The sequence below is a fragment of the Gobio gobio genome (assembly GCF_949357685.1).
Source record: "Gobio gobio genome assembly, chromosome: 10".
Taxonomy (NCBI): Eukaryota; Metazoa; Chordata; class Actinopteri; order Cypriniformes; family Gobionidae; genus Gobio; species Gobio gobio.
Genome location: NC_137116.1, coordinates 17,690,271 through 17,762,359, shown reverse-complemented (window position 1 = coordinate 17,762,359; position 72,089 = coordinate 17,690,271). Strand labels below are relative to the sequence as shown.

General features: G+C 41.5%; 1 protein-coding gene across 6 annotated transcripts; it reads left to right on the top strand.

The window, feature by feature from the left end:
- The first annotated feature begins 16,265 nt into the window (after positions 1-16,265).
- On the top strand, positions 16,266-54,788 carry LOC307132578 (uncharacterized protein). 6 transcript variants are annotated; one of them, XM_079826995.1, is made up of 17 exons: positions 19,542-19,912; positions 20,039-20,140; positions 20,255-20,625; positions 20,813-20,915; positions 21,380-21,610; positions 22,393-22,571; positions 31,128-31,221; positions 31,315-31,650; positions 31,740-31,857; positions 32,302-32,393; positions 32,699-32,813; positions 33,283-33,555; positions 33,694-33,867; positions 46,013-46,150; positions 52,964-53,031; positions 53,168-53,211; positions 54,588-54,788. In XM_079826995.1, the coding sequence occupies exons 8-12, from the start codon at positions 31,489-31,491 to the stop codon at positions 33,459-33,461; spliced, it is 666 nt and encodes a 221-aa protein (XP_079683121.1). In that variant the 5' UTR covers positions 19,542-19,912; positions 20,039-20,140; positions 20,255-20,625; positions 20,813-20,915; positions 21,380-21,610; positions 22,393-22,571; positions 31,128-31,221; positions 31,315-31,488; the 3' UTR covers positions 33,462-33,555; positions 33,694-33,867; positions 46,013-46,150; positions 52,964-53,031; positions 53,168-53,211; positions 54,588-54,788. The 6 variants fall into 6 exon arrangements, with proteins under 6 accessions (XP_079683118.1, XP_079683119.1, XP_079683120.1 ...); XM_079826994.1 differs by having other exon boundaries at positions 18,710-20,140; XM_079826996.1 differs by lacking the exon at positions 31,128-31,221 and having other exon boundaries at positions 19,891-20,140.
- Positions 54,789-72,089: the final 17,301 nt, after the last annotated feature.

Here is a 72,089-nt window from a genome sequence, read left to right as displayed (position 1 = left end):
TTGCGTTATTGAGTTGTTTTTATCCAAGGCTCAGCTTACTGTGTTTATAGGGTATAATTTACCCAAAAATGTCAATTCTGTCATCATCTACTCATCCTCATGTTGTTTCAAACCTGTAAGATTTTCAAGATATTTTTCAAGAAACCAGAGAAAGATTTCTGTCCCTCCATTTAAAGTCCATTCCTCTCAAACTTAAAAGGCATCATAAAAATAATCAAAGTCTTCTGAAGAGACTCTATTGCTTTTGTTTGATGAACAGATTTACTGTAGTAAACACGGACGTTTAATGTTTGCATGATGTGCTAAAACAACACGAGAGTGAGAAGATGTAGAACATTTACAGTTTGAGAATAGTCATTTAGACACGCTTTCTTGTGATCAGAACTATGACTGGTTTATTCTTATGTTTAGTGCACTAACAGCAGGAGTGCGCGTAGATGAACATTTCAGTGACATTGAATACAAAGTATAGTAATGCAATGGGGGAATATTTGTCCTGATAATAATATAATATCAAATACTATTATTTAAATAATAATAATTCAGTCTGCAAGCAGCGATGAAAGGGCCCTCGCACATGCACCGCCACCCGGTGGCCACAGTGAATAGTGGGCGACATGCATTTAAGCGGGTAAATATAGGATAAATATGGCAAACTCACTTCAATGTGCCACCAGAAGGTGGAGCTATGACTATAACTGAATATTGGCATGTAGATCCTGTCTTCAGGCCAGTACTATTATCAAACATGTGAAGTTTGGGGCAGTTCGGACATTGTATGCCTGAGTTACAACAACTTCCTGTTTCGTGGCGTAAATCGCATACATTAGCACGTAGCCATTAATGTGTTTCTAGCATGTTTGGGAATTGACAGCATATTTTAATGTGTTTCTGGGAGGGAATTACAGTATACAACATGACATTTCTTGTTGCCAGCAGGCGGCGCTATGACTAACTAATATTGGCATGTAGATGTCTTCAGGCCAGGACTCTTATCAAACATGTGAAGTTTGGGGCAGATCAGTGCTTAAAATATGGTGATAAATATCGCATCAGGAGTTTAGTATCAGGATTTGTATCGAATCATGACATGAGTGCATCGTTACACCGTTAGACATAAGCAAAGACAGAAGAACATCCATTGTGCACATTGGGCGTGACAGTAATATTGTGCTGACCTTTCACTTTCTCGACAATAAAAAAAATCGATCTTCTGGAGGTCTGACGTCCTCGGCAGCTCCTCTTCCGAGGAGAAAGTAGTCCCGAATCTGGACGGAGAATTACAAAAAAGCAGTTGTGAAAAAAACGTGTTGCATTTTATCACGCATTGCTCTGCTGACTTTAGGACTTTACTGAACCTTATTTCCATTTTAAAAATCATATCAACAACAAATACATATTCTTTCAAGATTGCCAGAATTATTTGAGCATTATTCACCACTTTCAGCTGTTTAATGGGGTCCGTTATTTTGGCATGCCTCCTCTCCATGACGAGGGCAAAAACATTTTTGACCCAGACCGCAAGCTCGGCATATGAGACGCTACTTATAACAATCTCCTTCTCCTGTAGAACATCTATCTATATCTATCTATCTATCTATCTATCTATCTATCTATCTATCTATCTATCTATCTATCTATCTATCTATCTATCTATCTATCTATAATATTATCTATCTATCTATCTATCTATCTATCTATAATATTACCTATCTATCTATCTATCTATCTATCTATCTATCTATCTATCTATCTATCTATCTATCTATCTATTTATCTATCTCTCTATCTATCTATCTATCTATCTATCTATCTATCTATCTATCTATCTATCTATCTATCTATCTATCTATAATATAATCTATCTATCTATCTATCTATCTATCTATCTATAATATTACCTATCTATCTATCTATCTATCTATCTATCTATCTATCTATCGATCTATCGATCTATCGATCTATCTATCTATCTATCTATCTATCGATCTACCTACCTGGTTCTTGGTTCCCACTGGTTCTTTCATTGTGATTGGAGGCAGGATCGGTCTTTTTTTGGTCTGCAATAGAGACGTGATTTTTAAGTTAGCATCACACTATGGATCCATGTTACAATATTTGACGAGCAAGACCAAAGTATGGGGTATGTACTGCTGGTTCTGTGTGGCACTTACTATTTTCAGTGGAGGAGGAGCAAGAGCTCTCTCACGTCTAATCTTCCTCCGTTCCACTCGCTGGGCCTCCAACTTATCTTCGTCAGTTTCCCTCAAACTGTAAAGGAGGGAGATTATCAAGAGATCACACAAACTATACAATTATAACAGCCACTGATGATCATCACAGTAGCTTTATCACTGTGTCATGAAAACATGCATTTTTATATCTTACATCAGAGAATATGCATAAAAAAGCTCCTTTCTCAGCTCGCGCCGTTTCAGCAGCGGTGTGCTTTCCACCCTTTCTACAATCCACTCTCCTAACTCCTTCATAATTATGCGCGGATCGGGAAGGCTGCAGGAAGAGTCTCTGGTCTTTTTGAAAAAGTGTAAGAGCTTCTTATATAACTCTGTGTTCTGGTGAGGCAAAAGCAAAACGATGAGATCAGCCGTACAGTCTTCTAATACATTTGGATGTGTGTGTGGGGCTGCGACTGCTTAAGATGGGACACGATGTGCTTACCGTCTCAACAACGGATGAATCATATTTGCACGTGTGCAAATATTCAATTTTCTTTTCCATAGTCTTTATGGCCTCAATGTTCTCCTCCCTCTGTTTGCGAATGAGCTTAAATTGCTCTCTTACTCCGTCTAGCTTCTCCTCTCTGCACAAAAACACACAAGACAAAAAGATGGTCAAACACTGTTACTGTCTTCAGTTCCCAGACTTCCCACAGATTGAGAGTGTGTAGAAATCAAACACATGGTTGTGCACAAGAAACATACATCATTTTCGGCTCGTATCGGCCATCTACTTTTTCAAAGCCTCCCAAGCAGTCCTTGTAAAATTTAAACAGACTTTCATCTATCATGAAAGGGTCTTTCTCCTCTTCTTCCTCTTCTTCATCACTGAAACAGTAACAGAGATGATTCATGTTATCAGAAGCAGTATCTTCACTGTGCATATGCAACACCATACATTAGGGGTGTAACGATACATTGTATATCGAGATATATATCGTGATATAAAAATGTGACGATATGTATTGTTGATGTAAACGATATGATTTGCGTTATTGAGTTGTTTTATCCAAGGCTCAGCTTACTGTGTTTATAGGGTATAATTTACCCAAAAATGTCAATTCTGTCATCATCTACTCATCCTCATGTTGTTTCAAACCTGTAAGATTTTCAAGATATTTTTCAAGAAACCAGAGAAAGATTTCTGTCCCTCCATTTAAAGTCCATTCCTCTCAAACTTAAAAGGCATCATCAAAATAATCAAAGTCTTCTGAAGAGACTCTATTGCTTTTGTTTGATGAACAGATTTACTGTAGTAAACACGGACGTTTAATGTTTGCATGATGTGCTAAAACAACACGAGAGTGAGAAGATGTAGAACATTTACAGTTTGAGAATAGTCATTTAGACACGCTTTCTTGTGATCAGAACTATGACTGGTTTATTCTTATGTTTAGTGCACTAACAGCAGGAGTGCGCGTAGATGAACATTTCAGTGACATTGAATACAAAGTATAGTAATGCAATGGGGGAATATTTGTCCTGATAATAATATAATATCAAATACTATTATTTAAATAATAATAATTCAGTCTGCAAGCAGCGATGAAAGGGCCCTCGCACATGCACCGCCACCCGGTGGCCACAGTGAATAGTGGGCGACATGCATTTAAGCGGGTAAATATAGGATAAATATGGCAAACTCACTTCAATGTGCCACCAGAAGGTGGAGCTATGACTATAACTGAATATTGGCATGTAGATCCTGTCTTCAGGCCAGTACTATTATCAAACATGTGAAGTTTGGGGCAGTTCGGACATTGTATGCCTGAGTTACAACAACTTCCTGTTTCGTGGCGTAAATCGCATACATTAGCACGTAGCCATTAATGTGTTTCTAGCATGTTTGGGAATTGACAGCATATTTTAATGTGTTTCTGGGAGGGAATTACAGTATACAACATGACATTTCTTGTTGCCAGCAGGCGGCGCTATGACTAACTAATATTGGCATGTAGATGTCTTCAGGCCAGGACTCTTATCAAACATGTGAAGTTTGGGGCAGATCAGTGCTTAAAATATGGTGATAAATATCGCATCAGGAGTTTAGTATCAGGATTTGTATCGAATCATGACATGAGTGCATCGTTACACCGTTAGACATAAGCAAAGACAGAAGAACATCCATTGTGCACATTGGGCGTGACAGTAATATTGTGCTGACCTTTCACTTTCTCGACAATAAAAAAAATCGATCTTCTGGAGGTCTGACGTCCTCGGCAGCTCCTCTTCCGAGGAGAAAGTAGTCCCGAATCTGGACGGAGAATTACAAAAAAGCAGTTGTGAAAAAAACGTGTTGCATTTTATCACGCATTGCTCTGCTGACTTTAGGACTTTACTGAACCTTATTTCCATTTTAAAAATCATATCAACAACAAATACATATTCTTTCAAGATTGCCAGAATTATTTGAGCATTATTCACCACTTTCAGCTGTTTAATGGGGTCCGTTATTTTGGCATGCCTCCTCTCCATGACGAGGGCAAAAACATTTTTGACCCAGACCGCAAGCTCGGCATATGAGACGCTACTTATAACAATCTCCTTCTCCTGTAGAACATCTATCTATCTATCTATCTATCTATCTATCTATCTATCTATCTATCTATCTATCTATCTATCTATCTATCTATCTATCTATCTATCTATCTATAATATTATCTATCTATCTATCTATCTATCTATCTATCTATAATATTACCTATCTATCTATCTATCTATCTATCTATCTATCTATCTATCTATCTATCTATCTATCTATCTATCTATCTATCTATTTATCTATCTCTCTATCTATCTATCTATCTATCTATCTATCTATCTATCTATCTATCTATCTATCTATCTATTTATCTATCTATCTATCTATCTATCTATCTATCTATCTATCTATCTATCTATCTATCTATCTATCTATTTATCTATCTATCTATCTATCTATCTATCTATCTATCTATCTATCTATCTATCTATCTATCTATCTCTCTATCTCTCTATCTATCTATCTATCTATCTATCTATCTATCTATCTATCTATCTATCTATCTATCTATCTATCTATCTATCTATAATATTATCTATCTATCTATCTATCTATCTATAATATTACCTATCTATCTATCTATCTATCTATCTATCTATCTATCGATCTATCGATCTATCGATCTATCGATCTATCGATCTATCTATCTATCTATCGATCTACCTACCTGGTTCTTGGTTCCCACTGGTTCTTTCATTGTGATTGGAGGCAGGATCGGTCTTTTTTTGGTCTGCAATAGAGACGTGATTTTTAAGTTAGCATCACACTATGGATCCATGTTACAATATTTGACGAGCAAGACCAAAGTATGGGGTATGTACTGCTGGTTCTGTGTGGCACTTACTATTTTCAGTGGAGGAGGAGCAAGAGCTCTCTCACGTCTAATCTTCCTCCGTTCCACTCGCTGGGCCTCCAACTTATCTTCGTCAGTTTCCCTCAAACTGTAAAGGAGGGAGATTATCAAGAGATCACACAAACTATACAATTATAACAGCCACTGATGATCATCACAGTAGCTTTATCACTGTGTCATGAAAACATGCATTTTTATATCTTACATCAGAGAATATGCATAAAAAAGCTCCTTTCTCAGCTCGCGCCGTTTCAGCAGCGGTGTGCTTTCCACCCTTTCTACAATCCACTCTCCTAACTCCTTCATAATTATGCGCGGATCGGGAAGGCTGCAGGAAGAGTCTCTGGTCTTTTTGAAAAAGTGTAAGAGCTTCTTATATAACTCTGTGTTCTGGTGAGGCAAAAGCAAAACGATGAGATCAGCCGTACAGTCTTCTAATACATTTGGATGTGTGTGTGGGGCTGCGACTGCTTAAGATGGGACACGATGTGCTTACCGTCTCAACAACGGATGAATCATATTTGCACGTGTGCAAATATTCAATTTTCTTTTCCATAGTCTTTATGGCCTCAATGTTCTCCTCCCTCTGTTTGCGAATGAGCTTAAATTGCTCTCTTACTCCGTCTAGCTTCTCCTCTCTGCACAAAAACACACAAGACAAAAAGATGGTCAAACACTGTTACTGTCTTCAGTTCCCAGACTTCCCACAGATTGAGAGTGTGTAGAAATCAAACACATGGTTGTGCACAAGAAACATACATCACTTTCGGCTCGTATTTGCCATTTACTTGGTCAAAGCCTCCCAAGCATTCCTTGTAAAAATTTACGTCTAACACGAATAGGTCTTCTTCCTCTTTCTCCTCTTCTTCCTCACTGAAACAGTAACAGAGATGATTCATGTTATCAGAAGCAGTATCTTCACTGTGCATATGCAACACCATACATTAGGGGTGTAACGATACATTGTATATCGAGATATATATATCGTGATATAAAAATGTGACGATATGTATTGTTGATGTAAACGATATGATTTGCGTTATTGAGTTGTTTTTATCCAAGGCTCAGCTTACTGTGTTTATAGGGTATAATTTACCCAAAAATGTCAATTCTGTCATCATCTACTCATCCTCATGTTGTTTCAAACCTGTAAGATTTTCAAGATATTTTTCAAGAAACCAGAGAAAGATTTCTGTCCCTCCATTTAAAGTCCATTCCTCTCAAACTTAAAAGGCATCATAAAAATAATCAAAGTCTTCTGAAGAGACTCTATTGCTTTTCTTTGATGAACAGATTTACTGTAGTAAACACGGACGTTTAATGTTTGCATGATGTGCTAAAACAACACGAGAGTGAGAAGATGTAGAACATTTACAGTTTGAGAATAGTCATTTAGACACGCTTTCTTGTGATCAGAACTATGACTGGTTTATTCTTATGTTTAGTGCACTAACAGCAGGAGTGCGCGTAGATGAACATTTCAGTGACATTGAATACAAAGTATAGTAATGCAATGGGGGAATATTTGTCCTGATAATAATATAATATCAAATACTATTATTTAAATAATAATAATTCAGTCTGCAAGCAGCGATGAAAGGGCCCTCGCACATGCACCGCCACCCGGTGGCCACAGTGAATAGTGGGCGACATGCATTTAAGCGGGTAAATATAGGATAAATATGGCAAACTCACTTCAATGTGCCACCAGAAGGTGGAGCTATGACTATAACTGAATATTGGCATGTAGATCCTGTCTTCAGGCCAGTACTATTATCAAACATGTGAAGTTTGGGGCAGTTCGGACATTGTATGCCTGAGTTACAACAACTTCCTGTTTCGTGGCGTAAATCGCATACATTAGCACGTAGCCATTAATGTGTTTCTAGCATGTTTGGGAATTGACAGCATATTTTAATGTGTTTCTGGGAGGGAATTACAGTATACAACATGACATTTCTTGTTGCCAGCAGGCGGCGCTATGACTAACTAATATTGGCATGTAGATGTCTTCAGGCCAGGACTCTTATCAAACATGTGAAGTTTGGGGCAGATCAGTGCTTAAAATATGGTGATAAATATCGCATCAGGAGTTTAGTATCAGGATTTGTATCGAATCATGACATGAGTGCATCGTTACACCGTTAGACATAAGCAAAGACAGAAGAACATCCATTGTGCACATTGGGCGTGACAGTAATATTGTGCTGACCTTTCACTTTCTCGACAATAAAAAAAATCGATCTTCTGGAGGTCTGACGTCCTCGGCAGCTCCTCTTCCGAGGAGAAAGTAGTCCCGAATCTGGACGGAGAATTACAAAAAAGCAGTTGTGAAAAAAACGTGTTGCATTTTATCACGCATTGCTCTGCTGACTTTAGGACTTTACTGAACCTTATTTCCATTTTAAAAATCATATCAACAACAAATACATATTCTTTCAAGATTGCCAGAATTATTTGAGCATTATTCACCACTTTCAGCTGTTTAATGGGGTCCGTTATTTTGGCATGCCTCCTCTCCATGACGAGGGCAAAAACATTTTTGACCCAGACCGCAAGCTCGGCATATGAGACGCTACTTATAACAATCTCCTTCTCCTGTAGAACATCTATCTATCTATCTATCTATCTATCTATCTATCTATCTATCTATCTATCTATCTATCTATCTATCTATCTATCTATCTATCTATCTATCTATCTATCTATCTATCTATAATATTATCTATCTATCTATCTATCTATCTATCTATAATATTACCTATCTATCTATCTATCTATCTATCTATCTATCTATCTATCTATCTATCTATCTATCTATCTATCTATCTATCTATCTATCTATCTATCTATCTATTTATCTATCTCTCTATCTATCTATCTATCTATCTATCTATCTATCTATCTATCTATCTATAATATTATCTATCTATCTATCTATCTATCTATCTATCTATCTATAATATTACCTATCTATCTATCTATCTATCTATCTATCTATCTATCTATCTATTTATCTATCTCTCTATCTATCTATCTATCTATCTATCTATCTATCTATCTATCTATCTATCTATAATATTATCTATCTATCTATCTATCTATCTATCTATAATATTACCTATCTATCTATCTATCTATCTATCTATCTATCTATCGATCTATCGATCTATCGATCTATCTATCTATCTATCTATCGATCTACCTACCTGGTTCTTGGTTCCCACTGGTTCTTTCATTGTGATTGGAGGCAGGATCGGTCTTTTTTTGGTCTGCAATAGAGACGTGATTTTTAAGTTAGCATCACACTATGGATCCATGTTACAATATTTGACGAGCAAGACCAAAGTATGGGGTATGTACTGCTGGTTCTGTGTGGCACTTACTATTTTCAGTGGAGGAGGAGCAAGAGCTCTCTCACGTCTAATCTTCCTCCGTTCCACTCGCTGGGCCTCCAACTTATCTTCGTCAGTTTCCCTCAAACTGTAAAGGAGGGAGATTATCAAGAGATCACACAAACTATACAATTATAACAGCCACTGATGATCATCACAGTAGCTTTATCACTGTGTCATGAAAACATGCATTTTTATATCTTACATCAGAGAATATGCATAAAAAAGCTCCTTTCTCAGCTCGCGCCGTTTCAGCAGCGGTGTGCTTTCCACCCTTTCTACAATCCACTCTCCTAACTCCTTCATAATTATGCGCGGATCGGGAAGGCTGCAGGAAGAGTCTCTGGTCTTTTTGAAAAAGTGTAAGAGCTTCTTATATAACTCTGTGTTCTGGTGAGGCAAAAGCAAAACGATGAGATCAGCCGTACAGTCTTCTAATACATTTGGATGTGTGTGTGGGGCTGCGACTGCTTAAGATGGGACACGATGTGCTTACCGTCTCAACAACGGATGAATCATATTTGCACGTGTGCAAATATTCAATTTTCTTTTCCATAGTCTTTATGGCCTCAATGTTCTCCTCCCTCTGTTTGCGAATGAGCTTAAATTGCTCTCTTACTCCGTCTAGCTTCTCCTCTCTGCACAAAAACACACAAGACAAAAAGATGGTCAAACACTGTTACTGTCTTCAGTTCCCAGACTTCCCACAGATTGAGAGTGTGTAGAAATCAAACACATGGTTGTGCACAAGAAACATACATCATTTTCGGCTCGTATCGGCCATCTACTTTTTCAAAGCCTCCCAAGCAGTCCTTGTAAAATTTAAACAGACTTTCATCTATCATGAAAGGGTCTTTCTCCTCTTCTTCCTCTTCTTCATCACTGAAACAGTAACAGAGATGATTCATGTTATCAGAAGCAGTATCTTCACTGTGCATATGCAACACCATACATTAGGGGTGTAACGATACATTGTATATCGAGATATATATCGTGATATAAAAATGTGACGATATGTATTGTTGATGTAAACGATATGATTTGCGTTATTGAGTTGTTTTATCCAAGGCTCAGCTTACTGTGTTTATAGGGTATAATTTACCCAAAAATGTCAATTCTGTCATCATCTACTCATCCTCATGTTGTTTCAAACCTGTAAGATTTTCAAGATATTTTTCAAGAAACCAGAGAAAGATTTCTGTCCCTCCATTTAAAGTCCATTCCTCTCAAACTTAAAAGGCATCATCAAAATAATCAAAGTCTTCTGAAGAGACTCTATTGCTTTTGTTTGATGAACAGATTTACTGTAGTAAACACGGACGTTTAATGTTTGCATGATGTGCTAAAACAACACGAGAGTGAGAAGATGTAGAACATTTACAGTTTGAGAATAGTCATTTAGACACGCTTTCTTGTGATCAGAACTATGACTGGTTTATTCTTATGTTTAGTGCACTAACAGCAGGAGTGCGCGTAGATGAACATTTCAGTGACATTGAATACAAAGTATAGTAATGCAATGGGGGAATATTTGTCCTGATAATAATATAATATCAAATACTATTATTTAAATAATAATAATTCAGTCTGCAAGCAGCGATGAAAGGGCCCTCGCACATGCCACCCGGTGGCCACAGTGAATAGTGGGCGACATGCATTTAAGCGGGTAAATATAGGATAAATATGGCAAACTCACTTCAATGTGCCACCAGAAGGTGGAGCTATGACTATAACTGAATATTGGCATGTAGATCCTGTCTTCAGGCCAGTACTATTATCAAACATGTGAAGTTTGGGGCAGTTCGGACATTGTATGCCTGAGTTACAACAACTTCCTGTTTCGTGGCGTAAATCGCATACATTAGCACGTAGCCATTAATGTGTTTCTAGCATGTTTGGGAATTGACAGCATATTTTAATGTGTTTCTGGGAGGGAATTACAGTATACAACATGACATTTCTTGTTGCCAGCAGGCGGCGCTATGACTAACTAATATTGGCATGTAGATGTCTTCAGGCCAGGACTCTTATCAAACATGTGAAGTTTGGGGCAGATCAGTGCTTAAAATATGGTGATAAATATCGCATCAGGAGTTTAGTATCAGGATTTGTATCGAATCATGACATGAGTGCATCGTTACACCGTTAGACATAAGCAAAGACAGAAGAACATCCATTGTGCACATTGGGCGTGACAGTAATATTGTGCTGACCTTTCACTTTCTCGACAATAAAAAAAATCGATCTTCTGGAGGTCTGACGTCCTCGGCAGCTCCTCTTCCGAGGAGAAAGTAGTCCCGAATCTGGACGGAGAATTACAAAAAAGCAGTTGTGAAAAAAACGTGTTGCATTTTATCACGCATTGCTCTGCTGACTTTAGGACTTTACTGAACCTTATTTCCATTTTAAAAATCATATCAACAACAAATACATATTCTTTCAAGATTGCCAGAATTATTTGAGCATTATTCACCACTTTCAGCTGTTTAATGGGGTCCGTTATTTTGGCATGCCTCCTCTCCATGACGAGGGCAAAAACATTTTTGACCCAGACCGCAAGCTCGGCATATGAGACGCTACTTATAACAATCTCCTTCTCCTGTAGAACATCTATCTATCTATCTATCTATCTATCTATCTATCTATCTATCTATCTATCTATCTATCTATCTATCTATAATATTACCTATCTATCTATCTATCTATCTATCTATCTATCTATCTATCTATCTATCTATCTATCATATTACGTATCTATCTATCTATCTATCTATCTATCTATCTATCTATCTATCTATCTATCTATCTATCTATCTATCTATCTATCTATCTATCTATCTATCTATCTATCTATCTATCTATCTATCTATAATATTACGTATCTATCTATCTATCTATCTATCTATCTATCTATCTATCTATCTATCTATCTATCTATCTATCTATCTATCTATCTATCTATCTATAATATTACGTATCTATCTATCTATCTATCTATCTATCTATCTATCTATCTATCTATCATATTACGTATCTATCTATCTATCTATCTATCTATCTATCTATCTATCTATCGATCTATCGATCTATCTATCTATCTATCTATCTATCTATCTATCTATCTATCTATCTATCCATCTATCCATCTATCCATCTATCCATCTATCCATCTATCCATCTATCCATCTACCTATCCATCTACCTATCCATCTACCTATCCATCTACCTATCCATCTATCTATCTATCTATCTATCGATCTACCTACCTGGTTCTTGGTTCCCACTGGTTCTTTCATTGTGATTGGAGGCAGGATCGGTCTTTTTTTGGTCTGCAATAGAGACGTGATTTTTAAGTTAGCATCACACTATGGATCCATGTTACAATATTTGACGAGCAAGACCAAAGTATGGGGTATGTACTGCTGGTTCTGTGTGGCACTTACTATTTTCAGTGGAGGAGGAGCAAGAGCTCTCTCACGTCTAATCTTCCTCCGTTCCACTCGCTGGGCCTCCAACTTATCTTCGTCAGTTTCCCTCAAACTGTAAAGGAGGGAGATTATCAAGAGATCACACAAACTATACAATTATAACAGCCACTGATGATCATCACAGTAGCTTTATCACTGTGTCATGAAAACATGCATTTTTATATCTTACATCAGAGAATATGCATAAAAAAGCTCGTTTCTTAGCTCGCGCCGTTTCAGCAGCGGTGTGTTTTCCACCCTTTCTACAATCCACGCTCCTAACTCCTTCATAATTTCGCGCGGATGGGGAAGGCTGCAGAAAGGGTCTATGGTCTTTTTGAAAAACTTTGAGAGCTTCTCATATAACTCTGTGTTCTGGTGAGGCAAAAGCAAAACGATGAGATCAGCCGTACAGTCTTCTAATACATTTGGATGTGTGTGTGGGGCTGCGACTGCTTAAGATGGGACACGATGTGCTTACCGTCTTAACATCGGATGACTCATATTTGACCGTGTGCAAATATTCAATTTTCCTTTTCATAGTCTTTATGGCCTTAATGTTCTCCTCCCTCTGTTTTGGAATGAGCTTAATTTGCTCTCTTACGCCGTCTAGCTTCTCCTCTCTGCACAAAAACACACAAGACAAAAAGATGGTCAAACACTGTTACTGTCTTCAGTTCCCAGACTTCCCACAGATTGAGAGTGTGTAGAAATCAAACACATGGTTGTGCACAAGAAACATACATCACTTTCGGCTCGTATTTGCCATTTACTTGGTCAAAGCCTCCCAAGCATTCCTTGTAAAAATGTACGTCTAACGCGAATAGGTCTTCTTCCTCTTTCTCCTCTTCTTCCTCACTGAAACAGTAACAGAGATGATTCATGTTATCAGAAGCAGTATCTTCACTGTGCATATGCAACACCATACATTAGGGGTGTAACGATACATTGTATATCGAGATATATATATCGTGATATAAAAATGTGACGATATGTATTGTTGATGTAAACGATATGATTTGCGTTATTGAGTTGTTTTTATCCAAGGCTCAGCTTACTGTGTTTATAGGGTATAATTTACCCAAAAATGTCAATTCTGTCATCATCTACTCATCCTCATGTTGTTTCAAACCTGTAATATTTTCAAGATATTTTTCAAGAAACCAGAGAAAGATTTCTGTCCCTCCATTTAAAGTCCATTCCTCTCAAACTTAAAAGGCATCATCAAAATAATCAAAGTCTTCTGAAGAGACTCTATTGCTTTTCTTTGATGAACAGATTTACTGTAGTAAACACGGACGTTTAATGTTTGCATGATGTGCTAAAACAACACGAGAGTGAGAAGATGTAGAACATTTACAGTTTGAGAATAGTCATTTAGACACGCTTTCTTGTGATCAGAACTATGACTGGTTTATTCTTATGTTTAGTGCACTAACAGCAGGAGTGCGCGTAGATGAACATTTCAGTGACATTGAATACAAAGTATAGTAATGCAATGGGGGAATATTTGTCCTGATAATAATATAATATCAAATACTATTATTTAAATAATAATAATTCAGTCTGCAAGCAGCGATGAAAGGGCCCTCGCACATGCACCGCCACCCGGTGGCCACAGTGAATAGTGGGCGACATGCATTTAAGCGGGTAAATATAGGATAAATATGGCAAACTCACTTCAATGTGCCACCAGAAGGTGGAGCTATGACTATAACTGAATATTGGCATGTAGATCCTGTCTTCAGGCCAGTACTATTATCAAACATGTGAAGTTTGGGGCAGTTCGGACATTGTATGCCTGAGTTACAACAACTTCCTGTTTCGTGGCGTAAATCGCATACATTAGCACGTAGCCATTAATGTGTTTCTAGCATGTTTGGGAATTGACGGCATATTTTAATGTGTTTCTGGGAGGGAATTACAGTATACAACATGACATTTCTTGTTGCCAGCAGGCGGCGCTATGACTAACTAATATTGGCATGTAGATGTCTTCAGGCCAGGACTCTTATCAAACATGTGAAGTTTGGGGCAGATCAGTGCTTAAAATATGGTGATAAATATCGCATCAGGAGTTTAGTATCAGGATTTGTATCGAATCATGACATGAGTGCATCGTTACACCGTTAGACATAAGCAAAGACAGAAGAACATCCATTGTGCACATTGGGCGTGACAGTAATATTGTGCTGACCTTTCACTTTCTCGACAATAAAAAAAATCGATCTTCTGGAGGTCTGACGTCCTCGGCAGCTCCTCTTCCGAGGAGAAAGTAGTCCCGAATCTGGACGGAGAATTACAAAAAAGCAGTTGTGAAAAAAACGTGTTGCATTTTATCACGCATTGCTCTGCTGACTTTAGGACTTTACTGAACCTTATTTCCATTTTAAAAATCATATCAACAACAAATACATATTCTTTCAAGATTGCCAGAATTATTTGAGCATCATTCACCACTTCCAGCTGTTTAATGGGGTCCGTTATTTTGGCATGCCTCCTCTCCATGACGAGGGCAAAAACATTTTTGACCCAGACCGCAAGCTCGGCATATGAGACGGAACTTATAAGAATATCCTTCTCCTGTAGAACACATGAAGAGTCAGTGATCTTAAGAGACAGAACTGCGCAGAACACATCAGTGTGTCTTTCTGTCTATGTAAATGTATGTGTGTATTTACCAATTTTCTAATCTCTGATGTTAATGGCTCCATCTCCTCCTCCTGTTTATAAATTTCAGGACGTCTGTGATCCACTTCCGCAAATCTAAAAACAAATTCTTCACACATTTTGTTCACGTGCTCCTTCTCCTTTTTATAACTCTGAGAAAAGAAAAGAGAGAAAGGTTAGAAGAGTACACATGCTACACACAAATGAAAAACCTAATGCACACAATTTACAAGCGGTAGATATTTCATATGTGACCCTGGAGGCTGGAGCTCAACACCAGTCCTGCTGTTATTACCTATTTGCTTGCATTCATTCATATTCACTTGTGTGTGTGCTTATATAAATATCATTAAAAATATTAGGATGCAAGTTATTTACATTTTTCAATTTCACTTTTAAGGAAATCTAGTGTTTGATCATGTTTAACCCAACTATGATGACTTCCTCTCTGAGAAACCCAGAAATGTGAAAAGGGTCTATAGTATGAAAGCCTTCTTACCATCATTTCGTCTCTTTTGTTCATTGTGGTGTTGGTGAAAAAAAAAACTGAACAAAAACTGAGATTAACAAAGAAATGCTGACGGCAAATCGTACAAAATTGCAAACTGATCGAGAGCTGTAGGTAAAAGATGCGTGAAGTCGTGCAGGCGCTGATAAATGAACAGTCCAGAATGATCAGAATGAACAGCCTTAAGCCTCCTCCACTGTGACGTCACGGATGGAACGCATTCCGTTCCATCCGTTTGTTTGGATTTGAACCATAAAGATATACACGCGCTTATACTACGACCTAAATGTAGCCTAAATGTACTCTTTTTGTCAATAAAAAGAACGGCCTGGTAAACCCTACGTTATGGGGACAATATGTACCCACAAAGATGGCAATATCCGAGATCCTTGTCCCCACATTTTTTGGTCCCCGTGATGAAAACATCTTATAAATCAGACTAAGTGATGTTTTTTGAAAATGTAAAAATGCAGAATGTTTCCTGTGATGGGTAGGGTTAGTGTAGGGGATAAAATATACAGTTTATACAGTATTAAAAAAACGTTACGTCTATAGAAAGTCCCCATAAAACGTGTGTGTGCGTGTGAGAGATGGAGGGAGAGCAGGGAAAGGAAATGCAATCAATCTCACTCTATTTTTCCCTCTTTTTGAAAGTTGTGAAATCACTATTGTGCCGTTTTCCTTTTGCTGTTTGAGCAAATGGGCACACAAAAATATGTAATATATTCTCTCATTCACAGCTTTAAAGGGGGGGTGAAACACTCATTTTCAGTCAATCTCATGTCAATCTTGTGTACCTATAGAGTAGTATTGCATCTTTCATATCATAAAGTCTTTAGTTTTATTATATTTATAAAAGAAAGATACGCTGTACCGAGTCTTTCTGAAAAAAGCCGAGCGGCTGGGGGGCGTATTGTTCGGGCGGAGCTAAAGAGTCACGAGCGTGCAGCGATTGCGTTGAGCTATGCATGTTTACATAGAAAAACAATGGAATCGATCGCTAACAACACAAAGACATTTGAAGCATTTTTACTCACCGCCTGCTACCAACTCACACGACCGTGAACCTTAATCGCTGGGATTGCTCCATCTTTCAGCATTAGGCGAGCTACAAATCCGGAGTTGAACTGTACTTTGTTTATAAACCACCGTCGCCGAAATTCAGGGAACAAACAAACACTTGCACAACTCCGTTGCTGCTCCAGAAAAACATTATTGTCTTACCAATAATGTCTTGTCAAAACAGCATTTAACCCCCCCCCCCCCCCTCTTTAATAGTTATCCCAACGATGATGACTTCCTCTCTGAGAAACCCAGAAATGTGAAAAGGGTCTATAGTATGAAAGCCTTCTTACCTTCGCCAAAGTGCCTTCTGGGTTCTGGGTTGTTGGTGGATGTGGTCGGTATATATCGAATCCATGCCAGTACAAAAAGCCTGCACCCTGTGGGCCCTGATGGAGCGTCGACTTCTGATTACTCCTTTCTCCCATAGCTGGCAAAAAAAACAACGGCTTCAGAAAGAGCAAACTGAGCTGGAGCTGCCTCAGCACTCCTTAGTACTGGTAAGTTTAAACTCTCTTCCAACTCTGTTTGGGAAAGATTGACTACAAAAAATCACTTAGTGTTTTTAAATCTTCCCTGAAAACGTATTTGTTTCGGGTAGCTTTTATATAAATTGTTTATAATTGCCGTATTATTGTTATTTAATCCTACATTTCATAATGTTTGTATTTTATTATATTTTTTGCATGTGTATGTTTTGTGAAGCGCTTTGAGATGCATTTTAAAGGCGCTATATAAAATAAAGTCTATTATTATTATTATTATTATTATTATAATGGTGCTTATATGCAAAGTTTTAACATTGCATTGTAATACAAATGTATATGTAATATTATACATAGTAATAAAAGTATAATATAAAATGTATGTAGGCCTATAATATATTTATATATATATATATCCGTGTTAAAATATAAAATATTTATATAAAATATTAAGACTACTTTTTAATTATGATCGATATTTTGGCGCAATTTTGTGCAATGCGTCACTGTGTGCGACGATCCCAGAAACCATTGCCCAGCGCGATTCCACGTTAAGTACAACAGTCAAATAAGCAAGATAAATTAATTATGAATTAGGCGTCCAAAATTATGAAATTTTGAAGAAAAAGAAAAAAATTGTCGTATTTGTTGATTTCGAACCCCATTGTAAGAGCTGTATTAGAAAGAGACTGGCATAACTGTTTGTTGCATCAAAATGAAATGCAACTTAGCTAGCCAGAGCCTCTACTGGCTATTTAGATGAGCTCACTCAGAGCTCTTGGTGCTGGTTTATTCATATTTTGGACGTACTTTTGGCTTCGTGCCATTGATCAAAATATCATGATAGAACCCTTACTCACACAGTGACTTCTTTTTAAGGCATTCATTTTTAATGATATTGTGATTGCATGAATGAACAAGAGCAACATTTACTGACTTCTTAGCCTTGTAATTTTATGATAAAAACATTCAAAATGATCATGAGTTTATTATAATGCACAAAAGTGAACTCTTTCTTTTGCAGAATGATAATAAAAAGCATATAAAGACCTTGTGAGGGTGCTGTCATAGAACAGCTTTAATACTGTACACTCATTATAGATTTTGCTGCTGAGTTATTCATATTGTAATATGTAGATTGGTGATATGTTCTAATTAGATTTTTTTCTTCTCTTTCTCTGCAGTTTCCTTCCTTCGTCCCTGTCCTTTCCAAATACTTATTAGCAGCATAAAAACATAAAAAAGGCACTTTTAAGAGCCACGTTTGTCTTTTATCTTGTTACTCTCTCTACTGTTGTATTGTGTTCTCTCTCTCTCTCTCTCTCTCTCTCTCTCTCTCTCTCTCTCTCTCTCTCTCTCTCTCTCTCTCTCTCTCTCTCTCCCTCGCTATCTCTCACCCACCCCCTCTCTTTTTGTTTGTCTGTCTTGTCTTTTTGTTTCTCCCTGTGTGTTTATTGTGTGTTTATATTGTGTGCCATATCTGATCCTGAGATGGACCGCCTCCTGAATGAGATGGATGACCTTGTCAATCAGGCTGAACATCAGGCTCACCTCCAACAGCTCATTAGCATTCACCAGTCATCCATCCACCAGTCATCCATCCACCAGTCGTCATCCATCCACCAGTCGTCATCCATCCACCAGTCATCCATCCACCAGTCATCCTTCCACCAGTCATCCATCCACCAGTCAGCCTTCCACCAGTCATCCATCCATCAGTCAGCCTTCCACCAGTCATCCATCCATCAGTCAGCCTTCCACCAGTCATCCATCCATCAGTCAGCCTTCCACCAGTCATCCATCCATCAGTCAGCCTTCCACCAGTCATCCTTCCACCAGTCATCCATCCACCAGTCAGCCTTCCACCAGTCATCCATCCATCAGTCAGCCTTCCACCAGTCATCCATCCATCAGTCAGCCTTCCACCAGTCATCCATCCATCAGTCAGCCTTCCACCAGTCAGCCTTCCACCAGTCAGCCTTCCACCAGTCAGCCTTCCACCAGTCATCCATTCACCAGTCAGCCTTCCACCAGTCATCCATCCACCAGTCATCCATCCACCAGTCATCCATCCACCAGTCAGCCTTCCACCAGTCAGCCTTCCACCAGTCAGCCATCCACCAGTCATCCATTCACCAGTCAGCCTTCCACCAGTCATCCATCCACCAGTCAGCCTTCCACCAGTCAGCCTTCCACCAGTCAGCCTTCCACCAGTCATCCATTCACCAGTCAGCCTTCCACCAGTCAGCCTTCCACCAGTCATCCATCCACCAGTCATCCATCCACCAGTCATCCATCCACCAGTCAGCCTTCCACCAGTCAGCCTTCCACCAGTCATCCATCCACCAGTCATCCATCCACCAGTCATCCATCCACCAGTCAGCCTTCCACCAGTCAGCCTTCCACCAGTCATCCATCCACCAGTCATCCATCCACCAGTCATCCATCCACCAGTCAGCCTTCCACCAGTCATCCATCCACCAGTCATCCATCCACCAGTCAGCCTTCCACCAGTCAGCCTTCCACCAGTCATCCATCCACCAGTCATCCATCCACCAGTCAGCCTTCCACCAGTCAGCCTTCCACCAGTCAGCCTTCCACCAGTCATCCATCCACCAGTCAGCCTTCCACCAGTCATCCATCCACCAGCCAGCCATCAAACAGCAAGCAAGATCTATTTTTACATTGGAATGGTAGAGAACATGATCACAAGTCATGGGTCTGAATTAGAACAAATCTGAGGTTATTACATACCTGTGCCTAGCATCAGGTAAAGTGTGTGTCATTGAGTGTAAAAAGCAACAGCTTTTTTGCTATAGCAGGTCCCAGTCACAGCCAGAGTCGGAAGACTGGTGTCTCTCATGTCAGTGCTCCGGAAACCAGTGGGGAAGTGACCAGTGACTTTCATTCCATTACTGCGGGTGCGTTCTTTATTTTGATGTATGTTCATTTATTATAAAATGGCCATTGTTCAATGTCATTCTCTTTTGTTATAATAAACTACTGTTTTTCAATATTGTGCATTGTTTTAACAGAGTCCTTCCTTCAAGAGCTTAAACACTCACTGGGTGAGGACATACATGAGGATGAAACACCACCTCAAACCTCAACAGACTGGTCGACCCGAAAGAGCCTCATATCAGGGTGGTGGGAGAAAGAGAGACCCCGACTGGTCAACGCCATGGTGGCTAGACAACATGCGGCAACTCGGATCTGCCAACATTGTGGAAACAGCCCAGCCATTATCCGTTGTTGTGACTGCCGACCACACCCATTCCTCTGTGGCCAGTGTGATGTCAGTGTCCACCGAGGTCAAGTGATCCACAACAGGGATTCGATGATGCATGCATTTTTGATCCTTTGCCTCCCACCACTTGTGTTGTGGATAGGGTTCTAACCCACTGTGGTAAGTTTTAGTTTTTGAAAGTCTCACATTCTCACACTTGTAAATTCCAGTTATCACCTGAAAAGCTAAATACTGTTTTCTGATAGGCCGATGAAGCTGTCAAGTACATCTGGTTTAAAAATAGTTGCCAGTAAATAAATGTTATTCTTTCATTCTTATCTATATGTTTGTTTTGGGTTTTTTCAAGAGCGTCTTGTACCTTTTGGAGATGCCAGAGACAATATGCGGTTGTCTACGAAAATCGTCCAGTGTAATCGCAGGACAGTCCATAGTTGTGGTTACAATCAATGGTAAGAAGAACTTTATGGGTGGGGTGGGGTGGGGGGGGTCACTTCTGTAGTAGTGGCTGCAGAATTTCACCCAAAGCTATTTGCTGATCACACCTCGTATCTACTCCCTCTCACTTTCTGTCACAACTATGCACATATATGAATTATATTCTTATTCGTTATATTCTGGAACACATATCCAGAAATGTTCTTTATCATGGCTGGAAATCCAAAGGTGTCAATAGGTTGTGTGTTGATTAGATTGGCCGGGCCCACCTATGTGGAGGAAAACAATTAACCATTGTTTGAATGGGGATAGTTAATTTGCCTGACAAAAGTGTGACTTCCAATAGAGTGCCATACAAAATGTTTGTAGAAGTGTCCTCCTCATCCATCCTTAGTCAAAGGTTCCCATATCAGTTTTCAGAATGACACAGTTTGCGTCTGTCAGAATTAACTGAGTATATATTTCTTTCTTTTTCCAGGGCGATATGATCTCAGATTGCCTCAGATTAAATGCAAGGCATGTGAAGCCACTTGGAGTCCTGGAGTGGATGACCTGATCCATAATGACTACTGGCCTGCCACTTCTCACTATTCAACTGTGTACGCAACAGATGTCCTTTTTTCTTTTGAAGAGTTGAAGATGGCAGCACCAGGGATGTCTAGCCAAGCATTGCAGAATGCTGGATAAATGCACTGTTCGCTTTGGCCGTGTAAGTATTTGTGGTATTAATTGTGTAACTCAAGAAATAATACTATGAGGACATGATGATGATGATGATGATGATGATGATGATAGAAATCATGATAGATGATGATGATAGTACACATGAATCACGAGACGCATGATAGTACACAGATGATGATAGTACACATGAATCATGAGACGCATGATAGTACACAGATGATGATAGTACACATGAATCATGAGACGCATGATAGTACACAGATGATGATAGTACACATGAATCATGAGACGCATGATAGTACACAGATGATGATAGTACACATGAACATTTGCACTGTTTAGGAAAAAAAGTTAAATTGAGACATTTCTGAAAAAAACAGGTAATTCTGAAGATCTCAACTTCAACTCCATTGGCTACAGACTTTGACATCATCTCCCCAATATAATTTCCCTTTGGCCCATTAATCCAAGTGTTCCCCTGGATAAATGGGCCAAACATTGCACAGGCTTAACAATATGGAAGCTGTTGTAGCCCTCTTTGCATATATATTTAGACTGAATGTCACACAATATGTGTAAGTATGTTCAATGGCCAGGTCCCCCAAATACACCAGTGTATAGTGTATGAGTGAAGTTTACACATTATTTATTTCCTTTGATATGTATTCTAAGGAGTGGTTACGAAATTAGTACAAAGATCCCAAAATGTATCCATTTAGAGCATTTTACTTCAGTGTAGTATATTCTTTATTTTTATCTGTTTTACTTTTCTCTTTTTTTCTCTTTTACTGAACTCTTTTGCAACAGAGCGGAAACATCACAGCAGACAGCTTCCGGAAAAGCTTCTTGGAGTGGGAGGCTGTCCGATTCGAAGTTGACAAATTATGTCTGGAGGACCACTTTGACTGCCCAGCGTGCAGCCCAGACATGCTTGCAGTATCCGTTGATGGAAACCGCAAGCACTACAGATTCAAGAGTGCAGCAAGGTACTTACAAAATCCTGTGTGTTCATTGACGGTTCATTACTTTGAAAGTAACTGCTGTAGGGACTATGAGTCAGATAAAATAATAACTCAACGGGGAATTGAATTCAAATGAAAGAGACTCGAATTACATTATAATTTATAAATAATTCAGAATTAATGTTTACACCTTAACTTATTCATCCAACGATATGTAAGAACTTAAAGGGGACTCTGTTAAAGGGAAACAGGTCTATTTAGCTCTAATTAATTAATTAATTAATTAATGAATTTACAGGGAATTTTGAGAGTCTATTTTACAGCCGAGCAAGTGACTCTTCCAGCGTTCATTTGAACGGGCCGTAAATATCAACTCTGCAGTGGATATTAATATCCGAACAATAGTGAAACACTATTTAACAGACAGGTAACTTAGATCGGCAGTTCAAGACATTAAATTCGTAAGCACATGGCACAAGAACAGTTATCTTTGAATACAAACGGAACTTTATTGATTACTCTAACACATCAAACTAAATCTAACATAAACACACGCACTTGCACATTCACACGCGTTGCAGAAAGTGAGGAAAGAATACGTTTTAAGAGAGAGAAATGATGAAATCCCAAGCAATATATGCATTTGACACATGACCTGAAGAAACGGCTCGGGTTATGTATATAACCCTTGTTCCCTGAGAAAGGGAACGAGCACTGCATCGGTAACGACGAATTTGGGGACACTCCCTAAGCAACAGCGCGTCTGAAGTATGAATGAAATCAGGCCAATCCTGATTGGTGTTGCGTCATGACGTAACTATGACGGCGTACCCGGAAGGTACATATAGGGCAGCCCAGGCATAGTAATGGCAGTTATCGCGATGAAGCATGCGCTCCAGGCCTGCCGAGGTGTGGCGACGAGATGCAGTGCTCGTTCCCTTTCTCAGGGAACAAGGGTTATATACATAACCCGAGCCGTTCCCTTTCGAGGGAACTCCCACTGCATCGGTAACGACGAATTTGGGGAACGAGTACCCACTAGGCCACACCGACGGTAGCACCAGTCCTAATGTGAAGCCGGAAACCGGGCACAGCTAGGACTGGAGTACCCTAGCACCGGGCGTCACAGGGAGGTGCAGACTATAAAACCTAATAAAGGTGTGTGGAGTAGCCCATCCGGCCGCCTCGCAAATGTCCTGCAAGGGGACCCCAGAAAGGAGGGCCACCGAAGAGGCCATGCCCCTGGTGGAATGTGCCCTCACGGCCATAGGTGAAGGCAGGTTGCGCACCTGATAGGCCGTGGCTATTGCCTGGACAATCCAGTTACTAATAGTCTGGGTTGACGCAGGCAGCCCCTTCTTAGATGAACCAAAACACACTAATAGCTGCTCAGACTTCCTCCACTGCGCAGACTTCTCCACATATAATTTAAGGGCTCTGACCGGCAGAGCAGGTGAAGCCTCCCTTCTTCCGCCGTCACGTGAGGCGGAGGATGAAATGCCTGAAGAACCAAAGGCCTGACCACGTTTGATGGCACCTTGGGCACATAACCGGCCCTAGGGTGTAAGATGGCCTTCACTTCGCCAGGGGACTCCAGGCAAGTCGGCGTAAGCGCCAAGGCCTGAAGGTCCCCCACCCTCCTCAGAGAAGTGATGGCTAAGAGAAAGGCCATCTTAAGGGTCAAGCTCTTTGGGTCTGCTGACTCTAGTGGCTCGAAGGGGGCCTCAGCCAATCCCTCGAGAACCACTGCCAGGTCCCAGGTTGGGACTCTGGACCGAGCCGCAGGCCTCATCCTCCGAGCCCCACGGAGGAACCGTACAACCAACTGGTGCCTACCCAAAGGCCCATCACCCAACGGTGTGTGGAAAGCCCCAATGGCAGCCACGTACACCTTGAGTGTGGACGGGGTAAGCCCTGCAGAGAAACGATCTTGGAGGAACTCCAGCACTGAAGCCACTGGGCAGTTAACTGGGTCCACCTCACGCTCTCTACACCAAGTGGAAAACGCATTCCACTTGAGGCTGTACAGTCTCCTTGTAGATGGAGCCCTGGAACTGAGTAAGGTCTCGATCACATCGGCCGGCAGGCCAGCCTCTAGGTATCTGGCCCCCTCAGGGGCCAGACCCAAAGGTTCCATAACTCGGGCCGGGGTGAAATATCGTGCCCCCTGCCTGAGACAGGAGATCCCTCCTCAGAGGAATCTCCCAGGGTTGACCTGCCAGCAGAGATATGATGTCCGAGAACCAAACCCGAGTCGGCCAACGTGGCGCCACCAGAAGCAGGTTGGCGCCTTGTCGACGGACCCGCTCCAGGACTCCCGGGAGCAGAGCGATCAGGGGAAATGCATACAGACGTAGCCTCGGCCATGTCTGCACCATGGCATCCAGCCCCAGAGGGGCCGGATGCATGAGAGAAAACCACAGTGGAAAGTGGGTCGTCTCTCGAGACGCGAATAAAATCCACTTCCACTGGGCCAAATCTCTCGCACATGGCCTCCACCACCTCCGGGTGGAGTCGCCATTCCCCGGGCCTCAGCCCCTGCCTCGACAGGATGTCTGCTCCCTGATTTTGGACCCCCGGGACATACATTGCCCTGATGGACAACAGTTTCCCTTGGGACCACAGGAGGATGTGATGCGCCAGTCTGCATAGAGGGCGCGACCTCAACCCTCCTGATGCCGTGCCCCAACCAGTGAGGGAGGCGTCTGTTGAAACGGATTTTCCGGCAACAGGACGCTCCCAACACTGGCACCTGGGACAGAAACCAAGGTTTCTTCCATATGACTAGGGAACGAAGGCCACTGCGCGTTACCCTGATCATACAGAATGGATTTCCCCTTAAGGAAAGCCACCTGGTTTACTTCGTATAGGGCATGGTGGCCGCGGAGGTCCGGGAAAAAGCTCTTCAGAGCTTTGTAGACCGCCAGCATTTCCAGGCAAAAGATGTGCCAGGAGAAATGCCGGGTCTCCCACAGACCTCTCACAAGGCGGCCGCCATGACCCCGTCCCAGCCAGTGAGGGAGGCGTCTGTTGAAACGGATTCCCGGCAACAGGACGCTCCCAACACTGGCACCTGGGACAGAAACCAAGGCTACTTCCATATGACTAGGGAACGAAGGCCACTGCGCGTTACCCTGATCATACAGAATGGATTTCCCCTTAAGGAAAGCCACCTGGTTTACTTCCGTATCAGGACATGGTGGCCGCGGAGGTCCGGGAAAAAGCTCCTCAGAGCTTTGTAGACCGCCAGCATTTCCAGGCAATAGATGTGCCAGGAGAAATGCCGGGTCTCCCACAGACCTCTCGCAAGCGGCTGCCATGACCACGTCCCAGCCAGTGAGGGAGGCGTCTGTTGAAACGGAATCCCGGCAACAGGACGCTCCTAACACTGGCCCTTGGGACAGAAACCAAGGTTCTTCCATATGACTAGGGAACGAAGGCATCTGCACGTTACCCTGATCATACAGAATGGTTTTCCCCTCGAGGAAAACCCCTTGATTCCCAGCCATCACTGTAAGGATCTCATGCAGCAGGCCAAGAGATATTCTGTTGGACACAGCCGCAATGAGCCCCAGCCGTCCTTAAACTGCTTCACAGTGATGCTGTGGCCTAGCTTCCTTCTAGAGACCACCGCCCGTATGGACTCGATACGTGCGGGAGACAATTGTGCCCCCAACGTAGAGAATCCCATACGACTCCCAGGAACACAGTTCTCTGAGAAGGCGTCAACACGCTACTGCGTGTAGAGTCTCAAAGGGCTAGGCCGCCTGGAAGAACCTGATATTGGTACGCTTTGCCCCCAAAAAGCGAACCTCAGGAACTTCCTGTGACACAGAAGGATGGATACAGGGAAGTATGCGTCCTCTTCAGACCCATCGTGACAGACCAGTCCTCAGACTGGATCTGAATCACAATGGAGGAATTGCTAAGCATCTTGAATCTGAATCTCCTCAGAGAACGATTCAAGTACCTCAGGTCTAAAGTTGGACACAACTCGCCATCCCTCTTAGGAACTATGAAGTACCGGCATTAGAATCCGGACTTCCTGTCTGCCAGAGGGACCCGTTCTATGGCCTCCTTGGCTAACAGGGCTGTACTTCTTGTTCCATAACCCGAACCTGCCCTGGGCCGACCACAGTCCGGACCACCCCGTTGAACTTCGGGGGAGGAGAACCGAACTGAAGCCTGTAACCCAGCTCTACAGTCTGCAGGACCCACGTAGACACACTCGGAAGGCATGACCATGCGCCGAGATAATCTACTAAGGGAACCAGCCTCTCGAGGCTGGCCTCGGGTGTCAACCGAAACTCATTCCCGACCCCCTGAAGCGGCTAACCGGCAGGGAGCAGTCGAGAACGTTTTTCGGTTGGCGCACACGTTCGCTGCCCAGTCGCAAGTCCTACTGGAGGCGACGACGGCGGCGTGCGTGCGCGGGAAATCAGTGAGGCCCGAAGCGTCTTTGACGGCGGGAACACAGCACTGATTTCCCGAGAGCTCCTGGGGGAAAACGACCTCGGTCGCTCCTACCCGGGAGAGGGGGCTGGCCAGCAGGGGCCTCATCTAAGGGACGGACACTGCGATTAGCCCTTGCCTAAACCTGATGTGTCCCGCAGGCCACAAGGCGGCGAGAACGACATCACTTCAGGAGGGCTCCATCTTAGATGAATATCCAGTTCACAAGATAAACACGCTTGGGTGACAGAATTAAAGTATCCAATTTATCAAAGTCGGATAACACGACACTCAATTCCTTGGAATTAAATGCCATCATAATCACCAACCCCGTGCCAACTGAACTGAATGACAGGCTGCATAAAAATACATCTAACTCCTCAAAGTCAGATAATATTTTAATTTAATTCCTCAGAATTAAATGCAGCCACAATAAGTGAAACAAAGTCTGAATGATAGGCTGAATATCTAACTCCTCAAAGTTAGATTATATTTTATTTAATTCCTCAGAATTAAATGTGGCCGTAATCATCAGACGAACTGTTTATTTGTATTATATGGACTCATAAACCCCGCGTTGCCTCAGCAACGTGGTTCAAGCCGTCATAATACAATTGGCTTTCATCCCTCGAGAAAAAAAGCCAAACAGTTTCAAACAATACGGTGAAACATGGTCTGAATGACAGGCTGAATATCTAACTCCTCAGAGTCAGCTCATATTTCATTTAAATCCTCAGATTTAAATGCAGCCATCCAGTATCTCATGCACACCGATCGCGTGTGTTCACTTTAATTGCATATATAAGGAGTGCTTCATGACTTTGACTGCCTCGATGCTGAGCGCGTCTAATTCCTCAGAATCAGACCGCTGAAGCATCGGGTCCTCCGCCCCAGGGGAAGAAGCCGCAGCGCGGGCTTCCACACGGGGAAGGAGAACATCTGAACTGTCAGACAAAGACTGGGAAGATGCCTCTGCAGTCCCAAGTCCCGCTGACAGTCCATCCGTGAGCCCCATGACCAGCCTCGCCGCACCGCCTCGGCGGATGCGGGACCGATCCACAGGGCTCACGAGGCTGGCTGGTCTCACTGAACACGGCCAGCCGAGAGCGGAGCAGCCTGAGTGTCAGCTTTCATAACGCTCGTAAGCGGCTCCCTCGAGAGCCGCCCGAGTATGCTGAACACCCAGACACTGCACACACAGCAGGTGTGCATCCGAGCCCGACATGTAACGGGGACACGGATGCACACACTGCTTAAACTCTCTCACTTTCCAGTCGCCATTTCACACACACTTTCACTTTTTGACAAACAACAATAAATAGACAGACAGATTTCACACAGAGCGCTATGCTGAAGAGCGATAACTGCCATTACTATGCCTGGGCTGCCCTATATGTACCTTCCGGGTACGCCGTCATAGTTACGTCATGACGCAACACCAATCAGGATTGGCCTGATTTCATTCATACTTCAGACGCGCTGTTGCTTAGGGAGTGTCCCCAAATTCGTCGTTACCGATGCAGTGGGAGTTCCCTCGAAAGGGAACCATTGATCAGTAATTTAACCTCCTATCGTTTCTTAGGCAGGGTTATTACATCTGATCTAATGCACGAGTTCAGCTCGGAATCTAGAGGTATTACTTGCATTTGTGTCTCGTCTGAAAAGGGGGATTCCCTTTTCCTGGCTGCAGAGGGGTTTTCCCAGGTCTTTGATTCGCTGAAGGTCTGGTCGTGTCTTTTGATCACATCTTGGGGAGCCAATCACGTGGCGTGTTGGCGGCTGGATGGAAGTCTTGTGTGGGTGTTGTTTGAAGTTGAAGCGCGCTGTTGGAGACTTGTTGAGAAACTTTGTGGCGAAACTTAAAGGGTTAGTTCACCCAAAAATTATGTCATTAATTACTCACCCTCAAGACCTCCGTTAATCTTCGGAACACAAATGAAGATATTTTTGTTGAAAGCTGATGACTGAGAAAGGCCTCAGATAGGCCTCCATTGGCATTCAGTACATTCACACTCACAAGACCCATAAAAGGCACTTAAAACGTTGTTGCAATGTCCATCTCACCACAGTGGCTCTACAATAATTTTACGAGGCGACGACAATAGTTTTTGTGCGCAAAAAAAAATCAAAATAACGACTTTATTCAACAACTTCTTGTCTTCCGTTTTGGCCTCTGCCATGAACTCACGAAGCACCACGACGCATGCGCTAGAATATTACGCAGATCCGGCGTTCGGACACATGACCCAGAAGCGATTTGTTTACAAGCAGAGGAAGACGCGCGTATCTAAGCTGTTGAATTCTACATTGATCGTGCTTTAGGTCTTGGCATAGTGCTCAAAATGGGGCTAAAGTGTGCATTTCATGGATTCCCGAACGCCGGCGCTACGTCATATTCTCGCGCATGCGTCATGATGCTTTGTGAGTTCACGGCAGAGTTGAATAAAGTGAACGGAGGTCTTACGGGTGTCAAACGACATGAGGGTGAGTAATTAATGACATAATTTTCATTTTTGGGTGAACTAACCCTTTAACAGAACCCGAGACTTAACGGAAAGAAAATCAACTTTAAGTAAAAGAAAGGAAAGTGAGAGAAGAGTAGATGGCCTGAATGAAATTGTTGTTTAACTCTTTTTCTCTGATCTTGGTCTGCCACGATCGTCAGATCGTCTCCTGGGAGCTCTCCGTTCAGAACTCAACTCTGGTCAACTGCTAGGACTCAACTCATCTGGTCAACTCTGAACTGGCACTTTTCGTCCGTGTTCTGAGATTAAAACTCAAATATTTGCCCATCCCCTGGATGGGTTCTGGCCAATTAGGGTTCAGGGGTGACTGTGTTTCCACCCCTCCCATAAAATTGGGTTATCTATGGTAATTTAGTTTCCTGCTCTTAAGCAGAGAGTAAATTTAGACCTAATTTCTTACTATAAGGACATGATACATTCTACAAAGATTTCATTCAGCTCATCTGTTGGATTATACCCATACGAACAAAAAGATATCAAACACGGGGCCTTTTCATCCACTCATTCAATAGTTACATAATTGCATGGATTGGGACAAGCTATGTCGAAGGCTATTTGAATGCAAGTCCAATAATCAATGATTTGATGCAGTTCATATGCAACACAGTTTCTGTGAGTTTGCTTGGAGTTTTAGCTGTGTCACGTGGAGTTCATTTACCGGTCATTGCGAAGACAAAGATCTGGTTTGTTTCTTTGTCTTGTGATCACACCGAGTCTGTTGTCCTCTTTGTCTAAGTGTTGGTCAAAAGTTAATAGGCAATCAAGTAATTATTATATAAAAGTAGTAGCTCCGGGCAGAATGGAGCCTACGTCTCTCTGGTGATAGATGGTCGATTTCCTTGGGTCTGGAGCTGAATTGGGCCTTGTAAAAGGGGTCATTTCTGATAGGGCTGTGCAATTAATTGAATTTCGATTTCGATTTTGGCTCCCAACGATCACCAAAATAGTACAATCGAGAAAAAAACGATTATTTTGCCATGTTCAGTTTTGCAAGAACACTCTTATTTTGTCTTGCGTTCTGAATGAAACGCGCACGCGTTCATCCGCCCCTCCCGAAGCCACAATCTCTCTCAGTTTGTGAGTCTCGTGACTCGTGTGCATATCATCCGCTGGAATTTAAAAACTCGGCGCGAGTAAAGATGGCAGAAGGAGGGCAGTTACAGCAGCGTTTGGTGAGCAAAAAAGGCAAAACCAACTCCGTTGTCTGGGAACAGTTTGGCTTTGAGGAATCAGATGACATGCTACGTGCAAGATTTGCTACGTGGAGTTCATTTACCGGTCATTGCGAAGACAAAGATCTGGTTTGTTTCTTTGTCTTGTGATCACACCGAGTCTTTTGTCCTCTTTGTCTAAGTTTTGGTCAAAAGTTCATAGGCAATCAAGTAATTATTATATAAAAGTAGTAGCTCCGGGCAGAATGGAGCCTACGTCTCTCTGGTGATAGATGGTCGATTTCCTTGGGTCTGGAGCTGAATTGGGCTTTGTAAAAGGGGTCATTTCTGATCGAATCATTAAACGATGTGTCTGCGCCCACAATTCCTACACTGCTGTAAATTGATAATCGAATGAATATTTAAAGTTAATATGTATCTCATTTATTTAGATCGGAGGAACAAGCCATCTTTGATGTCGTGTTCATTGCGAATGATGAGGACGTCGCAAGATTAGTCGACTATGTCCATACCTCAACCAGTCATGTAAACTTAACTATATTTACCTATAAAACACCACGTCCTACAGAGAACTTTGTTTGTACAAGTTTAGACTGTTAACCATCTTCCATGTTTTAGGTCTCTGGAAGAGGTGTCTGTGGAGGGCAGTGGTCAGCGGCGCGTGAAACATCTCAGAAGTCCTCAGGAAAAACAGACGAGGAGGGCCTGGAACTCGCTGTTTGTCGTCATGGGGTTTTACTTCGTGCCCTCAATATGTTCAGGGGGGAGATTTTTGCCTACCCCCTGTAGCAAATGGCCTGTAAGCCAGTGACATTTTTTGCTATGGATGTGGCATGCAAGTACTGGCCTTACCTCCGGAGAGTGACAGAGAAATGCCCTGAGCTTCAGGATCTCCTTACCATGAGGCCATTTCTTTCTGTTTTTCATGCCAAAGCTCATAATTTCAAATGTGAGGTAAGAAAAAATGTTTGTCCGTGACATTTTCTTTCCCTGAAAACCTGCATAAGATTGTTGCCACTTATGTTTTGTTTTATTTTTTAAAGGTAAAATGGAGTGGAGTGTATCAGGAGGGGGCTGGTTTGACTCTTGGGGAAGAGGTGGAACAGTGCAACGCCTTCCTCTCAAGGATTGCTGTTACCACAAAGCACATGTCAAAAGCAGGTAAGGTAACCAGTAAATGTTGATCCTGATGACAATGGTGAGCCACTTTGAGCTCATGCATATATGCTGACTGAAAATATAAAACTTGGATGGATCGATTACAATACCATCATCCTATTTTATTTGAAGTGTGGATAAGGAAGGGCAGTGTGATCAAAAAATACACGCCAGAGTACAATTTACCCACTGTCCTGCCATAGTGCTCTATGCCATTTGCCTAGTCTTCTGCGCCACTGTTTCATGCTACTTCACAATCCTGTGCTATACACCTACTAACCCTTTCATGGGACAGTAATCAAATGGCACAAGACAGCAGTTTAGTAACATGGTACTATATTGTAAGTTATCTCAGAAAAGTTTGTGGTACCCAACAAGCCTGCACACTTTCTTCTCCTACTGCTACTGGAAAGAAGGGTGATAATCTCATATTTTTGATTTTTGCAGGACGCATAGACATGCTGACAGTCATGGCCATGCGCTGGACCCAACAAAAGTTTGAAAACTTGGCTTCCACCCTTGCCCGCCGATATCGGAAGGTAAAGACACCAGTTTTCCCTTATGCAACATGCATAGCGATATTGTAAAATAAAGTGGCATATATCACAGAAATATAGGGAAGACCCAGATATTCTTCAATACAATGGAATATACGGATGGTTGCATGTGTGGTGTCTTGATATAAAATATTAAATGTTCATACCACACATATTGATAGTCCACTTATATACTGTATATTTAATCAGTGTTGTTTGTGGTTTTCTTATAGTGATGGAACTTAACAATCCTTATCAACAGTAGTCAAAGTTGTAGGCATTTCCCTCTTTGTCATTTGTGTTTGAAGGCCACAATAGCCCTGCAATGCCAGTTGCATAAACTGGAGGCGATGAAAACGGAAATGGACATCACAGACAATCAACTGGAGAGCTGGATCATTGATATCAATGAGTGGGCAGAAGGTAGAATATACTGTTTTACACTGTTTGATATGCTGATTAATGTATCACTTCTGTGGTTGTACAATTTGTTTTTGTTACAGAATTAGGAAATTAAAGAAATATATTTTGTATTGCCATAGACTCAAGCTTCTTTTAGTATCTATCCATTTGAATGTCTTGTCATGCTTTGAATTTAGCTTGTAGCAATTGCACATAGCCTTGAAACCTAAGCTTGGCTGCAATTCCAATGAGGCTCATTGTAATCGTAGTCAAAGAGCAAATACTCTGATTCCTGATGATGTGTGGAAAAAATTATCCCCATGGGGACAATAAAGAACCTAACTATACTTAACCTTAGCCTCAAGTGTAGCCTCTCAGTTAAAGAGAAATATGAAAAGATTGTTGAGGCTCACTTGCCCATACACCAGAAACACTTATTTTTTTCATGGAATCAAGAAGCATTTCTTATCTCTTCATTTCTTTCTCTCAGCAACAACATCCCCAAACGATGCTGATGTTGCCGCTGTAACCAGGCGAATTGAGGAGCTGGTGGCAAGTGTCAAGAGGAGGTCCCAGTGTCTTTATAAAGATAATGATGGATGCAAAGGACGTGCCCGTACCCGCCGAAAGATCAGGGAGAAAAAGGAAAATGTTAATTATTTAGTGTAAAAGTATAACACCTTGGTTCCTAATGCCGAACACCTGACCATGGACACCATTCTCTCTGACGAGATTGTTTGGCCATGGCAGCTTACACACGGTGGTATGTACACAATTCCATTGACTATGTTAAATAGTCACATAGTGGCACAAAATCTGTCATGTCTCGATTGTAACCCCAGAAAATCTTTAAATACTAATCTTAAATACAACTGACTTATGTTTCATCTATGTATTCCAGACTCTGTAGATCAAAGGACGAAGAGGAAGGCGTTTGACATGGTGATGGCAGTAAGGAGACTTGAGGAGGAGAAGAGGATTCTTATTGCAGAGATGAACAAACATTGGAATTCTCTTTCCACCCGTGCAGACACCCTGAAGCAGATGTCATCCCAGCTTACTAATGTGACATCAGGTACAGTATGTATTTGAGTTATACAAGTCATCATCGTTGGGTTAACTATTAAAGGGGGGGGTGAAATGCTGTTTCATGCATACTGAGCTTTTTACACTGTTAAAGACTTGGATTCCCATCCTAAACATGGACAAAGTTTTAAAAAAAAAGTTGGACGTTTGATGGAGTATTTCTTTGCCAAAAATAGTCCTTCCGGTTTCTCATAAGTTTCGGAAAGTTTTTCTCGAGTGTGGGTATATGTGACGTCAGATGGGGGGGGAATGTCCTTGTACGGGCCGTACGGGCTCTTCTCCTGGAAGGGCGCGCGCGACTAGAGCGAGAGAGCAACCGCTTTAGGGAAGCCGCTGCGCTGCAGTCACAGGACTTCACGAAATCAACAATGTCACCAAAGATGTGTGTTTTTAGTTGTCATGGCAAGACAATAATGTTTTTCCGGAGCAGCAACGGAGTTGTGCAAGTGTTTGTTCCCTGAATTTCGGCGACGATGGTTTATAAACAAGGTACAGTTCAACTCCGGATTTGTAGCTCGCCTAATGCTGAAAGATGGAGCAATCCCAGCGATTAAAGGGATAGCTCACCCAAAAATGAAAATTAGCCCATAATTTACTCACTCTCAAGTCATCCTAGGTGTATATGACATTCTTCTTTCAGATGAATAAAATCTGAGTTATATTACAAAAGTCCAGGCTAAACCAAGCATTAGAATTGGATTCATAGTTGCTCTGTTTTTGAAGTCCATCAAAAGTGCATCTGCCCATCAAATAACTGGTCCACGTGGCTCTGGGGTGTTAATAAAGGCCTTCTGAAGCGAATCGATGCGTCTGTGTAAGAATAATATCCATATTTAAAACTTTATCAAGTAAACTTTCGACCGACCGCCTTCCCTGTTCAATTTATGGAAAAATTGTTGAAAGTTATCCTGCCGATCGAAAGACTAACGCGACCAGGTCCGCTCGTCATGACGTCACGAACGCATCTTGAGTTTCACTTTCAACATTCAACACTTTTCCATGGAATGCGGTTGGTCGAAAGTTTACTTGATAAAGTTGTAAATATGAAAATTTTTCTTACACGATTCGCTTCAGAAGGCCTTTATTAACACCCCAGAGCCGCGTGGAGCAGTTATTTGACAGACATAGGCACTTTTTATGGACTTCAAAAACAGAGCAACTATGAATCATTGTTCTAATGCTTGGATTAGCCTGGACTTTTGTAATATAACTCCGTACATATTTTTGTGTGCCCATTTGCTCAAACAGCAAAAGGAAAACGGCACAATAGTGATTTCACAACTTTCAAAAAGAGGGAAAATAGAGTGAGATTGATTGCATTTCCTTTCCCTGCTCTCCCTCCATCTCTCACGCGCGCACACACGTTTTATGGGGACTTTCCATAGACATGACGTTTTTTTTATACTGTATAAACTGTATATTTTATCCCCTACACTAACCCTACCCATCACAGAAAACATTCTGCATTTTTACATTTTCAAAAAACATCACTTAGTCTGATTTATAAGATGTTTTAATTAATGTAATTAATGCATCAATGCATAACTGACACTGCATAATAAAAGAATAGATAGATTAGCTTACTCATTATTTAAATACATTTTGCCCAATTAAACAAGGAATATAGGCCTATAATTAAAATGATTATCAGTCTATAATATGTCAGAACACTACAATAATATCAGTATTATCAGAAAGTACGAGCAGCTTTATTTAAAAAACAACTTGTTTAACATGAAATGGGCCTATACTTCTCTTCTAATTTGTTTCACAATATGGGCCACAAGAGAAATATTAAGAATATAAATTCAGACAGTTATAGGCTATACGTTATCAGCATATGTTAAAGCAGATTTATATAAATAAAGAGATATCTCTTGTCTCTGTGAGAATATGTGCCGAAAGCTTGTCAGATTTTACTTTCACTTTCTGTAGTGAATAATTGACTAGGTTTTAGACTTCACTGACTCTCGCGCACATTGCGTTTTTGTGTGATATCCACTGACTCGCCTTAATGATTTAAAACGAAAAAGAAAAAAAATCTATATTGCGCCGTGAAAATTGATCTCGTTTCCCTCTGTACACTGCACGAGCTATGAAGATGTCTCCTTCCTCTTCTGTCTTTATTTCTATTCTCTTCTCTGTGGGCAGTTGATGTTAAGTTATAATGACCTCGTTACATTGTGATGCAATATGTTATTCCATTTGGAAAGATATTTCATTTACGCTACTATAGTTGCAGTTTGAAGTCGCGCTGGTAATTAAAAAATATTTAAAGGTATTAAAAAAGGTAGTAAAAGGTATTAAATTCAACTTAAGAAGTTCTGTATATACCCTGTGTAAAATGTAAATAACTTGCATCCTAATATTTTTAATGATATTTATATAAGCACACACACAAGTGAATATTAATGAATGCAAGCAAATAGGTCATAACAGCAGGACTGGTGTTGAGCTCCAGGTAGGGCTGGGACGGTATGGATTTTTTTCTAAAGGCCAGTTCACACCGGGACGATTTTCGCGTGCGTTTATCGCCGACGTTTAACGCCTCGTGACTAAACAAAGGGCGCCAATGTGAGTGTGCATACCGACGTGCAAAATGGCAGGCGTAAAAGCGTCATTTAAAGGGGTGGTAAAACACATTCTTTTGAAGGCTTGACTGTGTTTGTGGGGTGCACTGTAACATGTGTTCATGCTTCGTTTAAAAAAAAATTGCCTTATTTTTCATATATTTGACCTTTATTCTACACTGCTCTGTCCCTCCTTGTAAAACGGTCTGATGCTTTCCGGGTTGTATGAAGCCAGTCCCTCAAAAATACGCGATGGGCTCAGATTGGTTAGCTTGCCCAGTGTGTTGTGATTCGCTAACCGCCTAGTGCACGTTTGTCGGAAACGTCACGCCCCTTACCGGAGGCTGTGCTTTGGTCAGTAAACAACGGCGTCAATAAAACCATATGAGCCCGAATCAGACCCAGAACATTTGAGAGAAGATGATCGAGCATAACCTGTTCAGTCCTCAAGAGTAAAGACTGCGGATCTATAATGATCTCTACTGAATGGCACTTTAACTTTTGTATTTTTAGAAAGATTATAGCCAAATATCTGTCGCAAGAACTAACCCAAAACGAACACTAAGCACTGGCTTTAACTAGTAAGTTAGCCAAATCACACACAGAACCATGTTTAGCATGCCTGAAGATAAACAATAAAAGCTCTAATCAAAGAATCATTTACACTAATGTCAGGTTCGCTGTTGAGATTTTAACATTAGTGTTTGTAACGTTAGGTGTTCGTCGGATAATGTTAAGTATGAATGAGCATTCAACAGACTGGTTTGCAGAACAGTGTTGTCATCTGTTTACTTCCTTGCTACAACCTATTACAGGAAAACACATCGATGAAAAATAAATCAGACTTACAGGTTGTGGCCCGTAAACAGCTTCTGTTTGTAAATCCAGCTTTCAGGACAAGCCGTTGTGCATATCCTGTATTGAACTCGCGAAGTTTGTGGAAGTTTGTGTTGTCCTCCGTGAAATGTGCAGCGCGCGCGTCGTGCATCCACGCACCGGCAGTGTTTTTTTCACGCAGCTGACGTTGTGCAAATCTGGCATTGAAATCGCGAAGACGGTGGATGTTTTCCTCTGTTAGATGTGCTGCAGGGAGCCCCGCGCGCGCCTGTTCCCCGTCTCAAACACACGTGCATATAACATGCTGTTTAAACACTCTGCAACGCACCCCCGTCCCAAGGAAGGCTGAACAGAGCAAGTACCCCAGACCTGCAATCCGGATGAAAATAACAGCGTTTCCTCGGCATCGCGGCAACAACACTCCAGCCTAACTATACCACAACAGCGCCGCGATACAAAATGGCCTCACCCCGCCTTATTTAATATTCTCGGAGGAGGGGTTTATGTAAATATTGAGCCTAGTGATGTCAACAACCCTGGAGGAATGTGTGTAGTCGCCTGCTGGCCGTTTGCTGTAGTTCTCAGAAACTGATTTCTTTAAAAGCAAATATCTCCCTTTGCTTTAAACTTTGAACGTTGTAACTTTGCAGATGTTGTTTATGCTCAAGCAGCAACATTACACGCTAGCTAAAGTTAGAATAGTGAAATCGTGGTTTACCACCCCTTTAAAAAAAAAAACCCGCCTCGGGTTCGTTTTTTTATTTTGACGCGGCGCGTTAAGAACTGGCCGACCAATGAGATCCGCGCTTTTGTTCACGTGCCTGGAGCTGCTGAAGTGACAGTAAAACACGACTTGGTGGCGCTCAAGCACAAAACGGTCTTGCCGAGCACACATTGATACGACGAAGAAGTAATAAGTAGACAATAGGGATGGGCATTTTTGTCAATTTCTCCTTTCGATCATCGATAGGTCTCAAAAACGAGTACTCGATTACTCGGGGGCGGGGCATGTGCAGGGGGCGGGGCATGTCCGTCATTGAGATAATGAATACCGTTATGAAAATGGTTGTTGACAAATACAAACGTGATATGAAAACAGGTATATGAAAACATGAACATATAAAACAAAAAATAACTGCTAGATTATGATGCATAAATGTCTTTGAAAAAGAAACATCTTTATAAAATGACCGTCTCAAATAACCAAGTCAGTAATATCGAGCATTGCCTTTGAGCTGAAACTGTGAAATAACACCACCCTGCAGAGCTTGCTAGCTGTTTAATAAAATCAAACAAACGCACCCTATATCAATATTAATATGAAGATTATTATGAACCTATTACGATATAAATCAACACAAAAGGACGTGAATGCGCACGTGAACTTCAGCGTGCTAGATTTTACAGGCGAAGGGTTTGAAACGGAACATTTTGAATGCTCTCTTCCCTTAACAACGCTGATACACGGACAACGAAAGCACACAGAATCAAAATGTTATTAAAATCCTGTTCTCATTATAATGCTTTGACAGATTGACTCTGCACATCATGAACTTAATTTTATTATTCATGATCGAAGCATTTACAGACATCACTGCGCGTTTTCAAACTCATAACGAAAATCAACTTTAAATAAACTAGGTCTACTGTTAAAAAATACGAGAACAGTATAGCACTGCTGCATTACTAATGTCAATGATTCTGAGAAAGAAATAGCCTATCTGAAATGAATATCTGTCTCTAAACCATGTCGAGCTCGAGCATTCATGCGTTTGAGCTGAAACTGAAGAGAATGAACAGCCGGTATAACGGCAGCGCTTTGTTAGCTTATTAAGCTCAACCAAACGCGTTTTATATTAGATTAATCAGATATAGACAACATAAAAGTAATCTTACAACGTGCATCTGCAGAAAAGGACGCGAATGCGCACATGAACTTCACGCGCTAGTCTGAGTGTTCTCGCTAGTTTCTCTGTGGATCAGCTGATACACGGGGAACTAAGCACAGATCATTTACAGCATTTTCCACGGTGTTCTCATTATAATGCTATGTAGGCTATGACAGATTGGCGCTGCACATCTTGCACTAACCATTTAATGATCAGTGATTCCTGACTTCACTGCAGTGCACGCCTCAGTTTCACTTTATTTCGCCGTGGTCTGGAGGCGTGCTGTATAACGCTAACCAATCAGACCTCCGGTACCGCGCAAAACAACGCAATAACCAATAAAAAAGAGACAATTTTTTTTTTTTTCAGGGCGATCATCGTTCTCATGATCGATGATCGCTGTCACGTTCGAGTACTCGATTACTCGACCACTGTTGCCCATCCCTAATAGACAAAGAAGATGATGAGCTGCTAATGCTGCTTGCCAGTTAGCAAAAAGTGTGTGAATTGTTTTGGCCATAGCCATAATATGTCTATGGTTTTGGCAAGCACGTAAAAACTACGCTTCTGACACTCACTTGTCACACAGAAGAAGAAGAGAGACAGTTTTTACGAGCTTGCCAAAACCATAGACATATTATGGCTATGGCCAAAACAATTCACACACTTTTTGCTAACTGGCAAGCAGCATTAGCATCTCATCATCTTCTTTGTCTATTAGGGATGGGCAACAGTGGTCGAGTACTCGAACGTGACAGCGATCATCGATCATGAGAACGATGATCGCCCTGAAAAAAAAATATTTGTCTCTTTTTTATTGGTTATTGCGTCGTTTTGCGCGGTACCGGAGGTCTGATTGGTTAGCTTTCCTGTAGCTCAAACAATAGAGCAATGGCACTAACAACGCCAAGGTCATGGGTTCGATTCCCAGGGAAAGCAAGAACTGACAAAAAATGTGTACCTTGAATGCAATGTAAGTCGCTTTGGATAAAAGCGTCTGCCAAATGCATACATGTAAATGTTACCGTTATACAGCACGCCTCCAGACCGCGGCGAAATGAAGTGAAACTGAGGCGTGCACTGCAGTGATGTCTGGAATCACTGTGTATTGAATGGTTATTGCAAGATGTGCAGCGCCAATCTGTCATAGCCTATAGCATTATAATGAGAACACGATGGAAATTAGAATGCTGTAAATGATCTGTGCTTAGTTCCCTGTGTAGCCTATCAGCTGATCCACAGAGAAACTAGTGAGAAGCGCGTGAAGTTCATGTGCGCATTCGCGTCCTTTTCTGCAGATGCACGTTGTAAGATTACTTTTATGTTGTCTATTTGGTTAATCTAATATAAGAAGCGTTTGGTTGAGCTTAATAAGCTAGCAAAGCGCTGCCGTTATACCGGCTGTTGTTCATTCTCTTCAGTTTCAGCTCAAACGTATATTTGATGCTCGACATGATGGTTTAGAGACCAAATTCTTAGGCTATTTCTTTCTCAGAATCATTGACATTAGTAATGCAGCAGTGCTATACTGTTCTCGTATTTTTTAACAGTAGACCTAGTTTATTTAAAGTTGATTTTCGTTATGAGTTTGAAAACGCGCAGTGATGTCTGTAAATGCTTCGATCATGAATAATAAAATTAAGTTCATGATGTGCAGAGTCAATCTGTCAAAGCATTATAATGAGAACAGGATTTTAATAACATTTTGATTCTGTGTGCTTTCGTTGTCCGTGTATCAGCGTTGTTAAGGGAAGAGCGCATTCAAAATGTTCCGTTTCAAACCCTTCGCCTGTAAAATCTAGCACGCTGAAGTTCACGTGCGCATTCACGTCCTTTTGTGTTGATTTATATCGTAATAGGTTCATAATAATCTTCATATTAATATTGATATAGGGTGCGTTTGTTTGATTTTATTAAACAGCTAGCAAGCTCTGCAGGGTGGTGTTATTTCACAGTTTCAGCTCAAAGGCAATGCTCGATATTACTGACTTGGTTATTTGAGACGGTCATTTTATAAAGATGTTTCTTTTTCAAAGACATTTATGCATCATAATCTAGCAGTTATTTTTTGTTTTATATGTTCATGTTTTCATATACCTGTTTTCATGTCACGTTTTTATTAGTCAACAACCATTTTCATAACGGTATTTTCATTATCTCAATGACGGACATGCCCCGCCCCCTGCACATGCCCCGCCCCCGAGTACTCGAGTACTCGTTTTTTCGAGACCTATCGATGATCGAAATGAGAAATTGACAAAAATGCCCATCCCTACTTTGAAACCAAATATTCCGCGATCATCTTGTAATTTAGCTCCTCGCTCTCGTGAAGAATATGATCTGACTGCTGCTGATGTGCTGAGACGCCCGTTAGTTTGGCTCAAGTGGCACGTTCAGTTTTTTAATTGTAGTTGGTCTTAGAGCCCTGCAAGGGCCTCAACTCTAGGCCCTAGCCCGGCTGTGTCCGACAGCTTACCAAAACTATCGGCCCGAGTCCCGTGAATTAAAAAAAAAAAATGGTATCCTCCCTATTAGGCCTACACATTGTTGCAGCCATTAAAATAGTTCAGTTTTGTTTTTAATGTCAAAATAAAGAAACGAAACAAAATATAACTACTAAGTTAATTTAGAAAAATGTGTAAAGCATTTTGTTTGTTTGTTAAATTAAAGTTTTAGTTTTTTTAAAGTAATGACCAAGCGGCCAGCAGCTGACCGTGAGTTAACCACATGTTTGATCAATTTAACCTCTCAAATAAGCACTGGACTTGTCTTACTTATAATAAAATCCATAGATACAGTATAAAACACTTCAAGCATCACGATGTTGGTTTAAACATTTAGCCTACTATTAACACCACCACAGTAAAAAGCGGAGGCAGGCAGATGCTGCTCGCAACGGTGCAAATTAAACAAATAAAGTGAAGTGACGTGTTTTTTTTATTCATTTATTATTTAATTAATTTTTTTATTTTAGTGCCATATATAACCTTTTCTTTTTTAGTAAACATTCCTCCCAAAGTAGTTATATTTCGTTTCTTTATTAAGTTAATTTAGAAAAATGTTTAAAGCATTTTTTTGTTTGTTAAATTAAAGTTTTTGTTTTTTAAAGTAACGACCAAGCGGACTGAGTGAGTTAACAACACATGTTTGATCCGTTTATCCTCTTAAATCAACACTTCACTTGTCTTGCTTATAATACGTTTTTTTTTTTGAGTAAACATGTTCAAAAATAAATAAATAAAAACAGCCAGGTTGTCTTAACTTAAACCTCTCCGCAAAATTAATATAAATCTGATCTTCAATTATTGCGCTAGCTTATGCGCATTTAACGGAGTTCACGTCAACGAAAGCAACAGATATGAGCTGCATTATAGGCTATTCATCAGCTCATTTCAAGATCAAAGACCGCAATATCAGAACGAGTGACCTTAGCACTGTAAGAGCATTTAGTCTCATTCGTTTTAATGAAGATGATTGTGTTTTTTAGCATCTAAGATGTTAGGCCGTTTGCGTGTTGGCTTGCTTTACTCATTTGTGGTGATACTCTAAAAACTGTGCGAGCCATCTTGACAGTCGAGGTGGAATTGGTCTCATGTTGTTTCCACCAGCGCTGCACACCTCATTGTTTCTTTCAAATAATGAATGTCTAAAATATAAAATGAAGGAAAAAGCCCGCGTTTGCGGTATGACGTGAAAATTGGCCCGAAGCCCGGCCCCAGGGGTAGAAATAGGGGCTCTAGTTAGTCTGTTCTATAACTGAACAGAATTATTTTTACTAGCTACTGTAATATATCAAAACTGGGACGTAACAGACCTGTGTGTTTTGTATCACTAGTTCATTGCCCGCTCGTGGAGCATAAAAGCCCTGCCCGCGTGAGGCGCGCCGCTTCTCCAGATTCCAGCCTTTATTAGAGAGAAGGATATGTTCAGCTCCTTCCCTCCGAAGCTTCAAATATTCGATGTTGATTACTACCAAAGCTTCGAAGCTCAAAAAATGGTATTCGGACCAGCCCTACAGCCTTGATAATTTTTGCTGAGAGAGCAGGTCAGATCACGACTGAGAGATCTGAAGAAGGAACAGCATAAACAAAGACAAACAAACACATTTTTATTTATCGGTATTGATCAGTAATATATATTTATTTGTTCATGTTTATATTTCCCATATTTTTACTTCATCAAACAATAAACTAACGACTTTCGTGCACACACCAGCGCATATAATATAATATATTATTTATATTTATAGTTTTTATATTTCATATTTTTAACATAGGCTATTAATTTAAATTTACAATTTACATCTCGTGTGCGTTTTTGTCTCAGTGGTTAATGAAGATTATTTAACGAAAGCTCAAGGCTATTTCATTTAACAAAGTGTCGTCACTCGCTGCTCACACTACCGTGATTGTATATTATGCTACTTTTATATATAATATATAATTAGCCTAGAAATCTAGACACACCCTAGCGCCAGAAAATGTATTTTGCCGCGAGTGTAGTCTAGCAACTCTCGGTAGACCTGCGAGCTGGAAAAACCAAACTCTGGTCAGGCCAATCACAGCGTGTGTAGAGTTGTTGGGCGGGCTTAACATAATGACGGCACGTCACGGCAGAGTTGCGGAGGTTCTGCGTGCTACTCGTAAACAAAGCTGACGAACAGCGGTCTATTGAATCGGCTTTGGCCGCGACTCTGGAAGACTTGGAGTTAAGCTTTTCTTTGAGAAAAGAACAAAGAACGGCACTGAAGTCATTCTTAAGAAAAGAAGATATGTTCGAAGTTTTAGTCTATCAACTAACGTTAGCTCGGCTTCACCTTCTTCTTCGCTCTGGTTGGTTGTGGCGCTCATGCCGCTATCCAATTGCGTGTAGAGAGAATATGAAAGACAACCGTTTATCCCACCCCTCGGATTGAGCCCGGTCAATGGTGAGTTTCCAGACCCAACATCTTGATGTGGGTCTGGCTTGTCAGGCTAATATATAATATGAATATTATTTATTTTTTATATTTTATAACATTTACATATTTATATTGATTTACATATCTCGTGTGGTGTGCGCTTTTGTCTCAGTGGTTCAAGGCCATTTAACGAAGACTTTTTAGGCTAATTTAACGAAGACTTTTTAGTAGGGGTGTAACGATTCATCTACTACATCGATGTATCGATTTTTTTTTCCTATGATCTAACTACATCGATCTGTGCTCGGCAAGTTGGCCTTCCGGACGACATAAATCGATCTAACATCGTTTTAAAAGGTAATCAATCGATTGTATCGATAATAGGAAATAACGCATTGGATTTTAACACGTCAGACTTTATATGGATGTTTTTTCTTAGCACTTTTAATAATAAAGGCGTTAAACGTTACTCGATTCAGTCTGCCTATCTGTGACATCATCGCAACGCACCAGCAGCAGCGAGCGCTGAAAAAACAAAACATAGTATGGCGGATGGCAGAGGAGAAGATAACGAGCGAGAAATTATCAAGCCACCAGGAGAAAGCGCTACCTGTACTTTCAACCCTTGCTTGTTACCTGTGCATTCCTGGCACCAGTGTGCCAGCAGAGCGAGTTTTTGTACTGCTGGAGACATAATGAACGCACAGAGAAGTGTTCTGCGGTCAGATCATGTTGATATTTTTTAAAAAGAAATCTGTAGAGTCATTGAAGGGTAGTTGGTTACATTTTATCTTTTGTTAAATATTGTTTGTTTATTAAACTGAGAGTTAAACAGGTTCAGCCAGTTTATTCAACCTGAAGAAATGTTGGTTGCACTTTATTTTTGATATTAATATTGTATTTGTATTATTTTAATGTTGAAAAACAACAGCAAAAGTAGCAGGTAAACCTACTATTAATTAAACCTGAAGAGAAGTTAGTTGCACTTTATTTTTGATATTAATATTGTAATATTTTTATGTTGGAAAACAAAAGCAGAAGTAGCAGGTTAACCTACTGTTGAAATGTTGGTTGCACTTACTGTGCTTTTATTGAAAATGTATTGAATATTTAAAATGAGAGCAGAAAAGGTTAACTTCCTGTTAATTCAACCTAAACTGTTGGTTGCACTTTATTCAGATAAAATTTGAATGCATTTGCCATTAATTGTTGTTTACTTGTTTGTTTATATCCATAATTAATTGATACCTGATTCCCTTACAAGAAACAAAAGAAATCTAAGAAACTTCACCTGCACTGACCAGTGTCCAGATATTTATTTCAGTTACACAATTTTTGGCTAAAAAGTTACTGAATCGATTTCAAGTCACTGAATCGTTTTGGATCGTATCGTTCTAAAAGAACCAATATCGTCCTTGAATCGTATCGACAACCTCAAATCGTGATACGAATCGAATCGTTGTTAAAATGAATCGTTACACCCCTACTTTTTAGGCTAATTTAACAAATAGTCGCTGCTCACACTACCGTGATTGTATATTACTTATTATTTATATTTAAATTACATATTTTTACATATTTATATTAATTTATATACACGTGTGCGCTTTTGTCTCAGTGGTTCAAATATTTAACAAAGGCTATTTAATTAAACAAAGAGTCGCACACTACTGTGATTGTAAGCCTGCCAGATGGATATCTTTTTCGATTGCCTTTTAATGAAATTGGAATTTCAGAATCACAAAGCCTACTTATATTTAATTGCCTACAATAGATTATTTATTGATTATATTGAATGAAATTTCGCAGGCCCAGCTTATTTGTAGTCAATCTTTCCCAAACAGAGTTGGAAGAGAGTTTAAACTTACCAGTACTAAGGAGTGCTGAGGCAGCTCCAGCTCAGTTTGCTCTTTCTGAAGCCGTTGTTTTTTTTGCCAGCTATGGGAGAAAGCGGTCACCAGCGGTCGACACAAACCCACGGCCCGGAGGGTCCATTATTTTTCTACATATATGGATTTGATATACCGACCACATCCACCAACACTTGAAAGGAACCCAGAAGGCGCTTTGACAAAGGTAAGAAGACTATAGACCCTTTTCACATTTCTGGGTTTCTCAGAGAGGAAGTCATCATCGTTGGGTTAACTATTAAAGGGGGGGGTGAAATGCTGTTTCATGCATACTGAGCTTTTTACACTGTTAAAGACTTGGATTCCCATCCTTAACATGGACAAAGTAAAAAAAAAAAAAAAAGTTGGACGTTTGATGGAGTATTTCTGTGCCAAAAATAGTCCTTCCGGTTTCTCATAAGTTTCGGAAAGTTTTTCTCGAGTGTGGGTATATGTGACGTCAGATGGGGGGGGAATGTCCTTGTACGGGCCGTACGGGCTCTTCTCCTGGAAGGGCGCGCGCGACTAGAGCGAGAGAGTAAACGCTTTAGGGAAGCCGCTGCGCTGCAGTCACAGGACTTCACGAAATCAACAATGTCACCAAAGACGACAATGGTTTATTTTTCGGCGACAATGGTTTATAAACAAGGTACAGTTCAGTACAGGGGTGTTAATAAAGGCCTTCTGAAGCGAATCGATGCGTTTGTGTAAGAAAAATGAGCTGCTGCTCCCCGTCCCCTTTCAGGAAGAGGGCGGAGCTTCAAGAGCTGGTGTCAGCAGCTCTGATTACCTCACGCAGACACACACAGAAAATGTCAGAAACTGTTCAGCCTTTCATGATCAAACCGGAGTCGGACAATGCTGGAGAGACTCAAGAAGAAGTGACATGTAGAATGAGACAGGACGTTTCTGAAGGGATAGTTGATGAATTTATGAGTTAACAATCTTCAAGTCATTGATTAGCGTATTCAGTCATGATAATCGTGGGAACTGCTGTGAGATGCACAGAGCCAGAGAATATCTGCTGCATGAAGAGAGAACAGGTATAGTTTAGTTTAACTACAGTTATAACTTATGTTGTCATCTTGCTTTATGACATGCTATTCCAGGGCGGGTTTATGTAACTTTTAGGGATAGCGTAGTCCTTAAAAAGCGATTTCTGTAAAATGAAATATCTCTCTTTGCTTTGAACTTTGAGCGTCGTAACTTTGCAGATGTTGTTTATGCTCAAACAGCGACATTACACACTCACTAGGCTTGCTACGATAGTCGGTGTTACCGGTGTTCAGAGTCAACATCACTTGCCCACCGTGGCACCGCCCCAGCGTCGTTTAAAAAAAAAAAAGTTATAGTAATAAAATAATTTAGTTCAGTTAGAGAACAGACAATACAAATTAAAACTGAACATGTCTGCTTAATAAAGCATGACCCGACCGTGAGTCTAGGCAGGAGTCATTCATCAGAGAGTGAGGACTGAGATGATCGCGGAAGATTTGATTTCAAAGCGAAACGTAAAAGCGCCTATTTAAGGGAGTTTGTCATTTGTTTTGTTGTTGTGTTTTTCATAAAAAATAATAGGCTAATGAACCCACAATTCAAGCAACCCGCCTCGCAGTGTGTGCATTTACGGACGAATTTCATTCATGGCCTCACAGAGCGCGCATTTACGGACGAGCTGTCATTCACGGTGTTCAGTTTTCAGTTGCGTTATGAAAGCCCGAGCGGTTGTGTGTATGTTACTTTCGGTTTGATAGAATTAGTGATTTAAAAGCCCCCGCCGGTGATACCGGTATTACCGGTGTTGTCACACGTCGATTAACCGGTGGGGAAATTTTCACATCCCTAACACTCACTAAAGTTAAAGAAGTCCAATCATAATCAACCACCCCTTTAACTACTGTTAACAAATGAAACCTTATTGTATAATGTTAACAAAATACCCGGGTGGAAAATAGCAGCTTGCTAAAACCGATGCATCTCTCCTTGTTATATACAGGGTTAATGTTTTATTGTGTACTGTCCCTGTTCAAATAAAATAAATAATAATATCAGTAAAACTTCAGTTTGTGTTCGCTATTTATACACTTTAATATTGTTCTTTCACTCTAAACAAAGTGCACAATGAAGCAGATTACTTTACATTCACAATTTAAGAAGCTGCGCTTTTCCATTTCTGACTAAATTATAGCAAACAAAATGGAATATAGCTCAATATCATTTAATTAGCCAACATTACGGTGCTGATTTCTTGGCAATTAACCCTTAATCGGCCCTTGGGGTCCAGCTGACCTCACTGGACTTTTCCTCCATTTTTAAAATGTGTTCCCTTCATCTCAGGGCTATGAGACTCTGTGATTTTTCCTAAATAATCTATCTAAACATGCACAAAAAATCTGGGCTTGATTTGGTTAAAAAAAAAATTTGGTGTGTAAATAATACATTTACCGTTTAAGTCCCTCTGGGTTTTTTCACTTTTTTTGTCAAAATAAATTAACTAAATCCAGTATAAATCTGAAAATGTTTACATTTATATCAAGGTCTGGTCCTAGAGCATAAACACAAAGTAGAACGAACATGTGTGTCACTGCAACAGAGAGTATTTTTATTGAAATTGGCAAATAAAATCAACAAAACTGGCATAAATCTGAAAGATTTTCATACATAAATGAAGGACTAATACTAGAGCACAAATGCAATATGGAACAAGCATGTTCACTCACATACACACACACACACACACACACACACACACACAAACACAGGTGTCTGGAGCATTTTTTAGATTTTGGCAATGAATGGGGGAAAAAATAAAAAATCAACTAAATCCAGTATAAATCTGAAAATGTCTACATTTATATCAAGATCTGGTCCTAGAGCATAAACATAAAGTGGAACGAACTTTCTGTCTCATACACACACACACAAACACACACGTGTGTGTGACTGCAACAGAGAGCATTTTTATAGAAACTGGCAAATAAAATCATCAAAACTGGCATAAATCTGAAAAAATTCCACACATGAATGAAGGACAAAAACTAGAGCACAAATGCAACATGGAACAATCATGAGAAAGAGGGGGAAAAGGGCAAATAAAAGAAAGATGAAAGGCAGCTTAACTTTTGCATAACTTTCCTATGGACCTCTAGTGGATAATGTGGTCATTGCACTCTCTCTTTAACTATAATTCCTAAAGTTTTTCCACAAACCTACAGATGACAGAATTCTATCCCTAACACATAGAGCAATGTCCAAAAACTATTTATATTTAATTAAGATCATCATTCAAGTGATTTTTTCATAAAAAAAAAACAATTTTTAATGAGCCAATTTATGACATAGTTAAGTATTTGTGCTGTAAATGAGTAAAAAACTACCAAATACTCACAAAAACACAGCATAAATGTATAGTTGAGAAGTAAATAAAAAAATATCTAGTTTTCCATGTAAAAAATATATATATTTCCTTATGCAATCGCTCTGTAAAAGTTTGGGGTCTATCTGACCCCAAGGGACTCAAACGTAAACCCTACTTGAGGGACGATTAAGGGTTAAAACATCAAACTATGGAAGGATATCGCGGACAATTTTCAAAAGGAACTGCAAATTGTATTTGCAATTGCGTTTTCAATTTGTGGACGCATAATATGTGACACAATCCAAACGCAATTCCAAATCGTGCATTACCATTTGCATTTTCGTTTACGCAAACGCACAACGACTGCCAAATTTCAAATGGAAAAGCAAAGTCTGTTTGCAATTGCATTTCCAATGTCTTGCAAGTTATGACCCTGCCATTTTGGAATAGCAATAGAAAATCACCTATTTGCTTTTTCATTTCCTCTGTGTCCTGCCACAACCTGCACAAAATTCAAATGGAATCGCAATCCCCTTTGCGTTTGCATTTCCGATGCCTAACACAGTCAACTGTCAATCAGGCTTGAGGGCGGGGTTTATTGATGTAGTCGGAAAGTAGGCCACGCCCTCAAGTGGTGGAAAACCAAGGACTTTTTCATCATTATTCATTCCTTAGAACATGGGGAGAAATATTCTATTCTATCTATTTTGCAAAAACAACAAAAAAGTCATAAAAAAGTCATAAAACTACTGTGTAGTTTTTTGCACTTCAAACAAAGCCAAACACCTGGAAATAGACTATTTATCACCTGCCAACCAAACAAAAAGAAACCAAAAGAAGACTGCTCTGGTAGCCCAAGGGCGGACAAGGGGTATGTTTCTGAGGGACAATGTGGGACACTGCCTGGCGCAGCGGTGCCCCACCCCACGGGCAGACTCACTGATAGTGGTTTACCCATTTCTAGCACACAGCACCTTACATGGTATTGCCCTATTCCCCTAAACATGTGTAATTGCTGATGTATGCTCATGAATAGGCCAACCACTGTGTATTTTTTTTCTAAATAAAGATTCATAATATTTTGAACATTCAATGAATTGACAGAAGCACTTCCACTTACGATTTACTTTAGCTATTTAATTTTATTTATTTTTCATTACAATTTATTCACTTTAAATAAATTATAATATAAAATTATAGGATTAACAGGAATTGCAGTTCACTCTAAAAAAAAAAAAAAAGGTTCTATATGGCACCAAAAATGGTTCTTGGCTCGTAATCATAGGGGAACCTTTTTTAGTGCTATATAACACCAATTTTGGTGCTTCAGTGGTTCTTCTTCAGGGAAGACCAAAAGTAAGTCCTCTCATTTTTATTTCTGTATATTTGATGAAATTGTAACTTTGACTAGGAAGGTCATATCTCAACGCACTGTCCTGTTACCTAAATTATTTCTTAGAGGTTATTTGTTTATTTAAAAAAATATTAACTTTAGGTAAGTCACTACAATTTTCTCAGTGTCCTCATGCTATTAGCTACTTAGCCAAGTGGCAATTTGGCATGTGTTTGCTTATTTTTTGCTTAAAAACTAAATCCTGTTACTTTCAGTCCTGTTACTCATATGAAAAATAACAGGACTGAGTAAAAGTAACAGGAGTGAGTAGAGTCCTCTGTTTTGTTGATTTAAAATTGTGAATATTAGTTTATATATAATATTTACCTGATTTATGAGTTTTACAGTTGAAATTAGGAAAGAATGTGACATTTAGCACACACATGGCTATGTACACTCTCTCTCTCTCTCTCTCTCTCTCTCTCTCTCACATACACATACACACACACACACACACACACACACACACACACACACACACGTATTGTCACTCATTCCTGTTACACAGTCTTCATTCCTGCTACCAAGTGGTCATTCCTGTTACAAAAATTTACTTTTTTTCTAAAACAAAATTGTTAAACAACTGTTTTCATCAGTTTTGTTTTGGTCCATCATTTATAAAATTGTTTAATACAACTAATTATTTAAAAACAATAATAAACTTGTGGCTTCAGTCTTCTTTAAAATGAAACAAAATATTTTTGTTTTTTATTCAAATACACCTTCATATAGAGTGTTTTTTTTATCACAAATATTAATTATTTGAACATATAACCAACAATTTCTTTAAAATATTTACTATCTTGAAGGGAAAACAAAGGAATTAATTGACATGATTTTAAACATGCTTTTTAAATGGCACATGAGTTTTGGTAACAGGACTGAGAAAACATACATCCATCTTCTGCTTAGAAACCTTGTAAAGAGCTAAATAAAGTTACCTGAGATTGACCAATACTAGGGATGTAACGGTACACAAAACTGACGGTTCGGTACGTAACTCGGTTTTAAAGTCACGGTTCGGTACGGATTCGGTACAGCAGTTTTACAAAATTGCTTTTTATTAATTTTTATTCAACAGTGGTTAAATGAGAAAAAATGTTGTCTGTCCTTAAATTAATTCAGTTAGAACTAAAAGTTTCTTAAAGATAATGCTGTAAACTATATTGGGAGCCCTTACTTACATATTGCTATTAAAGATTAACAACAGAGCCCAAACTATTAGCCTAAATTCAGTTGCTATTTATTTTTAGATATAATAATCAACACATAAGCTTCACATAAGGCAGTTTTTGCATTAACTTCTAAATCTAATTATTATTATTTTTTCTCAAATTTGTTGTTGAAATATAATCATTTAGTGGCTGTAATTTTCATGACAGGTTTATTTAAACATACATTAAATAAACAAGACATCACTAACAGGCTAAGTAGTAAATAATGAATATACAGGATAATATAGTGCATGTATTCAGTGAAAGAGTTAATCTCTCTAGTGAACTAACAGCTGTGGACACTGAATGACTTCTGAGGTAAACTTGACACTGTTTACAAGCTGTTTTATTGTCTTTCCGCGGTTGAAACACCGATGGAGCGATTACACAACATATGATACGTTTTAGCAAGTTGTAATGTATCCTCAACATACCTTAAGATATTAATTAATATTTATTCTTTCTCAAGCGGCAGCGCGCGGCTCGCCAGTGAACGTAATCATCTGTTCCTGATCGCGTTCACTCGCGCGCTGCCGCTTGAAGTGGAACTGATACCCGTCTATCAGTCACGTCATATTATAGAGCGTTAAAACTGCATTTATCGTTTGAATTTCGTGATAAAATGGACTGAATACTTAATATGTTCGTGTGGGAACTAGGATTGAAGTAATGTTCGTTTGGCTGCCTGGGGCTCGAGGATATAGAGCGACCAACTTTTTTTTTGAGCAAGCATTGATTATGCGTGACACGGTCTCAATTTGCGGGACGCATGAATTGGGCTTCAAACGCGCTACGCGGGACGGGTGGTCACCCTAGGGTGATTAATGTCAATCCCTGACTAAAGCTAAGAGGACTTTGGGAAAACCAATCCTGTACTTTTTGCTTGATTCACATAAACAGGGACAAATTCACTTTGACATGAATGGAAAGGACTGCATATCACCTCACATGTGAAATTATTAATATGGACGGATTCAGCTACTAAGCATGGCATTCATGGCTTAATAAACTTTCCTTGTCTTTTCATCATTTCAGGTTGCCGAAAATGTAGTAGGCAGAAGGTGTTCCTTTTTGATCGTATAACTGGGGAACGGATAAATGAGGTAAAATATGTTCTGTAAGGCTGCTTTCTTGTCTCAATGGCTGATTCCGACCTTTCAAAGATAATACAACAATATGTTATGCCCTATTCAGTGATTGCATAAACAGAATATTTATTACTTGTGTTTGTGTGTGCAGGGGAAAGCCGAATTGAGAGTCCACTGGTTGCCTTGCACTGTGTGGTAAGTCATGTTTTATTAATTATTTAATTCCATTGCGATGCAAATTAGTCCATTCCATGACTAATACAATGTAGGCAAAGTTCAACTGGTTTCTTGCAAGCAGCATGGAAGTTCATGTCAGTGTTGTCTGTGGCAAGAGAAAACTCCCTGGTCCTGTAGTTGATCCCGTCAGTAAATCATCCTCTGAGGTAGCCTTTAGAAAAACTGTGAGGTCGATTGTCAGTACTCAGAAGCAAATAGCGATGAGGGGGAGGCATTTGGAAGAGTTAGATCTGGCAGGTAGGCCCTTGTAACCTTTAGGACATGCATTCCGATGATGAAAAATTATGGAGGAGGTAAGGAGGTAGATCATTCTCCCATTTGTCTTTAAAATTATGGAATAGTCTTCCGAGCATTCCAAATTCAGACTCCGAATCAGAATATCTGGAGTGTCTTTAGACTGGACTGAGAGATTGTGTCCTAATTTGAAATGCTCAGAAGACTATTCCATAATTTTAAAGACAAATGGGAGAATGATCTACCTCCTTGTCTTCATTTAGAATATTCTATTTGTAAGATCCTGGAATTTTTTGATTAACACAATGGATTATAGGTAATGAGGAGCTGGACCTTTCTGGGTAATTAATAGAATTCTAAAATTAGCTGACAGACAGCCAATGTATGGACAATAAAATGGTCCTGATGTGATCATGTTTTCTGTTTCTAGTAAGTATAGCGGCTAGCTCTAGCTCTGAACTAGCTTATTTATTGAGCCTGCAGGACATCCACTCTGTAATGCATTACAAAAGTAGCAGTGATTCATGCACACATAAATTAATCTTTCGGCATCTGAAACTTGTATGTGTCATAATTTAGTTTTTCTAAGATGGAGAATCCAGTTGTGTGTGCTGGAAATGTTATTTTTAAAGGAACATAAGAACATCAAACATAAGATCTGTGTTCTAAACTGTTGTAGATGACATAACATTTTCCTCATCCCACCAATGACAACTTAATCCCTCAGTTTATCAGAAACATTTTTAAATCAGTAAATTTGGAAATACATGGCTTTCAATGTACAGAAACTGAATGGAAAATTGTGTAACTAGAGCTGCCAGACAATTGTAGTTTAGGAAAAAGTACCATCTTTTCCTGTGAGATGCAATGTTGTATAAAAAAGTGTAAAATGAAAATACACCAATTAAGTCCATGTACCTCAAATTTGTTATTAAGTAAATTGAGTAAATGTACTCAGTTATATTCCACCACTGGGCTTAACCAGGGTTAATGCTACTTTAACAAGCATCAATACATTTCAATGAACTCTCTAAATTGAACCCAACAGTGATTTTTTTCTCTCTCTGTGTTCTAATGAAATTTTGTGCACTATTTTACAGTGGCAAAACCTGGGATGACACATGGGAGCCTGCCAGTGAATTCCTATATGTTATGCCCAAGTCCCCAGATCCCAACCAGCTTTCAGCATGACAGCCTAGTCACCTGGACTCATCCACTCATCCTCATGAAGTTTATATTTGAGGGGCTTTTTTTCTTCTTTTTTTTCCTTCTTGCTTTTCATTAAAGTGTTTTGCACAATACCCGGTCTCTTTTTGGGTTTATTTTCTTAATGTGTTTTAAAAAAATAAAAAATCTTTAGCATTTTTCATGAAATGAAAGCTTTAGCGTAAGTTCTACTTGGAAGACTCAATTGTTACGTCACTTATTACCTTTGCATCTCTCCAATCATGTGCAAAAACTTGCAGTACAAAAAATCGGTACTTACACATGTCTGAGTTTGCAGATGCTGATGCCTACATTCACCTCTCCTCCACACCACCACCACCAGGATGGTCCCTTCTCCTCCTCCACACCACCACCACCAGGATGGTCCCTTCTCCTCCTCCACACCACCACCACCAGGATGGTCCCTTCTCCTCCTCCACACCACCACCACCAGGATGGTCCCTTCTCCTCCTCCACACCACCACCACCAGGATGGTCCCTTCTCCTCCTCCACACCACCACCACCACCAGGATGGTCCCTTCTCCTCCTCCACACCACCACCACCAGGATGGTCCCTTCTCCTCCTCCACACCACCACCACCAGGATGGTCCCTTCTCCTCCTCCACACCACCACCACCAGGATGGTCCCTTCTCCTCCTCCACACCACCACCACCAGGATGGTCCCTTCTCCTCCTCCACACCACCACCAGGATGGTCCCTTCTCCTCCTCCACACCACCACCAGGACGGTCCCTTCTCCTCCTCCACACCACCACCACCAGGACGGTCCCTTCTCCTCCTCCACACCACCACCAGGACGGTCCCTTCTCCTCCTCCACACCACCACCAGGATGGTCCCTTCTCCTCCTCCACACCACCACCAGGACGGTCCCTTCTCCTCCTCCACACCACCACCACCAGGATGGTCCCTTCTCCTCCTCCACACCACCACCAGGATGGTCCCTTCTCCTCCTCCACACCACCACCAGGATGGTCCCTTCTCCTCCTCCACACCACCACCAGGACGGTCCCTTCTCCTCCTCCACACCACCACCACCAGGACGGTCCCTTCTCCTCCTCCACACCACCACCAGGACGGTCCCTTCTCCTCCTCCACACCACCACCAGGATGGTCCCTTCTCCTCCTCCACACCACCACCAGGACGGTCCCTTCTCCTCCTCCACACCACCACCACCAGGATGGTCCCTTCTCCTCCTCCACACCACCACCAGGATGGTCCCTTCTCCTCCTCCACACCACCACCAGGATGGTCCCTTCTCCTCCTCCACACCACCACCACCAGGATGGTCCCTTCTCCTCCTCCACACCACCACCACCAGGATGGTCCCTTCTCCTCCTCCACACCACCACCAGGACGGTCCCTTCTCCTCCTCCACACCACCACCACCAGGATGGTCCCTTCTCCTCCTCCACACCACCACCAGGATGGTCCCTTCTCCTCCTCCACACCACCACCACCAGGATGGTCCCTTCTCCTCCTCCACACCACCACCACCAGGATGGTCCCTTCTCCTCCTCCACACCACCACCACCAGGATGGTCCCTTCTCCTCCTCCACACCACCACCACCAGGATGGTCCCTTCTCCTCCTCCACACCACCACCACCAGGATGGTCCCTTCTCCTCCTCCACACCACCACCACCAGGATGGTCCCTTCTCCTCCTCCACACCACCACCACCAGGATGGTCCCTTCTCCTCCTCCACACCACCACCACCAGGACGGTCCCTTCTCCTCCTCCACACCACCACCACCAGGATGGTCCCTTCTCCTCCTCCACACCACCACCACCAGGATGGTCCCTTCTCCTCCTCCACACCACCACCACCAGGATGGTCCCTTCTCCTCCTCCACACCACCACCACCAGGATGGTCCCTTCTCCTCCTCCACACCACCACCACCAGGATGGTCCCTTCTCCTCCTCCACACCACCACCACCAGGATGGTCCCTTCTCCTCCTCCACACCACCACCACCAGGATGGTCCCTTCTCCTCCTCCACACCACCACCACCAGGATGGTCCCTTCTCCTCCTCCACACCACCACCACCAGGATGGTCCCTTCTCCTCCTCCACACCACCACCAGGATGGTCCCTTCTCCTCCTCCACACCACCACCAGGACGGTCCCTTCTCCTCCTCCACACCACCACCACCAGGACGGTCCCTTCTCCTCCTCCACACCACCACCAGGACGGTCCCTTCTCCTCCTCCACACCACCACCAGGATGGTCCCTTCTCCTCCTCCACACCACCACCAGGACGGTCCCTTCTCCTCCTCCACACCACCACCACCAGGATGGTCCCTTCTCCTCCTCCACACCACCACCAGGATGGTCCCTTCTCCTCCTCCACACCACCACCAGGATGGTCCCTTCTCCTCCTCCACACCACCACCACCAGGATGGTCCCTTCTCCTCCTCCACACCACCACCACCAGGATGGTCCCTTCTCCTCCTCCACACCACCACCACCAGGATGGTCCCTACCATACCTCACAGGGGGTCGGCTGCGCCCCTGCCTACATCTTCAGGCAGGAAATGCAGATTCCGTACCCTCGGATTGCGAGCTACGCACAGGGCTTATATGCCAAATAACTTTATATCTCAATACTTGCTTGTTAGGCTGTTATTAAATGCATGATTGTTACGTTATTTTGCCTCCCGAGTCTTTCTGGTAGAACTGCACAACAGCCAGGAAGTGTGAGAAGTGTGTGTAAGTCTACTTGCACTATTGGTCTGGTTTGCCAGCCATGAATAAATACTAAAGAAATAAATAAAAATACTACAGAATACTACTAAAGCTATTAAAATGTCACTTAAATGTTGTAGTCCTGTTTGAAATGTTCAGTTACAATATTATATATTAATTCCTTTAACATTTATAATTGTCATTAACTATTTATATTTGCCTTGTATTCACAGCAAAATAATTTAAAATGAATCATATATATATATATAGTTTTATTTTGGGGGGCCATTTGTTCTTCAAAGGGAAGAAAATAATTTATTTTCTGGTGGCTCCTGGTTTGTTTGTTTTTTTTAAAAAGAAAAGAAAAATTAAAGTCTTTAAATAGTTGGGCATATCAATACATTCTGGGAAATTTGTACAAAGTATGTGCAATCATCTTTAAATGTTACAGAAGCATTTTATTTCATTAAGAGATGAACTTGCATCTGTTTAAAACAAAATGCTGCATGCTAGAATAACTATAAAGAGTAGGCTACTTGTCTTTTTCTAATTATAAGGTAGGCGGGCTCCCTGCAGTCGGAAGAGCCAGTTTAAAAATATATATATATTATTATTATTTATTGCAGAACTTATAGGCTACATACATGATGAGGGAAAGCGTTGTTGTATTTCTTTCAGTGAAAAATAACAACAAAATAAATAAATATGCTGGACGTACATCAAAAGTCGGAAGAGCTTGTAAATTCCATATATGGACATGTGTGACGTGATTTTGACATTTCCTTGGCACAAGCAGGACAAGCTGTGGGTGGAATAATCCATCCATCCATCCATCATCTTCCGCTTATCCGGGGCCGGGTCGCGGGGGCAACAGTCTAAGCAGAGAGGCCCAGACTTCCCTCTCCCTAGCCACTTCCTCCAGCTCTTCCGGGGGAACTCTGAGGCGTTCCCAGGCCAGCCGGGAGACATAGTCCCTCCAGCGTGTCCTTGGTCTTCCCCGGGGCCTCCTCCCGGTGGGACGTGCCTGGAACACCTCCCTGGGAAGGCGTCCAGGAGGCATCCGAAATAGATGCCCGAGCCACCTCAGCTGGCTCCTCTCGATGTGGAGGAGCAGCGGCTCTACTCCGAGTTCCTCCCGAGTGACTGAGCTCCTCACCCTATCTCTAAGGGAGCGCCCAGCCACCCTACGGAGAAAGCTCATTTCGGCCGCCTGTATCCGGGATCTTGTCCTTTCGGTCATGACCCACAGCTCATGACCATAGGTGAGAGTAGGAACGTAGATTGACCGCTAAATCGAGAGCTTTGCCTTGCAGCTCAGCTCCTTCTTTACCACGACAGACCGGTACATCGACCGCATTACTGCAGAAGCTGCACCGATCCGTCTGTCAATCTCCCGTTCCATCCTTCCCTCACTCGTGAACAAGACCCCAAGATACCTGAACTCCTCCACTTGAGGCAGGAACTCTCCACCCACCTGAAGCGGGCAAGCCACCCTTTTCCGACTGAGAACCATGGCCTCGGACTTGGAGGTGCTGATTCTCATCCCAGCCGCTTCACACTCGGCCGCAAACCGTCCCAGTGCACGCTGAAGGTCCTGGCTCGAGGAAGCCAACACGACAACATCATCCACAAAAAGCAGTGACGAAATCGCGTGGTCCCCAAACGGGACACTCTCCGGCCCTTGGCTGCGCCGATAAAATTCTGTCCATAAAAATTATGAACAGAACCGGGGACAAAGGGCAGCCCTGCCGGAGTCCAACATGCACCGGGAACAAGTCTGACTTACTGCCGGCAATGCGGACCAAGCTCCTGCTCTGGTCGTACAGGGACCGGACAGCCCTAAGCAGGGGGCCGCCGACCCCATACTCCCAGAGCACCCTCCACAGGATGCCACGAGGAACACAGTCGAATGCCTTCTCCAAATCCACAAAACACATGTGGACTGGTTGGGCAAACTCCCATGAACCCCCCAGCACCCTGGAAAGGGTATAGAGCTGGTCCAGTGTTCCACGACCGGGACGAAAACCACACTGTTCCTCCTGAATCCGAGGTTCCACTATCGGCCGAATTCTCCTCTCCAGTACCCTGGCATAGACTTTCCCGGGGAGGCTGAGAAGTGTGATCCCCCTATAGTTGGAACACACTCTCCGGTCCCCCTTCTTGAAAAGAGGGACCACCACCCCGGTCTGCCAGTCCAGAGGTACTGTCCCCAACCGCCATGCGATGTTGCAGAGGCGTGTCAGCCAAGACAGCCCCACAACATCCAGAGACTTGAGGTACTCAGGGCGGATCTCATCCAACCCCGGTGCCTTGCCACCGAGGAGCTTTTTAACCACCTCGATGACTTCAGCCCGGGTGATGGACAAGTCCACCTCTGAGTCCCCAGCCACTGCTTCCTCAACGGAAGACATGTCGGTGGGATTGAGGAGATCCTCGAAGTATTCCTTCCACCGCCCAACAATATCCCCAGTTGAGGTCAACAGGTGCCCATCTCCACTGTAAACAGTGTTGGTAGGGCACTGCTTCCCCCTCCTGAGGCGTCGAACGGTTTGCCAGAATCTCTTCGAGGTCGACCGATAGTCTTTCTCCATGGCCTCACCAAACTCCTCCCAGGCCCGATTTTTTGCCTCCACGACTACCCGGGCTGCAGTCCGCTTGGCCTGCCGGTACCGGTCAGCTGCCTCCGCAGTCCCACAAGCCATCCAGGCCCGATAGGACTCCTTCTTCTGCTTGACGGCATCCCTTACTTCCGGTGTCCACCACCGGGTTCGGGGATTGCCGCCTCGACAGGCACCGGAGACCTTACGGCCACAGCTCCGAGCAGCCGCAGAGACAATGGAGGTGGAGAACATGGTCCACTCGGACTCAATATCTCCAGACTCCCTCGGGATCTGGTCGAAGCTTCGCCGGAGGTGGGAGTTGAAGATCTCTCTGACAGGGGGCTCGGCCAAACGTTCCCAACAGACCCTCACAGTACGTTTGGGTCTGCCGGGTCTGTCCAGCTTCCTCCCCCGCCATCGGATCCAACTCACCACCAGGTGGTGATCAGTTGACAGCTCCTTCCCTCTCTTCACCCGAGTGTCCAAGACATACGGCCGAAGGTCTGATGACACGACCACAAAGTCGATCATCGACCTCTGGCCTAGGGTGTCCTGGTGCCACGTGCACTGATGGACACCCTTATGCTTGAACATGGTGTTCGTTATGGACAAGCTGTGGCTAGCACAGAAGTCCAATAACAGAACACCGCTCGGGTTCAGATCAGGGGGGCCGTTCCTCCCAATCACGCCCCTCCAGGTGTCACTGTCACTGCCCACGTGGGCGTTGAAGTCCCCCAGTAGAACGATGGAGTCTCCAGTCGGAGCACTTTCCAGCACCCCTGCCAGAGACTCCAAGAGGGCCGGGTACTCCGCACTGCCATTTGGGCCGTAGGCACAAACGACAGTGAGAGACCTATCCCCGACTCGAAGGCGCAGGGAAGCGACCCTCTCGTTCACCGGGGTGAACTCCAACACATGGCGGCTGAGCTGGGGGGCTATAAGCAAACCCACTCCAGCCCTCCGCCTCTCACCATGGGCAACTCCAGAGTGGTAGAGAGTCCAGCCTCTCTCGAGAAGTGTGGTTCCAGAGCCTAAGCTGTGCGTGGAGGTGAGCCCGACTATCTCTAGTCGGTACCTCTCGACCTCCCGCACAAGCTCAGGCTCCTTCCCCGCCAACGAGGTGACATTCCACGTCCCTAAAGCCAGATTCCGTGTCCAGAGATCGGGTCGTCGGGGGCCTCGCCCTCGACTGCCGCCCGATTCGCTATGCACCGGCCCCTTACGCTCCCTCCTGCAGGTGGTGAGCCCACAGGAGGGCGGCCCCACGTCACTCCTTCGGGCTGAGCCCGGCCGGACCCCATGGGGGGAGGCCCGGCCACCAGGCGCTCGCATACGAGCCCCAACCCCGGGCCTGGCTCCAGGGTGGGTCCCCGGCTGCGCCATGCCGGGCGACGTCACGGTCCTTGATGTCATTGTGAGCATAAGGGTTTGTGAACTGTTCTTAGTCTGGCCCGTCACCAAGGACCTGTTTGCCTTGGGAGACCCTACCAGGGGCATATAGCCCCAGACAACATAGCTCCCAGGATCATTCGGGTACTCAAACCTCTCCACCACGATAAGGTGACAGTTCAAGGAGAGGGGTGGAATAACGTTTAGTAAAATAAAAAGCGCTCCATATCGCAAACTATGTTTTGCTGTCGTTATGACGTCAGTAATACTGTCAGTTAACAATGAGGTATTGCTATATTGAAAGAAATTACACGTTTACCGAGATCCCAACCCTAACCCTATAGTGTAACTACACACTTCAATGAACTACAATTTACAGCGCCAGTCCCATCTACACAATGATAGAGGCTTATGGGTAATGTAGTTTAAAAACGTCTAGTAATATAATTAAATAAATACAATCTCTAATGAACAAAGGGACATCCAAATATGTTCATTATACAAACCTCTTCGACATATTTGAGAGCCAAACTGAAATTTGGTATTTTACTGTGGGCACTTTTTAAAATGTTTTTATAACACCTTTCCATGTATGCCAGACGTCTCTGTCCAACATTATGTATTAAACATAGCATAAATAATTGTCCTACCAATGTTCACTTTGATACGCTTATCAAACTTTGCATTTACAGACTTTGCAGAATGTGCATTTTTTTGCTCTTCCATGGGTGCTATGGGACCCCAGAGGGAGGAAGGGCAGTAAAACCTACCCAGATGTACTCTCTTCATCGTGGACAAGACAACAAACTGTATTGAGTCACATTTATATCTGAACTTTTTTTTTTCTTCCCCCCCTTTTCTATATTGACATCATGCTTATGTTAGGTTTTGATTATATTGCAAGACTCTGAACTCGAGAACCCCCCCAAATTCTCAATAGCCTGATCTAATTTGTCAAACTGGAGGCTACATAATACAAGTAAGTTCAGAGTGCCAAAATTGACTCAAAATGTTGCACTGAATGTTGATACCAACAATGGATGTGAGGGAGAGGAGGAAGAGTATGTAAAAGAGGTGGTGAACAAGGAGGAAGATGAGAAAGAGCAAGTGTGGAGAATGTTGTCAAGGCTGGATCTGCTTTAGGGTTTTTCCCTTTGCCTGCAGATTTGATATTGTCTGTGATGTGAATAAAGTCATCAGTCTGAACCTAACATAAAGACATGAAGCTAAAGCAGAATAAATATCTCTCACTGACCTTGATTCCGCAGTTGCACATCTCTTCTGGGTGACTATAATGCTTTTCATGTTGAGTTTTTTACTGTAACCTTTTTGTCTTTTGCAGTTGGGTCACTGTATTTTCACAGTATGCAAGTAGCGAATATACAGACATTCAATACTATACAATATTCAGTCAGTACACAAGTTATTCACCTTACTACGGTAAGTTGTAATTACTATAGTTACTATGTAATTGCAAAATTTGTTTAATTAGTTACGATATACTTTTTTTCTGTAATGGTGTGCTTTGGATTCTGTGTTCTTCATTTTTTTATGTACTGTAGTGTCTAACGAATGATCTGTAGTGTTTATAATATTGACTCACTTTGTGTATGATTATTGCACAGATAAAATGGTTTTGAGGCAATTGTTGATTTTGCCAGAAGAGTCAGAGGTTTTCTGAATGTGGTTTTGAGAATGTGGTTTCGAGATAATTTTAAGAAATTTGTTTTAGCAATTCAGAAAAACTGTAACATTATACTGTTAATCAGGTCACAGCTGATGAATCTACACAATTGAAAGGTGGGATGTTTTGAGTACCACAGAATCACATCAGTTAACTATGAAACCTGTACTAGATTATACAGATAGCACATTGAATATTATGTTGGGGAAAAAATATTCCTCCTCATCATTATGGTTTTCTTCCTCATAATCTGCTTCTTCCATGTCTCTAAACATGTTGTTATACAGCACCATAGAGATAAAAAGTTCAAATAAAGTCCCCCACACAGTATAGTACTTTAATTAATGCAATTTATTTCCACCACTGACTGGTTGTAGAGGCATGCATGCACACATTTCTATACATGTGAAAGTAACACTTTGGTTATATTGGTAACACTTTACAATAAGGTTCGTTAGTTAACATTAGCTAGCATGAACTAAAAATGAACTGCACTTATACAGCGTTTATTAACATTTACATTTATGCATTTAGCAGACGCTTTTATCCAAAGAGACTTACAACTTGGGGGTACAATAAGCGATTGGTCGTGAAGAGTCGAGTGAGCGCAACAAGTGCCTGAAATACTTAGTCCGTGTACATTGCTCAGTGTAGCACAGGCTAGAGTAGGGAGGGAAAGAGGAGGAGAAAGGTGGTGGTTTTTTTTAAGAGGTTAAGTGCTCATGGAAGAGATGAGTTTTTAGTTGACTTTTGAATGTTGTCAACGAATCAGCATTTCGGATGGCGGTGGGCAGATCGTTCCACCAGCTGGGAATTAATCTTTGTTAATGTTTTTGTTAATGTTAATTTCAACATTTAATAATACTTTATTAAAATATTGTTAATATTAGTTAATGCACTGTGAACTAACATGAACTAACAATGAACAGCTGTATTTTTATTAACCAACGTTAACAAAGATGAACAAATACAGTAAGAAATGGATTGCTCATGGTTAGTTCATGTTAGTTAATAATACATTAAAGGGTTAGTTCACCAGCAGTTTGGCGGTTTGACACGCGATCCGAATCATGATTCAACTCACTGATTCATAACGCTTCGAAGCTTCATGATGCCGTGCTTTGAAATTGTCATCACTATGTAAGTCGTTATTTAGGGTTTTTTTGCGCACAAAAACTATTGTCGCCGATTCATAAAGTTATTTTAGAACCACTGTAGTGAGATGGACTTTGTAACGACGTCTTTAGTACCTTTTAAGGGTCTTGAGAGTGAACCGTGCCATTGTGTCAATGGAGGCCTTTCTGAGCCATCAGATTTCAACTAAAATATCTTCATTTGTGTTCTGAAGATGAACGGAGGTCTTACGGGTGTCCAACGACATGAGGGTAAGTCATTAATGACAGAATTTTCATTTTTGGGTGAAATAACCCTTTAACTAATGTTAACTAATGAACCTTATTGTAAAGTGTTACCGTTATATTTATATGGTGATAAAAAGCAGATGTTATTACATGCTTAATATTCATAGTTAAGGTCATTGTCCAGAAGTATGAAAGGTGCTACACTCTTGTTGATTACAGTCCATCATCAGATATTTCGTAGTCACTGTCGTACTCATCAGTTGAAGCATTGTCCAAGAAGTTGATGTTCTCTGCTCCAGACAAAACTTGCAGGTAACAGTCTCTTGCTTGCACCTTCATTTCTCTGATTTGATGCCGTTTTCTGAGGATGATGCTCTGCAGACCTTTCAAACCCTCTTCACTTAGGCCACATTGCGAATCTTAAAAGAGGAACAAAATAATAGAAGAGCAGCCTTAGAAACTTTATAAACAGTCATAATTGTTGTGTATATTTATTAGGGCTGCCCCCTAATATTAATCTTTGGTCGGGACAACCCTATGTTTATGTAATTTATTACAAGTACATACTTTTCATTGTCTCACTAGAAAACAAGCAGGACAGCTCTCTGAGGGTATCGGAACGAGTTGAAAGAGATTTCCAATGGTAGTCCATCTCTGCAACAAGAATCTTCTGCTCCTCTTCAAGTCTCCTCACTGACATGATTATGTCAAAAGCCCTTGTTTTTGTCCTTAGATCGACAGAGTCTGGAATGCATTTATGATAAATAAACAAATAATTTGTATTAAACATCAACCTTAAAAGAATCTCTTAAACCGTATGGGGTTACAGAATGAGATTTAAAGCATTGCGGGTTATGTGTCATTATGTATCAGATTTGTCAGAAGCAGTCAACAGACTAGTGTACATACCACTGTGTGGTAGCTGCCATGGCCAAGCTGTCTCACCAGACAGAATGGTTTCCAGGCAAAGAGATTCTGTGATTGGAACCATTCTGTTGTATTTCTCCACAACAGATGTCAGGATTCCCTTCTCCTCCCTGATCTTGCGGCGGATTCTGGCACGACCTTTGTTGCCATCGGCATCTTTATAGAGGCGCTGGGAACGTCTCTTGATACTGGCTACCAGCACCTCAATTCTGCTGGCCAAGGCATCAGCATCATTTGTAGTTGTTGTTGTTGATGCCGAGAATAAATAGGTGTGGTTTGCACATTACAATACCAGTAACAATTACAATTATTTGTAACTAAATATATTACAAGTAATAATTTCCTCACCGTCAGCCCACTCCTTTACATCATTGACCCAGTCTTCCAATTGGCTCGCTGTCACTGCCAATTGGGCTTTCATCGACTCTAGGCTTTGTAACTGGCTTTGCAGAGATTTTGTGGTCTACAATAACAAACAATAGTAAGAAACAAGAACCAAATGTTCAATGCACAGCTTCATACACTGCTAACATGCAATACTGAACATCTCAAATTAATTCTACTGCTGTCATTACCTTTTGATATCGGCGGGTCAGTGAGATAGCCAAATTGTTGAACTTTTGCTGATTCCAGCGCATGGCCATGAGAGTCAGCATGTCTGTGCGTCCTGCAAACACAAAAAAATATGATGTTACCATATCCCCCTACTTATTATGTAAGGATGTACCTAGTGCAGTATGTGGTCATCTTACCTGCTTTTGACATATGCTTTGTGGTTACTGCAGTCCTAGAGAGGAAGGCATTGCACTGTTCCACCTCCTCCCCTAGAGTTAAACCAGCACCATCCTGATATGCCCCACTCCATTTCACCTGGTTAAGAATTAAAAAAAATCTTTGCAGATGTTCAGTTTAGATAATGCTATTTTATCACATAGCAACATTTCCTTACCTCGCATTTAAAATCATGGGCTTTGGCATGAAATACCGAAAGGAATGGCTTCATGTTAAGAAGGTGCTGGAGCTCTGGACAGCTTTTTGCAACTCTTTGGAGGTAAGGCCAATATTTGCAGGTCACATCCATACAAAAAAAAGTGATTTGCCTACTGGCCAGCTTTTCTTGCAGGTACAGGGGATAGGCAAAAATTTCCCCCCTATACATATTTAAGGCACAGAGCAGAACTCTGTGCCGACACACCGCAAGCTCCAATCCCTCCTCGTCTACCTTGCTGGCAGATCGTTGGGAGGTCTCTCTGGCTGCTGACCACTCCCCTCCACAAACACCTCTTCCACTGACCTACAATATGGGAAATGGTTGATGAAAATAAGACTCTCCTTAACAAACTCTTCAGAAAGAGGTTATTATAGTCCTGTAGTCTAATTATCATCTAGAATTTTACATGTTTGGTTGTGTTGTGAATGTGGTCCACAAATTTTTTCACTTCTTCGTCCTTGGCTATGAAGACACCTTCAAAGATGGCCTGTTCCTCAGATCTAAAAAACAACAATTTATGATAACTTATAATCTGAGATTACTTGGTTCACAACTATGTTTTCTTATTAATACAAACACTGTGATCCACAGTTTGGTGTACCTAGCAGCATTCTTGAAACGGTAATGCTTGCGGTTTCCATCAACTGAAACTGCAAGCATATCTGGGGTGCATGCAGGACAGTTGAAGGGCTCTTCCTTGCATATATTGTCCACCTCAAATCGCACAGCCTCCCACTCAAAAAAACTTTTCTGAAAACTGTCTCCTGAGATCTTGCCAGTCTATTAAAAATAAGGAAACCAAAAGCTACTAATGTACAACAAATACATTAACATCAAACAGCTTTTCAACCCACAACTCAAAGATATCAACAATACTGCAGGATAGATAAATTCAATACTCACACGACCAAAGCGGCCAGTTCGCTGATTCAGCATTCTTAGAAATGCTTGGCAGGACAGTCCTGGTGCTGCCATCTTCATTTCTTCAAATGAAAAAAAGATATCTGTGGCATAAACTGTTGCAAATTGAAGGGTTGCAGGCCAGTAGTCACTTCGGTTTAGGTCAGCGACTCCAGCAGTCCAAGTGGCTTGGCATGCCTCACAAATTAACTCTGGCATGCTTAGATCATGTCGTCCTGGAAATATCAAAAACACACCCATTGTAAACCTTAACTGATTAATCAGGGTTTGGGTTCTTTGTACAATTTATACATTACAGTACTTTGTATACTTCATATATATTTTTTAAGTTTTATATCTATGTCAAACATGTAGGGAGTCGCATATGGATAGATATTTCTTTTTAAGATGCTTCTCAAACAGGACAAAATAAAGTTCTTCACATTCTTACCATTCATTGTGACCACAGCAACAATCTTTCCTGGACAAACCCTCAATGACTCTGGTGAACAACCACAGATTTTGTCAGGCATCTCCACAGGTACAAGCCGTACTGAAAACACAGAGTATCCACATACATTCAAGATAAAACAATAAGAGACAAAAAGGCATAATTTAAATAGTAAAGCTTATGAGCTTAACTATTCTGAGAATGAGATGTATGTTGTACACACACAAGCCAGAACTTACCACAATGGGAAAGAGCCTTATCCACCACGAAAGTTGTTGGAGGCAATGGCTGGAAGAATCCAGCAGTCATGGCATCTCTGTTGTGGAGGACATGTCTGGTGTGCATGCTGACATCACATTCAGCACAGAGGAAGGGACGTGGTCGACAGTCACAACACCGGACAGCAGCTGGATTTCTCCCACACTGTTGGCAGATGTGTGTTGCTACATTTTCTTGGGCCGCAGCAGTGTTCACCAGACGGGGTCTCTCTGCCCTCCACCTCTCTGAAAAGAGACTTTGTCGTGCGCTCCAGTTCGAGGAAGCCAGAAGTTTTGGGGTTTCAAGAGGTGATGCCTCATCACCAGAGGATTCACTTAGTGAGTGCTGGAGATCTTGTAGAAAACACTCTGTAAATGGTAAGGCAAGGCAAGGCAAGGCAAGTTTATTTGTATAGCACATTTCATACACAGTGGCAATTCAAAGTGCTTTACATAGAAATTAAGTTAAAATAGTCATAAGTGAAAAAATAAAATAGAAATATATATAGTATAACAGTTATAATAGGAATTAAAAGGAAATAAAAAATAAAGATGAAATCCCCTATCCGGGGTGGAAGAAAATGGAGAGTCAGGTTTACTTTAAAAATATTTGTCAGGTAACTGTGCGTTTAGACAGTACCCTTACAGACAAATCTTCCTGGACAGGAACACCAGGGCTATCTCTACTTTGTTCGACCGTCAGAGCGGATCTACACGGTCCTTCCTCTTACCACCAAGGCTATACAGATCTATCCGTCAGAGCAGATCTAAACGGATCGTCCTCGCACCGGAGGGATTTTGATTTATCGCTCCCCCGTCTCTCAACCTCTTCCACCCAGACAGCCTTAACAAAATAAAAAATAATAAAAAGTATAATTAAAAACTAAAAATAAAACAGGGTTAAATTGAAACACATAATTAAAGTGCAAGCAGTTCGGACAAAGCACAGAGCTCATTCAGTAAATGTATAAGATAAGGTGCAATCAGTCGGACGTACAGTGGCATAGCTCATTCAGTAAATGCACAGCTGAACAGATGTGTTTTGAGTCTGAATAGATGTGTTTTGAGTCTGGATTTGAAAGTGGCTACTGTTGGAGCACATCTGATCTGTTCAGGAAGCTGGTTCCAGCTACGGCTGGCATAATAGCTAAAAGCAGACTCTCCTTGCTTTGAGTGAACCCTTGGTATTTCTAATTGACTTGATCCTGATGATCTGAGTGATCTGTTGGGTTTGTACTTAATCATTATATCTTCAATGTATTTAGGTCCTAGGTCATTGAGTGATTTATATACAAGTAATAGTACTTTAAAATCTATCCTAAATGTAACTGGAAGCCAGTGTAAAGACCTGAGGACTGGTGTGATATGGTCATATTTTCTGGTTCTGCTCAGGATCCTGGCAGCAGCGTTCTGTATGAGCTGCAGCTTTCTAATGGTCTTTTTGGGAAGGCCAGTGAGAAGACCATTACAATAATCCACCCTGCTGGTGATAAAAGCATGAACGAGTTTCTCTAAGTCTTGCCTGGAAATAAAGCTTCTAATTCTTGCAATATTTTTTAGATGATAGTAAGCTGATTTAGTTATTGCTTTGACATGACTACTGAAACTCAGGTCAGACTCCAAAATCACACCAAGATTTCTGACTTGATTTTTTGATTTTAGACCTTTAGCCTCAAGATATGCGTTCACCTTGAGAATTTCATCTTTGTTTCCTAATGTAGTGCTTTCAGTTTTGTCTTTGTTTAACTGAAGAAAGTTTTGGCACATCCAACTGTTAACTTCATCAATGCATTTACATAGAGAGTCAATGGGGCTGTAGTCATTAGGTGATAGGGCTAAGTAGATCTGGGTGTCGTCAGCATAGCTGTGGTAAGCCATTTTGTTATTTTTCATTATTTGGCTCAGTGGCAGCATGTACAGGTTGAATAGGAGTGGTGCAAGAATTGACCCTTGTGGGACTCCGCATGTCATGGATGTCCACTCAGACTTATGGTCACCTATACTCACATAATAACCTCTCCCTTCTAAGTATGACCTAAACCATTTGAGGACCATTCCAGAAAGCCCAACCCAATTTTCTAGCCTGTCAAGAAGTATGTTGTGGTCAACAGTGTCGAATGCAGCACTGAGGTCCAGTAGTACCAGAATTGATGTTTTGCCTGTATCTGTATTGAGGCGAATATCATTTATAATCTTTATGAGCGCTGTCTCTGTGCTGTGATGCGGTGGGAAACCAGATTGAAAATTGTCAAAGTATCCATTTGAGTTCAAGAATTTGTTCAGCTGACTGAAAACAACTTTTTCAATGATCTTGCCTATGAAGGGGAGATTTGAGATTGGTCTGTAGTTGCTCAGTATGGAGTTATCCAGATTGCTCTTTTTAAGGAGAGGCTTTACTACTGCAGTTTTAAGGGAGTTTGGAAAAGTCCCAGAAAGAAGTGAGGCGTTCACCACTTCTAGGAGATCTGCTTCTAAACAGTTAAACACACTTTTGAAAAAAGAAGTGGGGAGTGTGTCAAGAGCGCAGGTTGATGTTTTAAGGTGCTGTACCATTTCTTCTAAAATTTTACCATCAATTGCTTCGAAATCAGTCATAATAACTTTATGAGGTTGTTGTCTCATCTGACACACCTCAGAGCAACTCAACGGTGTGCTGATCGCATTTCTGATATTAATGATTTTCTCGGAGAAGAAGGAAGCAAACTCACTACATTTGCTGTCTGAGAGCATTTCAGTGGGAATGTGACTCGGGGGGTTTGTTAGTCTCTCTACAGTAGCAAAAAGAGTGCGTGTGTTGTTTATGTTTCTGTTTATAATATTTGAAAAAAAGGTCAGTCTAGCTTTGCCTAGTTCCACATTGAAAGCACGAAGACTGTTTTTATAGATGTTGTAATGGACTACAAGTTTTGTCTTTCGCCACATGCGTTCAGATTTCCTGCATTGTCTTTTCATTAATTGCACTGCTGTTGAGTTTCTCCAAGGTGCTTTTTGTTTGCTACTCTTTTTTCTGACTTTCACAGGAGCAAGATCATCAATTACACCCTTAACTTTTGAGTTAAAAGAGTCAAAGAGAAAATCAACAGAGTCTGCAGATATGCTTGGTGTTAGAGATATAGCCTTCATAAACAGCACACTAGTGTTCTCATTTAAGCATCTCTTTTTGACAGAGACAGATCTAATTTCAATGGCAGGAGAGATTGATATATCAAAGAAAATACACAAATGATCAGACGGTGCCACATCCTTAATAACTATCGATTAAATGTTTAGCCCCTTACTGATAAGTAAATCTAGAGTGTGTCCACGATCATGTGTGGGTCCGTGAACATGTTGTGTCAAATCAAAAGTGTTAAGAACAGTCATGAGATCTTTTGTTGTACTGGATTCAGCATTGTCAATGTGAATGTTAAAATCCCCAGCAATAGCAAAACAGTCATACTCAGATGAGATTGCTGATAACAGCTCTGTAAAGTCATCAATAAAGGCCGGAGGCCTATAAATAATGATAAGCAGGATGCGTGGTGCACCTTTTAGCACAATGCCCAGATATTCTAGAGACAAGTAATCACCGAATGATACTTGCTTACATTGATAAACATCTTTAAATAGAGCATCGACCCCCCCACCCCTTCTGACTGGTCTGCAGACACTCATAAAAGTAAAGTTAGGAGGGGCTGTTTCATTGAGGACTGTTGCACTGCAGCTGTCTTCTAGCCACGTTTCATTTAGAAGCAAAAAATCTAGGTTGTTTGTGGATATTAAGTCGTTGACTAGAAATGATTTGTTTTTAAGTGAACGGATGTTTAAAAGTGCTAACTTAACAGTATTCATTTTAATGTTTTCCCCCACAGTAATCTTAGTTTGACAAGTAACAGGCAGCAGATTAGATGGGTTTGCCATACGGCCTGAGAAAGCCTTGGACTTTCTATCACGTAACAGAACAGAAATAGAGAAAGAAACAGGTGCACTGGGCTCACGCATGTTTTGTAAACATTTGATAAGATTGCTGTTGACTTTGCGAGGACCCAGAACACGTCACTGAGAGCTGGTATCAGTTGTTTTTGGTGCAGATGGAGGAGGGTGTGTGCCATGGCGTTGTGACCGAAGAAATCTCACAGGAGG

Bases quoted from the DNA above. Each gene is read 5' to 3' on its own strand.
- LOC307132578 (XM_079826992.1), top strand. From the start codon at position 18,727: ATGAGATGGATGACCTTGTCAATCAGGCTGAACATCAGGCTCACCTCC. The intron at 19,913-20,038 runs GTAGAGAACATG...TTTTTGCTATAG, and splicing joins TCTATTTTTACATTGGAATG to CAGGTCCCAGTCACAGCCAG. The intron at 20,141-20,254 runs GTGCGTTCTTTA...TTGTTTTAACAG, and splicing joins CTTTCATTCCATTACTGCGG to AGTCCTTCCTTCAAGAGCTT.